This window comes from Mustelus asterias, chromosome 10 (genome assembly GCF_964213995.1).
Source record: "Mustelus asterias chromosome 10, sMusAst1.hap1.1, whole genome shotgun sequence".
Classification (NCBI taxonomy): Eukaryota; Metazoa; Chordata; class Chondrichthyes; order Carcharhiniformes; family Triakidae; genus Mustelus; species Mustelus asterias.
In genome coordinates, this window is record NC_135810.1 from 121,852,523 (window position 1) to 121,906,467 (window position 53,945).

The following is a 53,945-nucleotide window of genomic DNA, read 5'->3' on the forward strand; positions in this document are numbered from 1 at the left end:
CAGACAGCGACACCCACATCCCAAAAGTAAATAATATTTATTTTCAATGCACCTACCAGAATGACCACAGACCTTCCATGGACTGTCAAGTGACATTTGACCTCTGAAGGCAAGATAATCTCAATTAACCTTTGGCTCCGCCCCTCCCCTTCCACATATCAGTTAAAAATGCTATCTGTTGTGCTCTTTTGCAACATGTAACAAGCCTTGTTTAAAGTGCACTATTTGCAAGAAGACTTTGTACCCGTCTCTGACTCAGTCTTACCGACTTCCTTCCAGACTCCTGTGCATTGAAATAAACTCCTTGGGGCTGTCAGGATGAGCATCAGCTTTGCCCCATTAAGGATACCATTGCGTCGCCGTGTGCAGACAGCAGTTGTTCTACAGTGGGTCTTTTCCTTCCTCGCTCTTGGTAAGCCAAACTTCTCCAACTCTCGTCTTGCCTCTCCTCTTAAGGCTGGGTGTACGTAACCTCCCGTCTGTTAGTTCAGACTCTTTTGTGATCTTCTGAATCTCGTGTGTCAACTCAAAAAACATAAAACCTGCTCCAGGGCCACACCCAAGTGTGTCCACAATCTTAAGTATAACATTGGTAAAGTTTGCAAACATTCCAAAGCCAACCCATCTCTCCTAATCTGCCAAATCTCAGCTATAAAGCACTTTAGTCACTTCTATATAATCGACCACTTCACAAAATCCCAATTGGCGAATTCCCCCGGGCTTGCTGCAACTGTACAAGCTATTGGTCAGACCACATCTGGAGCACTGGGAGCAGTTTCGAACCCGTGATTTAAGGAAAGATATTGGCCAGAATTCTCTGGCCGTTCATGCCAGTGGGATTCTCCAGTCCCACCAGTAGCACACCCCCGTCCACAGCTTCACAGTAGTTTGGGGTGACATCAGTGGGAAATCCCATTGACCGCAGTGGGACCAGAGAATCCCACCGCGAGCGAACAGCCCACCGTCCACTGCCGGGAAACACGCGGAGGCCGGAGAATCTCGTCCAGTATTTCATTGGAGAAAGTTCAGAGAAGGTTCACTGGGATGGTCCCAGTATGGAGGGATTGTCTTATGAGGAAAGGTTAAACAGGTTGGGACTCTACCCATTGGAACTTAGAAGAATGAGAGGTGATCTGATTGACACATATATGATTCTTAGGGGGCTTGACAGAATAAAGCTGAGACGAAAGTGTAGGACCAGAGAGCATAGTCTCAGAATAAAAGGGCACCAATTTAAGACTGAGATAAGGAGCAATTTCTTCTCTCAGAGGGTTGTGAATCTTTGGAACTCCTTGCCACAGAGAGCTGTGGGGGCAGAGTCCTTGTGCATAGTTAAGGCTGTGATAGGTAGATTTTTGATCAGTAAGGGAATCAAGGGGTATGGGGAAAGGGCAGGAAAGTGGACATGAGGAATGCATACACACATGCATGCACGCAAATACATGCATGCACGCACACATGCATACACACACATGCATGCAAACAGGCACACCTGCATACACACATGCATGCACGCAAACACATGCACACACACATGCACAGGCATATATACACACACACACACAGGCATGCATACACACAACACACACACACACACACAGGCATGCATATACACATTCTCACACACCTTCCTGTAGGCAGCGCCATGGAACAAGTTTCTGATGTTTGCTTGTTTGGTATTTTCGCGTATGTTTTTATCCCCCTTTGAGAAACATTGGCACAGTGTTGAAACAGAGGCCAGGGAGTAGGTCATTCAGCCCCTTAAACCTTCCCACTGTTCAATGAGACCATGGCTGATCTTTCATCTTAACATCATTTTCCTGCACTCTCCTCTTCTGAATGTTCCCCAGTCCATCGCGCAAACCAGCCTCCCATCCATTGACTCCGTCTACACTTTCCGCTGCCTTGGAAAAGCAGCCAGCATAATCAAGGACCTCACGCACCCCAAACATATTCTCTTCCACCTTCTTCCATTGGGAAAAAGATATAAAAGTCTGAGGTCACGTACCAACCGACTCAAGAACTGCTTCTTCCCTGCTGCCATCAGACTTTTGAATGGACCTACTTTGCATTAAGTTGATCTTTCTCCACACCCTAGCTATGACTGTAACACTACATTCTACACTCTCTCCTTTCCTTCCCCTCTATGTACACTATGAACACTATGTTTTCTCTAATAGCGCAGAAGAAACAATACTTTTCATTGTATTCCAATGCACATGACAATAATAAACCTAGAAATCTTTGTCTTGAACATACTCAATGAATCATAGAATCCCTATGCAGAATCCCTATCCCAGTGCAGAAGGAGGCCATTCGGCCCATCGAGTCTGCACTGACAACAATCCCACCCAGGCCCAATCCCTGTAACCCCACATATTTACCCTGCTAATCCCCCTGGCACTAGGGTCAATTTAGCATGGCCAATCACCCTAACCCGCATATCTTTGGAGTATGGGAGGAAACCGGAGCACCCAGAGGAAAGCCACACAGACACGAGGAGAATGTACAAACTCCACACAGACAATGACCCGAGGCCGGAATTGAACCCGGGTCCCTTGTGCTGTGAGACAGCAGTGCTAACCACTGTGCCACCGTGTTGCCAATGGTTGAGCTTCCACAGCTCTCTGAGGTAGGGAATTCCAAAGATTCACCATCCTGGGGCGGCACGGTGGCACAGTGGTTAGCACTGCTGCCTCACTGTGCCAGGGACCCAGGTTCGATTCCCGGCTTGGGTCACTGTCTGTATGGAGTTTGCACGTTCTCCCCGTGTCTGCGTGGGTTTCCCTTGGGTGCTCCGGTTTCCTATCATAGTCTGAAAGACGTGTTGGTTAGGTACATTGGCCATGCTAAATTCTCCCTCAGTGTACCTGAACAGGTGCTGGAGTGTGGCGACTAGGGGAATTTCACAGTAACTTCATTGCAGTGTTAATGTAAGCCTTACTTGTGACACTAATAAATAAACTTTTACAGTTTTTACCTCTGAGTGAAAAAATTCCTCTTCATCTCAGTCTTAAATGGCCTTTCCCTCATTCCGATGCTCTGTCCCTTGGCTCTCGACTTACCGGCCAGGGGAAACCGCAATTGCCCTGTCGAGCCCTGTAAAAATGGATCACCTCTCATTCTTAGTAACTCTGGAGAATACAGACCCAGTTTCCTCAATCTTTCCTGCCATTGCAGGGATATTCTGGTGAACTTTCACTGCGCTCCCTCTATGGAAAGTATATCCTTCTTTAGATAAGGAGAGAAAAACACAATACTCCAGGTGTGGTCTCGCCAAGGCCCTATACAATTGCAGCAAGTTTCCTTTACTCCTTTTATCAAAGTGGGATTAACTTTAGGGCATGTTTTATAGATGTGTGCCTGTCAAGTTTCTTTCTTCATTCCACAGCTCAGTGCTGCATTGCTCTCTTCATCATCCTTCTCTTCACACACTTCTGGTTCGTGCCCGTGCTGTACACAACATGGTGGTTCTGGGACCGCAACACGCCATACCGAGGGGGTCGCAGCTCTCGCTTCGTCCAGAGTTTAAGATTGTGGTGTTATTTTCGCGACTACTTTCCCATTAATGTGAGTATCAAAATACTCTCTCTCTCACAACTCCAGGGGAAACAAGAGGAACACTGAATCCCAACCCTTGCAGACTTGCAGTTGTTCTCTGTGTTTGGTTTCTTGTGGCTGAGAGACATTTTCTAGTTATTTATGATGTGGAGATGCCGGCGTTGGACTGGGGTGAGCACAGTAAGAAGTCTCACAACCAGGTTAAAGTCCAACAGGTTTATTTGCAATCACGAGCTTTCAGAATGCTGCCCCTTCATCAGGTGAGTGGAGGGGCAATGATGAAGGGGCAGTGCTCCGAAAGCTCGTGATTCCAAATAAACCTGTTGGACTTTAACCTGGTGTTGTGAGACTACTTACTGTGCCTAGTTATCCAAGCAGTTTTCTCCCACTGGTAAGTTACGTGAAAACTTGATCAATCAGTTAGGAAGTCTAATTGCCTGAGGTGTTGCCATGGAGATAATATCGGGGAACTATAGGCTTCCCAAGCTCCTTGGGTAACTCAAAAAAAGGCTCAAGGCTTGGAGGATTGTGTCGAAATCTGGACGCCATACTTTGGGAAAGGTGTGAAAGCTTTGGAGAGGTTGCAGGAATGATTAGCTGGAATGGTACCAGAGGTGAGAAAGGAGCTGAGATTCTTTTTTTTATTCGTTCATGGGACATGGGTGTCGCTGGCTGGGCCAGCATTTATTGCCATCCCTAGTTGCCCGAGGGCAGTTGAGAGTCAACCACATTGCTGTAGCTCTGGAGTCACATGTCGGCCAGATCAGGTAAAGACGGCAGATTTCCTTTCCTAAAGGACATTGGTGAACAAGATGGGTTTTTCCAACAATCAACAGTTGGTCATCAGTACATTCTTAATTCCAAATGTTTTTAATTGAATTCAAATTCCACCAGCTGCATTGGTGGGATTTGAACCCGGGTCCTCAAAACATTAGCTGAGTTTCTGGATTAATAATCCAGCAAAAGTACCACTTGGCCATTGCCTCTTTTGCTGAGAGCAACGAAAGGTCAAGGGAAGAGTAAAAAGAGGTTGTAACCAGATCGATAATCAGTTGCGTTTGTGAAGTGGCTCATTGATGCTTGCTAGAAGCTACACATTCATACTCAGGGACACATTCTCTGCAAAAAAGGAATATGTTCAAGCCTTGAGCCTTTTTTTGAGTTACCCAGGAGCTTGGGAAGCCTATAGTTCCCCGATATTATCTCCATGGCAACACCTCAGGCAATTAGACTTGCTAACCAATCAGCTTTTTCTCCTGTAGTATAAATTGTGGTAGTTGTTTGAACTTTGGTATTCTTGTGTTTGTCCTGATGAGTGCAGGATGAAAAGTTTCGGCAACATGTCTCTCTTTTCAGCGAGATTTTATAGAGGTGTTGAAAATTAAGAAGGCTTTCCGTTGAGCACTTGAGGAGAAATTGTTTCCACTGCTTTGAGCGTGAGTGGGACCCTGAGTAACCAGAGGACACAGTTTTAAAATAGCTGATCAAAGATACAGAGGGAGAAATTAGAAGAAAAAAACCTAACAGCAGGTTACTGTGATCTGAAATGTGCTGCCCCAAAGAGCATTGCAACCAGATTCAATCCTAACTTTCAGAAAGGGAATTGGGGAAATATCTGAAAAGGCAAGGTTTGCAGGGCTGGGTGTAGTATGATCAGGGGAATGAAAGTAATCGGACAGTTCAGAAAGGCAAGGCCAAGATAGAGTCATACAGTGCAGAAGGAGACCATTCGGCCTATCGAGTCTGCACCAATCACAATCCCACCCAGGCCCTATCCCCAGAACCCCATGCATTTATCCTAGCTAGTCCCCCTGACACGAAGGGGCAATTTAGCATGGCCAATCCACCTAACCCGCACATCTTTGAAGTGTGTGAGGAACCGGAGCACCCGGAGGAAACCCACGCAGACACGGGGAGAACGTGCAAACTCCACACAGACACTGACCCAAGCCAGAAATCGAACCTGGGTCCCTGGAGCTGTGAGGCAGCAGTGCTAACCACTGTGCCACCGTGCTGCCCCATTGGAAAAGGAACGTTTCTAAATTAGATACACCTCTTGGGGCTAAAGGAATCAAGGGATATGGGGGGAAAGCGGGATCAGGATATTGAATTTGATGATCAGCCATGATCAAAATTTGATTTGATTTGATTTGATTTTGATTTGATTTATTATTTTCACATGTATTGCATGCTATACAAAGTATACCGTACATAGAGAAGGAAAGGAGAAAGTACAGAACGTAGTGTTACAGTCATAGCTAGGGTGTAGAGAACGATCAACTTAGTGCGAGGTAGGTCCATTCAAAAGTCTGACAGCAGCAGGGAAGAAGCTGTTCTTGAGTCGGTTGGTACGTGACCTCAGACTTTTGTATTTTTGAATGAAATGAATGGTGGAGCAGGGTCGAAGGGCCGAATGGCCTACTCATGCTTCTAGTTTCTATGTTTCTATATTTCTAAAAGGATCTAGAGGGAAATTGATACCCAGGCGTTGTTAAATTAATTTGACGCTGTCTTTACATTCAAATTACTATTGTAAAATGATGGATCACCATGGTCCCGGCATCAATCCCTTGTGGAACACCACTTCCCACATTTTTCTTTCATGGCATGTGGGCATCACTGGAAAAACAAACATTTTTTGCCCGTTCCTAATTGCCCTTGAACTGAGTGGCTTGGTCAACCATATTAGAGTCAACCACATTGCTGTGGCTCTGGAGTTACACGTAGGCCAGACCATGTAAGGACGTCAGATTTCCTTCCCTGAAGAACCAGATGGGTTTTTACAAAACTTGATGGTAGTTTCATGGTCACCGTTATTCCAAACTTATTAACTGAATTATTACTATCAGCTGCCATGGCAGGGTTTGAACCCATGTCCCCGGAGATAGGTCTCTGGGTGACAAGTCCAGCGACAATATCAGTACGCTGACGTTAGCTTTTAATCGGAGAAATTTCAAAACTGAAATCTCCCATCCTTAAACTACAATCTAATCTGAATTTCTGTTCTATTCACAACAGGCCCCAAATCCACCCCAAACTGTCAGTACAATCTGATCCACACCAGCTAACTAGCGCACCTGCACCCCACCCCCCCCCCCCCTCCCCAGGACTTCGAGTTGTTGTGGCAACATACATATTTACATGATGGCGGAGGCCCCAATGTCCTTTCCATCACACGGCTGACCAGCAACCTCTCCTGGTCTTACTGCCTGCCATTGGCGTATTGGAAGGATTTACAGGTTGAGACGCAACCTATTTGGTCACATTATGAACGCACCTTCCATGGCCATCAAGTCCTGGAGTGGGATTTGAACCTGGATCAGAGGCAGGGACACTACCCACTGCACCACAAGAGCCCCACTGTTGTACTAATCCTGTAATATGATCACTAGGTAAGTTGAGGAACCTTTGACTTGTGGTTCATAAGAACATAAGATCTAGGGGCAGGAGTGGCCATTCAGCCCCTCGAGCCTGCTCCGCCATTCAATACGATCATGGCTGATCTCATCTCGGCCTCAACTCCACTTTCCTGCCCTTCAACCCATTACTAATTAAAAATCTGTCTAACTCCTCCTTAAATTTACTCAATGTCCCAGCATCCACTGCACTCTGGGGTAGTGAATTCCACAGATTCACCACTCTTTGAGAGAAGTAGTTTCTCCTCATCTGTTTTAAATCTGCCCTTATCCTGAAACGATGACCTTTTGTTCTAGATTGCCCCACTTGAGGAAACATCCTCCCCATGTCTACCCTGTCAGTCCCCTTTAGCATCTTGTACACCTCAATTAGATCTACTCTCATTCTTCTAATTTCGAGAGAGTGTAGGCCTAAACTACCCAATCTCTCTTCATACGACAAACCCCTCATCTCTGGAATCAATCTAGTGAACCTCCTCTGAACTGCCTCCAATGCCACTGCACTCCTGCTCAAGTAAGGGGACCAAAACTGTACCCAATACTCCAGGTGCAATCTCATAATGTATATTGCAGCAACACTTCCTTACTTTAAAACTCTATTGCTTTAGCAATAAATTCCAAAATTCCATTTGCTCTGACCCTGAAGAGCATTAAACAGCACAGAAATCTTAATAGAAAGCAACCGGAAGAAACATTTTTTTTTTCTAAACAATCCAACTGAAAGAAAAGTTGAAAAGGGGAAATGTTAAGAGCAATTTTGAAATCTCGGGGAGCTGTCAAAGCGATAAGTGGTTGCAGCCTGGCCTCTGCTGGTAATATTTACTCAGTGCAACTGGATCCTCAGTCAGTGTTCTCAGGGGTTTTCCTCCCCGGTCCTGCCTGAATTATTGAAGCGGGTGGAGAGATTTGCCTGGGAGGTCACGCCCTCATTCCTACCTTCCTCACCTCCACACTCAACTATTCCAATGTATTCCTAGCTGCTCGCCTCCATTCAACCGTCTATAAACTTGAGGTCATTGGAAACTCTGGCCGCATCTTAACTCACATCAAGTTCCAGAATTATTCCCAGAATGGTTACAGAGCAGAAGGAGGCCATTCAGCCCATCAAGTCTACACTGGCGTTCAGAATGATCAGTTTGCTTAGTGCCATTCTCCCACCTTCTCTGCATTTAATTTTATTTCGGAAAGCTTTTCCATTCCCCCGTCACCCCTGTGTTCCCTGACCTATGCTGATTTGATTTGATTTGATTTGATTTATTATTGTCACATGTATTAGCATACAGTGAAAAGTATTATTTCTTGCATGCTATACAGACAAAGCATACCGTTCAGAGAGAAGGAAATGAGAGAGTGCAGAATATAGTGTTACAGTCATAGCTAGTGTGTAGAGAAAGATCAACTTAATGCGAGGTAGGTCCATTCAAAAGTCTGATGGCAACAGGGAAGAAGCTGTTCTTGAGTCGGTTGGTACGTGACCTCAGACTTTTGTATCTTTTTCCCGACGGAAGAACATAGAACATAGAACATAGAAAGCCACAGCACAAACAGGCCCTTCGGCCCACAAGTTGCGCCGATCACATCCCCACCTCTAGGCCTATCTATAGCCCTCAATCCCATTAAATCCCATGTACTCATCCAGAAGTCTCTTAAAAGACCCCAACGAGTTTGCCTCCACCACCACCGACGTCAGCCGATTCCACTCACCCACCACCCTCTGAGTGAAAAACTTACCCCTGACATCTCCTCTGTACCTACCCCCCAGCACCTTAAACCTGTGTCCTCTCGTAGCAACCATTTCAGCCCTTGGAAATAGCCTCTGAGAGTCTACCCTATCCAGACCTCTCAACATCTTGTAAACCTCTATCAGGTCACCTCTCATCCTTCGTCTCTCCAGGGAGAAGAGACCAAGCTCCCTCAACCTATCCTCATAAGGCATGCCCCCCAATCCAGGCAACATCCTTGTAAATCTCCTCTGCACCCTTTCAATGGCTTCAACATCTTTCCTGTAATGAGGTGACCAGAACTGCGCGCAGTACTCCAAGTGGGGTCTAACCAGGGTCCTATAAAGCTGCAGCATTATCTCCCGACTCCTAAACTCAATCCCTCGATTAATGAAGGCCAGTACGCCGTACGCCTTCTTGACCGCATCCTCCACCTGCGAGGCCGATTTAAGAGTCCTATGGACCCGAACCCCAAGGTCCTTCTGATCCTCTACACTGCTAAGAATGGTACCCTTCATATTATACTGCTGCTTCATCCCATTGGATCTGCCAAAATGGATCACCACACACTTATCCGGGTTGAAGTCCATCTGCCACTTCTCCGCCCAGTCTTGCATTCTATCTATGTCTCGCTGCAACTTCTGACATCCCTCCAAACTATCCACAACACCACCTACCTTGGTGTCGTCAGCAAACTTACCAACCCATCCCTCCACTTCCTCATCCAGGTCATTTATGAAAATGACAAACAGCAAGGGTCCCAGAACAGATCCCTGGGGCACTCCACTGGTCACTGACCTCCATGCAGAGAAAGACCCCTCCACAGCCACTCTCTGCCTTCTGCAGGCAAGCCAGTTCTGGATCCACAAGGTGAAAGAGAGAATGTCCGGGGTGTGTGGGGTCCTTAATTATGCTGGCTGCTTTTCCAAGGCAGCGGAAAGTGTAGACAGAGTCAATAGATGGGAGGCTGGTTTGGGTGATGGACTGGGCTTCGTTCACGACCCTTTGTAGTTTTTTGTGGTCTTGGACAGAGTGGACAGTCATGCTCTTTGCTAGGATAGAAAAGTCAAGTACTAGGAGACATAGGTTTAAGGTGCGTGGGGAAAAGTTTAGAGGAGATGTGTGGGGCAAGTTTTTTTACACAGAGGATGGTGAATGTCTGGAACGCACGGCCTGTGGAGGTGGTGGGAACAGGTGCGACCGTGGAATTTAAGAGGCATCTAGACGAATACATGAGTAGGATGGGAATGAAAGGATACGGACTCTGTAAGTACGTACAGTTTTAGTTTAGGCAGGCATCATGATCGGTACAAGCTTGGAGGGCCGAAGGGCCTGTTCCTGTGCTGCACTGTTCTTTGTTCTTTTTTCTTTGTGATAGTCCAGGTTTTATGAATTTTATGAATTTAAATTCCACTAGTTGCTGTGATGGGATTTAAACCCAGGTTCCAAAAGCATTAGCCTAGGGCTCTGGATGACTGGTCTAGTGACATTACCACAATGCTGCCATCTCCCCCTAACGCAACAGGCGAGAGTGCTACTTTGAGCTGCAGCTGATTCTGTTCAGAGTATTCAGGAACAGGGGGCGGCATGACAGCACAGTGGTTAACACTGCTGCTTCACAGCGCCAGGGACCCGGGTTCGATTCCTGGCTTGGGTCACTGTCTGTGTGGAGTTTGTACATTCCCCCCGTGTCTGCGTGGGTTTCCTCCAGGTGCTCGGGTTTCCTCCCACATTCTGAAAGACGTGCTGGTTAGGTGCATTGACCTGAACAGACGCCGGAGTGTGGCGACTAGGGGATTTTCACAATAACTTCATTGCAGTGTTAATGTAAGCCTTACTTGTGACTAATAAATAAACTTTACTTTAAAAAAGTGATCGGGGACAAAGGGGTTAAAAGAAAAGGGCAATTTTAACTTCCTCTTTCTCACTGGCCATCAATATACTTGAAATGACCTTGCATCCCTCAGTTCTTGTTTATTCTGCCACTCTCAAATATGCTTACTGTGGAATCTGTCAGGGAAAGTATTGAGTCATCCCTCTCCATACCAGCAAAGATCAAGGATCCAAAACAAAATAAAGCAATGGGTGATGTATAAACTAAACACAAACAGATTCACACCATGGGTAGGTAGCTACTTAAAGCAGAGATATAACATGCTGAGTGTCAATGCTAAAAGTACATTCAGTTACACAATACAGGCAGCCAAAAAAAGCATCGGAGAAAGTCCGACAAATATAGATATTGCCGTCATAGCACATCGGGAAGAGTTTTCGGTGTTTGGGAATTAGGCCGCACTGGATTAGCCCTGCTTTGCTGCTCAGCATTCTGATTAGGAGGTCATAAAGATTCCCCAGCCTTTATAGACAAATGCACATTGGCTTCGGGAGAACTCTTACCTCTGTACATTCCAGACCCTAACCACTCGCTGTGTGAATCTGTCTCCACCACACTCTCAGACAGTACATACCAGATCCTAACCACTCACTGTGTGAATCTGTCCCACCACACTCTCAGACAGTACATTCCAGATCCTAACCACTCACTGTGTGAATCTGTCTCCACCACACTCTCAGACAGTACATTCCAGATCCTAACCACTCACTGTGTGAATCTGTCTCGATGTGGAGATGCCGGCGTTGGACTGGGGTGAACACAGTAAGAGTTTTAACAACACCAGGTTAAAGTCCAACAGGTTTATTTGGTGACTACCAAATATACCTGTTGGACTTTAACCTGGTGTTGTTAAAACACTTAATCTGTCTCCACCACACTCTCAGACAGTACATTCCAGATCCTAACCACTCACTGTGTGAATCTGTCTCCACCACACTCTCAGACAGTACATTCCAGATCCTAACCACTCGCTGTGTGAATCTGTCTCCACCACACTCTCAGACAGTACATTCCAGATCCTAACCACTCGCTATGTGAATCTGTCTCCATCACACTCTCAGACAGTACATTCCCGATCCTAACCACCCACTGCGTAATAAAACAGTTCTTATAAAGGTTTAGCTGAATAAATGATTTTCGTACAATTTGGGAAATCAGTTTGGATGCAACATTGATTGGAGTAAGAGTTTTAACAACACTAGGTTAAAGTCCAACAAGTTTATTTGGTAGCAAACACCATTAGCTTTCGGAGCGCTGCTCCTTCGTCAGATGGAGTGGAAATGTGCTCTCAAACAGGGCACAGAGACACAGAAATCAAGTTACAGAATACTGATTAGAATGCGAATCCCTACAGCCAGCCAGGTCTTAAAGATAGAGACAATGTGGGTGGAGGGAGCATTAAGCACAGGTTAAAGAGATGTGTATTGTCTCCAGACAGGACAGCCTGCAAGTCCTGGAGGTAAGCTGTGGGGGTTACTGATAATGTGACATAAATCCAACATCCCGGTTTAGACCGTCCTCATGTGTGCGGAACTTGGCTATCAGTTTCTGCTCAGCGACTCTGCGCTGTCGTGTGTCGTGAAGGCCGCCTTGGAGAACGCACGACACATGACAGCGCAGAGTCGCTGAGCAGAAACTGATAGCCAAGTTCCGCACACATGAGGACGGTCTAAACCGGGATGTTGGATTTATGTCACATTATCAGTAACCCCCACAGCTTACCTCCAGGACTTGCAGGCTGTCCTGTCTGGAGACAATACACATCTCTTTAACCTGTGCTTAATGCTCCCTCCACCCACATTGTCTGCATCTTTAAGATCTGGCTGGCTGTAGGGATTCGCATTCTAATCAGTATTCTGTAACTAGATTTCTGTGTCTCTGTGCCCTGTTTGAGAGCACATTTCCACTCCATCTGACGAAGGAGCAGCGCTCCGAAAGCTAATGGTGTTTGCTACCAAATAAACCTGTTGGACTTTAACCTAGTGTTGTTAAAACTCTTACTGTGTTCACCCCAGTCCAACGCCGGCATCTCCACATCATTGATTGGATGCAGAGTATATTGCCCATTGTCCTCTGTCCAGAGTTGGGAAAGGAATGAAAAGCAGAGAATAAAAGGAATGGTCTGTTTCAGGCAAAAGACAGGAATGAACAAATGAAAGAAGGGTTTATAATAGAGGCAAAATTTGTTAGATATTTTCAGGCAGGGATTTCAGGATTCAGAAGAGAATGAAAAGAAGTAGGAGCAGGTTCAGTTCACTTGGCCCATCACAGAATCACAGAACTGTTGCATCATTTAAGTAGGCCTTTCAGCATATCCTGTTCATGCTAGCTCTCCAAATATGCAATGTCATTATCCCAGCCTTCGCCCCCTAACCCTGCACATTCTTCCTTTACAGATAACAGTGGAAATCCCTTTTGAATGCCTAGATTGAACCTGCCTCTCCCACTTTCCCAGACAGTGCATTCCAGATACTAATCTCCTTCTTCTTCAATGATCACTGGCTAATGAGTATGATTGTCCACCTAATAATCTCTGTGTCACTGGTCATGGGTTCTATGGGTCCTTGCGTGGCTGATGACCCTGATCTTAGAGCTGCATCATTGACCGTGTACTTGGCAGGTGTTTCCGGGAGGTGGATTCAGTTCTTGGACTCTAGATCACTGGCATTCCTTTCTCAGGCTCCTTTTCCGGGCTCCCTCTTAACATTGGGTGTCCCGGAAGAATTGTGACCCTTCAATCAGGAGGTTCCTCCAGGTTGGTCTCTTCTGAGCAAGGGTCTCCCAGGTGTTGATGCCTATGTTGCATTTCTTGAGGTGAGCCTTCAGGGTGTCTCTGAAGTCTTTCCTTTGTTCCACCTATTGCTCCGTAGTCTTCCTTGAGCTGGATGAAGAAGATTTGTCTTGGCAGTCAGGACTCTGGCTGGCGGAGTTGGTTTCAGATGCTCATGGCCTCGATGCTGGAATCATTCGCTGTGTGAAACAGATTCTCCCCGTGTCGCCATTGCTTCTTTTGCCACTTACCTTAACTCTGTGCCCTCTCATTCTCAATCCTCCCGCCAATGGGAACAGTATGCCTTGTGATTTGATTTGATTTGATTTATTATTGTCACATGTATTAACATACAGTGAAAAGTATTGTTTCTTGTGCACAATACATACAAAGCATACCGTTCATACAGGAGGAAAGGAGAGGGTGCAAAATATAGTGTTACAGTCATAGCTAGGGTGCAGAGAAAGATCAACTTTGTGTGAGGTAGGTCCATTCAAAAGTCTGTGGTCGCCAGTTCCACATTTTCACCATTCTCTGGATAAAGGAGATATTGCTAAAACACTTCAAACTAAGATAAAGTTTATTTATTAGTGTCACAAGTAGGCTTACATTCACACTGTATTGAAGTTACTGTGAAAATCCCCTAGTCGCCACACTCCGGCGCCTATTCAGGTACACTGAGGGAGAATCTAGCATGGCCAATGCACCTAACCTGCACATCTTTGGACTGTGGGAGGAAATTGGAGCACCCGGAGGAAACCCACGCTGACACGAGGAGAACGTGCACACTCCACACAGACAGTGACCCAAGCCGGGAATCGAACCTGGGTCTCTGGCGCTGTGAGGCAGCAGTGCTAACCAGTGAGCCACCATGCCGCAGAATATATGTAATTATTCCAATTACATTATCGAGTACACAGCCCTGACAGAATATTCTTTGTGTTTTGATGTAACCGTCCATCGTGACTGAGGAACCAATGATCATGCAAGGTTACCAACCCCTGACTGCGCTCATTAAAGGTTCACTGTAATGATAGAACATAGAACATAGAACATAGAACATTACAGCGCAGAACAGGCCCTTCGGCCCACGATGTTGCACCGACCAGTTAAAAAAAAACTGATGGCATCAAAGATGAATAAAGCTGCAATGTAATAGCAACCATTTAACTACACATCTGTATTACACACATTCACGGTCACCTGCACTGTATTCAACTGACTTGTTCTCAAAGATGTGAGGTTTGATTTTGAGCCATAGCTCTGCTCTTGCCTATAGAGTGAAACTTGGGAATATGAAAATCCAAATGGGGAGGAGATTGGTTCTAACACCCCATGAACAAGATGATTGCGACATTTAGTTAAAATGCATTCATTTCAATTTCCAAGCGCAACAGATTAGAAATTTGTCCTACTTTTCCCTTGGGAAATTAATGAATAGTTCAATGTGTTTTCCATAAAGGGTAAAAAGTTATAATTTCATGGTATGTTCTTCTCAAGAACTTACATTTGTAGAGTGTCTTTACCAGAGTAAAAGACCCCAAGGCACCTGACAGAGGAATGTCCTGTGAGCAATCATCAGACAGAGTTCTCCGGCCGTTCCCGCCCCACCACTACTTGCCAATGAGAGCGGAGAATGAAACGCTCTGCCAAATATCTGTTCAGTGCAGTGGGGCTGGAGAATTCCAGTCGTGGGCGAGGTCAGAGAATCTGCTCATTGTCTCCTAAGTGTCAGGCTGTGTGATGTGGACGCCCATGGTTTCTGATCACAGTGGATGATCTTGCTGTTGGAGCTCTGGTTAGACTAGTCTTTAATCTTGTCTAGCTGCTTCCTTAGCTGCCGGCTTCTTGTTCCTCCATTAGTTCTTCCAATGGTGTCTTGGCATTCCAACCCTTCTGAACAGATGACTCTGTTTTTGATATTATTTAAGAGTTTGCTTATTCTCATTCTGTATTGCTTTGTGAATTCCTCTCTCCACCCAGCCTACCCTTGGGATTCTTCTTAAACACCACATTTCAAAGCTGTTGATTGGCTTTTCTTCCTCTTTCTCAATGTGCCAAACTTGATTTGATTTATTATTGTCACATGTATTAGTATACAGTGAAATGTATTGTCTCTTGCACGCTGTTCAGATAAAGCATACCGTACATAGAAAAGGAAAGAAGAGAATGCAGAATGTAGTGTTACAGTCATAGCTAGGGGGTAGAGACAGTTCAACTTGATGCGAGGTAGGTCCATTGAAAGAAAGTTAAAGTAAAGTTAAAGTTAATTTATTTATTAGTCACAAGTAAGGCTTACATTAACACTGCAATGAAGTTACTGTGAAATTCCCCTAGTCACCACAGTCCAGCGCCTGTTCGGGTCAATGCACCTAACCAGCATGTCTTTCAGAATGTGGGAGGAAACCTGAGCAGCCGGAGGAAACCCACACAGACACGGGGAGAATGTGCAAACTCCACACAGACAGTGACCCAAGCCGGGAATCGAACCCAGGTCCCTGGAGCTGTGAAGCAGCAATGCTAACCACTGTCTGATGGCAGTGCTAACAAAAGTCTGATGGCAGCAGGGAAGAAGCTGTTTTTGAGTCAGTTGGTACTTGTCCTCAGACTTTTGTATCCTTTTCCCAATGGAAGAAGATGGAAGAGAGAATGTCCAGGGTGCGTGGGGTCCTTAATTATGCTGGCTGCTTTTCCGAGGCAGCGGGAAGTGTAGACAGAGTCAATGGATGGGAGGCTGTTATGAGTGATATACTGGGCTTCGTTCACGATCCTTTGTAGTTTCTTGTGGTCACTTCACATCCAGAATTTATTACTGACCAGACATAATGGGCGGGACTCTCCTGCCTCCCAGCCATGTGTTTCCCGGCGGCGGGAGGTGCTGTGTTGTTTGCTAGCGGTGGGATTCTCTGGTCTCGTCGCTGTTAATGGGAATTTCCAATTTCCACGGGCGGGAGTACACTGCCGACGGGACTGGAGAATCCCAACCACGTGAATGGCCAGAGAATTCTGGCCAACATTTCAGTATTTGCAATTTCATTTCAATGCTTTCATAATGTGGCCATACAGCTTGAGTCTGTCAACCTGCAAAACCCTTCCAAACATGCCAATGGATAGTGGTAAGAGTAGGAGAGAATTCTGGTCAGCCACGCTTGACGTGGAGTGGCGCCCCTCAAGCTATAAGCCCCCTGGTGACAGACTAGTGACCTGTTCCAGGACTTACTAGCTATGGAAACAGGCAAAAATCTACCTTAGTGTACCAGAAGAAGTAGGATTCAAAGAAACAGCAAAGTGGCACGTGGCACAATGGTTAGCACTGTTGACTCAGAGCCCCAGGGACCCGGGTTCAATTCCGGTCTCAGGTGACTGTCTGTGTGGAGTCTGCACGTTCTCCCCGTGTCTGCGTGGGTTTCCTCCGAGTGCTCCGGTTTCCTCCCACAGTCCAAAGATGTGCTGGTTAGGGAGATCAGTGGGAATTAGTGTGTGGGATTATGGGGATCGGGCCTGGATAAAATGCACCGTCGGAGAGTGGGTGCAGCCTCAATGAGACAAATGACCTCCTTCTGCACATAAGGATTTTATGAAGGAAGAAGAAAGTGAGGGATGGTGGGTGGAAAAAATGAAGGAAGGAGGGAAGAAGACAGGGGAGGCAGAGGATGGGAGCAGGACTGGAGAAAGGAAGAGAAGAAAGTTCACTCAATTCACTTGATAAACAGTAAATTAAATTAACAGTCCCTCCCCCCTTTTCACCATGTAATTCCCTCACCCTGGAGTGATCTATGTTTGTACTGTAAAGGGTTAACAGTCACATGGTGCACATGGGTAACTTTCCACCTTAATCAAATGAGAACAGGACTGTTCCTGACACAGTGGGATTGAGGGGCATTGGTAAACACAGGGTTGAGAGTGTATCACAATAAAGGACAAGAGACAATCATTAACTCAGATTTTGGCTTCTGGGTTTCCAAGCTCACTTATTTGTGTAATGGATATAAATAATAGTAGCTACTCCCAGGATTCTGAGCCACAACAGCCCAGGCAGAAATACATGGGGTTTGTCTTAGCTATCCAGGGGCCTGGGTTAGTAATCTGTGAGTTTAAACATCAGAGGATTCATGTTAATCTTGTACGGGAACATGGACCGCTCTTGGGGCAGGAGTTTCCGAAGATTCAGTGGGAAACACGTCCCTGATGACCTCAGCAGACCCACTGCCATTTAATTGGCTGGAGAGAGTAATCCCGCCTCAGAGAAATTCCAGCCTGTCTGATTGGCCAGCAGCGCTGTAGTTCCCCAGAGTGCTCGTGGTGGCTGTGGCCTGGACTGGGACTACAAGCAGACCCTGATTCTAACTTCCAGAGTCCAGGGAGGGGGTGGGGGGTGGTGATGGCGTCTCACAGCGGACAGTCAAGGGTTATGGAGATAAGGTGGGAAAATAGAGTTGAGGATTGTCGTATCAGGTCAGTCATGATCTCTTTGAATGCCGGAGCAGACTCGATGGGGCGAATGGCCTATTTCTGCTCCCAACTCTTATGGATGTGATGACTATGGCTGGGAGTGTGGGGGAGAGGCAACTGGGGCTCTTGATGGAGATGCCGGGAGGGAGCATGCGGTCATGAGAGGGCAGGCCTGGGGGCAGGAGGAGGTGGAGAGCAGGAGGGGACTGCCCCATGTGAAAGGGAAGTCCTTGAGGGAGAAGCACTCTATTGAGACCCAACAAAGGCGTCCGGCAGCCTTTCACCTGCTCCAAACTCCTCCCCACAGCCTCAGAATTGAGGCCGGGCTGGAAGCGGGCACTTATGTGGTCAACAATTGGCTTCTTAAGGACCTCAGTTGGGGTGTGGCCAGACAGGCTGACATTGTCCTCATCCCTAAAATTGCAGAGAGCTCGGGGGTGGACGGCAGGGGGGTGGGAAGCCCTTGCTCCAGGGAATTTTACTGGCTGGTACACTGTCCTCTCAAACAGAAGATGGAGGGAGAACCAGCTGGAGATTTTCAACACTATGTCAGTGTTTTGGAGTGGTCGTAGAAAAGGTCGGGGGGATTTACCGTGCAACGTGCCGTGAGTTTCTCGACGGGGGGGGGAGATGACTTGCCATTGGCCAGCATCGGGATATTTTGGTCCCACCGTGGTCAATGGAGTTCCCTATTGAATGCACTCCTCACTGCCGTGAAACCTGTGGCACGGTTGCACCATCGGCAGGACTGGACTGATCCCGTCGGCATGAACAGCTGGAATGTACCACTCGCTGCTTTCACTTGTGGGTTCAGAACGAGGGCCAAGACCATCATTAAAACATCCATTCCAGAATTCGAAAGAAACATCTTTACCCAGAGAGTTGTGAGAATGTGGAACTCGCTCCCATAAAGAATAGTTGAGGCGAATGGTATAAATATATTCAAAGGGAGGCTAAAAGAACACATGAGAGAGAAAGGATTAGAATAAGCTGTTGATGAGGTGAGATGAAGAGGGCAGGAAAGAGGCACGTGTGGAGCAGATGGGCCAAATGTCCGGCTTTAAGCTCAGCAATGACTTGTAAAATCCAGCCAAGGCTTTTCCAGAATTTGAATCATAGAATCCCTACAGTGCAGAAGGAGGCCATTCAGTCTATCGAGTCTGCACCGACCACAATCCCACCCATAACCCCACGCATTTACCCTATCTAGTCCCCCAGACACTATGAAGCAATTTAGCATGGCCAATCCAACTATAAGTTCATAAGAAGATCTGAAAATTAAAATGCTGGTATCCGTGATGGTAACCATTAATCTGTCAGAATTGACATTAAAAACCCACCTGGTTTGTAATGTTCTTGAGGGAAGGAAATCTGCCACCCCGACTGGGCTTATATGTGACTCCAGTCCCATGTCAACATGGCTGATTTCTAACTGCCCTCTGACATGCCCTAACAATCTATCTGTTGTATTACCCCTTTATCGGGACATCTAGTGATGGGTATTAAATGCCACACATAGACCAGACCAGATAAGGATGACAAATTTACTTCCTTAAAGGGGCACTAGTGAACCAGATGTGTTTTTAACTACAATTGGTGATAGTTGCCATGTTCACCATTACTTTGATTTTTGATTTGAACAAAGAACAAAGAAAATTACAGCACAGAAGCAGGCCCTTCGGCCCTCCAAGCCTGCACCGACCATGCTGCCCGACTGAACTGAAACCCCCTACGCTTCCGGGGACCATATCCCTCTATTCCCATCCTATTCATGTATTTGTCAAGAAACCCCTTAAAAGTCACTACCATATTCGCTTCCACTACCTCCCCCGGCAATGAGTTCCAGACACCCACTACTCCCTGTGTAAAAAATCTGCCTCGTACATCTCCTTTAAACCTTGCCCCTCGCAACTTAAACCTGTGCCCCCTAGTAATTGACTCTTCCACCCTGGGAAGAAGCTTCTGACTATCCACTCTGTCCATGCCTCTCATAATCTTGGAGACTTCTATCAGGTCTCCCCACAACCTCCGTCGCTCCAGTGAGAACAAACCAAGTTTCTCCAACCTCTCCTCATAGCTAATGCCCTCCATACCAGGCAACATCCTGGTAAATCTTTTCTGTACGCTCTCCAAAGCCTCCACATCCTTCTGGTACTGTGGCAACCAGAATTGAACACTATATTCCAAGTGCGGCCTAACTAAGGTTCTATAAATCTGCAACATGACTTTCCAATTTTTAAACTCAATACCCCGGCCGATGAAGGCAAGCATGCCATATACCTTCTTGACTACCTTCTCCACCTGCATTACCATTTTCAGTGACCTGTGTACCTGTACACCCAGATCCCTCTGCCTGTCAATACTCTTAAGGGTTCTGCCATTTACTGTATATTTCCTATCTGTGTTAGACCTTCCAAAATGCATCACCTCACATTTGTCCGGATTAAACTCTATCTGCCATCTCTCCGCCCAAGTCTCCAACTGATCTATATCCTGCTGTATCCTCTGATGGTTCTCATCGCTATCCGCAAATCCACCAACCTTTGTGTCATCCGCAAACTTACTAATCAATCCAGTTACATTTTCCTCCAAATCATTTATATATATTACAAACAGCAAAGGTCCCAGCACTGATCCCTGAGGAACACCACTTGTCATCGTCCTCCATTCAGAAATGCAGCCTTCCACTGTTACCCTCTGTCTTCTTTGACCGAGCAAGTTTTGTATCCACCTTGCCAGCTCACCTCTGATCCCATGCGACTTCACCTTCTGCACCAGTCTGCCATGAGGGACCTTGTCAAAGGCCTTACTGAAGCCCATGTAGACAACATCCATTGCCTTATCCTCATCAATCATCTTCGTCACTTCCTCGAAAATCTCAATCAAGTTCGTGATACACAACCGCCCCTTCACAAAACCATGTTGCCTCTCACTAATACGTCCACTTATTTCCAAGTGGGAATAAAGCCTGTCTCAAAGAATCCTCTCCAATAATTTCCCTACCACTGATGTAAGGCTCACCAGCCTGTAATTACCAGGATTATTCTTGCTACCCTTCTTAAATAAAGGAACAACATTGGCTATTCTCCAATCCTGGAGAATTTTGAGGAAGTGACAAAAACGGTTGATGAAGGAAGGGCCGTGGATGTCGTCTATATGGATTTCAGTAAGGCATTTGACAAAGTCCCACATGGCAGTTTGGTTAAGAAGGTTAAGGCTCATGGGATACTAGGAGAAGTGGCTAGATGGGTGGAGAACTGGCTTGGCCATAGGAGACAGAGGGTAGTGGTCGAAGGGTCTTTTTCCGGCTGGAGGTCTGTGACCATTGGTGTTCCGCAGGGCTCTGTACTGGGACCTCTGCTATTTGTGATAATTATAAATGATTTGGAAGAAGGTGTAACTGGTGTAATCAGCAAGTTTGCGGATGACACGAAGATGGCTGGAATTGCGGATAGCAAAGAGCATTGTCGGGCAATACAGCAGGATATAGATAGGCTGGGAAATTGGGCGGAGAGGTGGCAGATGGAGTTTAATCCGGATAAATGCGAAGTGATGCATTTTGGAAGAAGTAATGTAGGGAGGAGTTATACAATAAATGGCAGAGTCATCAGGAGTATAGAAACACAGAGGGACCTAGGTGTGCAAGTCCACAAATCCTTGAAGGTGGCAACACAGGTTGAGAAGGTGGTGAAGAAGGCATATGGTATGCTTGCCTTTATAGGACGGGGTATAGAGTATAAAAGCTGGAGTCTGATGATGCAGCTGTATAGAACGCTGGTTAGGCCACATTTGGAGTACTGCATCCAGTTCTGGTCGCCGCACTACCAGAAGGACGTGGAGGCATTGGAGAGAGTGCAGAGAAGGTTTACCAGGATGTTGCCTGGTATGGAGGGTCTTAGCTATGAGGAGAGATTGGGTAGACTGGGGTTGTTCTCCTTGGAAAGACGGAGAATGAGGGGAGATCTAATAGAGGAGTACAAGATTATGAAGGGTATAGATAGGGTGAACAGTGGGAAGCTTTTTCCCAGGTCTGAGGTGACGATCACGAGGGGTCACGGGCTCAAGCTGAGAGGGGCGAAGTATAACTCAGACATCAGAGGGACATTTTTTACACAGAGGGTGGTGGGGACCTGGAATGCGCTGCCAAGTAGGGTGGTGGAGGCAGGCACGCTGACATCGTTTAAGACTTACCTGGATAGTCACATGAGCAGCCTGGGAATGGAGGGATACAAACGATTGGTCTAGTTGGACCAAGGAGCGGCACAGGCTTGGAGGGCCAAAGGGCCTGTTTCCTGTGCTGTACTGTTCTTTGTTCTTTGTTCAATGAAACGAAGCATGCTGAAAGCCTTCTTGACCAAAGCCTTCTTGATCCTCTGGGACCTCCCCTGTAGCCAGTGAGGACACAAAGATTTCTCTCAAGGCCCCAGCAATTTCCTCCCTTGCCTCTCTCAGTATTCTGGGGTAAATCCCATCAGGCCCTGGGGACTTGTCTACCTTAATGTTTCTCAAGAATCCCAATACCTCCTCCTTTTTGATCTCAACATGACTCAAACTATCTACACATCCTTTCCCAGACTCATCATCCACCAAGTCCTTCTCTTTGGTGAATACTGACGCAAAGTACTCATTTAATACCTTGCCCATTTCCTCTGGCTCCACGCATAGATTCCCTCCCTTGTCCTTGTAATGATTTGATTTGATTTATCATTGTCGCATATATTAGCATACAGTGAAAAGTATTGTTTCTTGCGCGCTATACAGACGAAACAAAGAACAAGAACAAAGAACAAAGAACAATACAGCACAGGAACAGGCCCTTTGGCCCTCCAAGCCCGCGCCGCTCCCCGGTCCAGGATTGAATCCTGAAACCAGGATCCCCGCCATTTCCTTGCCCAAATTTCCAGCCTATCTATATCCTTCTGTAGCCTCTGACAATGTTCCTCACTATCTGCAAGTCCTGCCAGTTTTGTGTCGTCCGCAAACTTACTGATCACCCCAGTTACTCCTTCTTCCAGATCATTTATATGAATCACAAACAGCAGAGGTCCCAATACAGAGCCCTACGGTACACCACTAGTCACAGGCCTCCAGCCGGAAAAAGACCCTTCCACTACCACCCTCTGTCTTCTATGACCAAGCCAGTTCTCCACCCATCTAGCCACCTCCCCCTTTATCCCATGGGATCCAACCTTTTTCACCAGCCTACCATGAGGGACTTTGTCAAACGCTTTACTAAAGTCCATATAGACAACATCCACGGCCCTTCCTTCATCAACCATTTTGGTCACTTCTTCAAAAAACACCACCAGGTTAGTGAGGCATGACCTCCCTCTCACAAAACCATGTTGACTATCGTTAATGAGTTTATTCCTTTCTAAATGCGCATACATCCTATCTCTAAGAATCTTCTCCAACAACTTCCCCACCACGGACGTCAAGCTCACCGGCCTATAATTACCCGGGTTATCCTTCCTACCCTTCTTAAATAACGGGACCACATTGGCTATCCTCCAATCCTCTGGGACCTCACCTGTGTCCAGTGACGAGACAAATATTTGCGTCAGAGGCCCAACAATTTCACCTCTCGTCTCCCTGAGCAGCCTTGGATAGATTCCATCAGGCCCTGGGGATTTGTCAGTCTTTATATTCTCTAACAAACCTAACACTTCCTCCTTTGTAATGGAGATTTTCTCCAACGGTTCAACACTCCCCTCCGAGACACTCCCAGTCAACACATCCCTCTCCTTTGTGAATACCGACGCAAAGTATTCATTTAGGATCTCCCCTACTTCTTTGGGCTCCAAGCATAAGTCCCCACTTTTGTCCCTGAGAGGTCCGATTTTTTCCCTAACAACCCTTTTGTTCCTAACGTATGAATAAAATGCCTTGGGATTCTCCTTAATCCTGTCTGCCAAGAACATTTCGTGACCCCTTTTTGCTCTTCTAATTCCCCGTTTGAGTATTTTCCTACTTTCATTGTACTCCTCCAGAGCTCCCTCCGTTTTTAGCTGCTTGGACCTAACATACGCCTCTCTTTTCCTTTTGACCAGTCCCTCAATTTCCCTGGTTATCCATACATAGAGAAGGAAAAGAGAGTGTGCAGAATGTAGTGTTACAGTCATAGCTAGGGTGTAGAGAAAGATCAACTTAATGCGAGGCAGGTCCATTCAAAGATCTGATGGCAGCAGGGAAGAAGCTGTTCTTGAGTCAGTTGGTACATGTCCTCAGACTTTTGTGACTGACCTCAAACTATTCCAGCTTTTATTAGCTGAATTTAAATTCCTGATGGGATTTGAACCCATAGAGTCAGAAAATTGCCCTTGATCACTAGTCCATGACATTGCAACTGCACCACTGTCTCCCCAGTAATACTTAAGCTGTAAATATTACCCTTACAGCAATGAGACACATCCCAACATCATTTCACTTGAAGCTGTAAAGGATTTATAGTGTAGAGAGAATGTGTCCATGCAGATGTCAGTGCTGCATCTGAGCCTCCCTCCTTCACTGAATAAATCATTTTTATTTCAGATGCAAACACCCCTCCTATTAGTGAATGGAGAGGATCCCCTGCCCCACCCCCAAGCTGCGAGCCAAAAACCCTGAGTTACTCTTGAAATGGGTGCAACATGCCAATAAACAATGATCAGAAGATATGGAGGGTTACTATGGGTCAGGATCTCCTGGTGGGATGGCTAGAGGCGAATTCTTTAAATCTCTAAAGTATGACCTTGGAAAACTAAAGCTAAAAGACAATGGGGTTGGGTTTTGACCAGATTCCCTTAAACCTTCCCTTGTCGCGTCACAGGGAGATTTGGAGAATGCTCTTCAAGGGTTTCCCTCTCTGGAGCAATTGGACAGCGGAGGCCATTCAGCCCTTCGATCCTGTTCCACTTTTCAGTTAGCTCCTCGCTGATCTGTATTTTAAAACCATCCACTCGCTTTGAAGTTCTGTACCTGGTCTTGAAGGTTCCAACTGAACTAAAATCTCAACCGCTGAGCATTTACACTTAAAATGAGACATTTGGCTCATAGAGTCATAGAGTCATAGAGGTTTACAGCGTGGAAACAGGCCCTTCGGCCCAACTTGTCCATGCCGCCCTTTTTTTTTAAACCCCCGAAGCTAATCCCAATTGCCCGCATTTGGTCCATATCCCTCTATACCCATCGTACCCATGTAACTATCTAAATGCTTTTTAAAAGACAAAATTGTACCCGCCTTTACTACTACCTCTGGCAGCTTGTTCCAGACACTCACCACCCTCTGTGTGAAAAAATTGTCCCTCTGGACACTTTTGTATCTCTCCCCTCTCACCTTAAACCTATGCCCTCTAGTTTTAGACTCCCCTACCTTTGGGAAAATATATTGATTATCTACCTTGTCTATGCCCCTCATTATTTTATAGATCGCCATAAGGTCACCCCTCAGCCTCCTATGCTCCAGAGAAAAAAGTCCCAGTCTATTCAGCCTCTCCTTATAACTCAATCCATCAAGTCCTGGAAGCATCCTAGTAAATCTTTTCTGCACTCTTTCTAGTTTAATAATATCCTTTCTATAATAGGGTGACCAGAATTGCACACAGTATTCCAAGTGTGGCCTTACCAGTGTCTTGTACAACTTCAACAAGACGTCCTAACTCCTGTATTCAATGTTCTGACCGATGAAACCAAGCATGCCGAATGCCTTCTTCACCACTCTGGCCACCTGTGACTCCACTTTAAAGGAGCTATGAACATGTACCCCTAGATCTCTTTGTTCTGTAACTCTCCCCAACGCCCTACCATTAACTGTGTAAGTCCTGCCCTGGTCCAATCTACCAAAATGCATCACCTCGCATTTGTCTAAATTAAACTCCATCTGCCATTCGTCAGCCCACTGGCCCAATTGATCAAGATCCCGTTGCAATTGGAGATAACTTTCTTCACTGTCCACTATGCCACCAATCTTGGTGTCATCTGCAAACTTACTAACCATGCCTCCTATATTCTCATCCAAATCATTAATATAAATTACAAATGACAGTGGACCCAGCACTGATCCCTGAGGCACACCGCTGGTCACAGGTCTCCAGTTTGAAAAAGAATCCTCTACAACCACCCTCTGGCTTCTGTCAAGAAGCCAATTTTGTATCCATTTAGACACCTCACCCTGGATCCCGTGAGATTTAACTTTATGCAACAGCTTACCATGCGGTACCTTGTCAAAGGCCTTGCTAAAGTTCTTTCTGCTCCCCTCGAGCCCCCTCCCTGTCTCTCTTCCTCACACTCCATCAACAGATCATTCTATATCGGGGAGTGAATCATAGAATCCCCACAGTGCAGAAGGAGGCCATTCGGCCCATCGAGTCTGCAACAACCACAATCCCTCCCAGGCCCTATCCCCGTAACCTCACATATTTACCCTGCTAATCCCCCTGACACAAGGGGGCAATTTAGCATGGCCAATCCACCTAACCTGTACATCTTTGGACTGTGGGAGGAAACCGGAGCATCCGGAGGAAACCCACACAGACATGGGGGAGAATGTGCAAACTCCACACAGACAAGTGACCTGAGACCGGAATTGAACCTGGGTCCCTGGCACTGTGAGGCAGCAGTGCTAACCACTGTGCCACCGTGCCACCCCATTCCAGGTTTAACCTATCCATTGTGTGGACATCCTGGCATCAACCCTGAATGTTCTGGCTTTAATTTTAATAGTCTATCCCATTGTCTGGACACGACCCCCATCGTCAGAGGAAATGATGTGGAGATGCAGGCGTTGGACTGGGATGGGCGCGGTAAGAAGTCTCACAACATCTGATGAAGGAGCAGTGCCCCAAAAGCTCATGATTCCAAATAAACCTGTTGGACTTTAACCTGGTGTAGTGGGACTTCTTACCATCAGAGGAAATAGTTTCCCACTATGTACCCTATCTAATCTTTCAATTATCTGAAACAATTCCGTTAGTTCACAGGGGGAGCAGAATTGACAGTAGTTGAAATGAGATATTCTGAATAATGTTCCACAAAGAGTGTCGGCTGTAGCTAAGTAAGTAGCACTTCAGAAGGTTTTCCATTCAAATCTCACTCCTGAGACAAATCTAGGTTGACTCTCCAGTGCCCTTTCAATGGGACAATAAACCAAGACCCCCATCTGCTCTCAGATGCACTTAACAAAATGTATGGCACTATTTGGACTTTAGTAAATGGTAAATAGTCTATATGGACTTTAGTAAAGCGTTTGACAAAGTCCCTCATGGTAGGCTAGTGAAAAAGGTTGGATCCCATGGGATAAAGGGGGAGGTGGCTAGATGGGTGGAGAACTGGCTTGGTCATAGAAGACAGAGGGTGGTAGTGGAAGGGTCTTTTTCCGGCTGGAGGCCTGTGACTAGTGGTATTCCGCAGGGCTCTGTATTGGGACCTCTGCTGTTTGTGATTTATATAAATGATCTGGAAGAAGGAGTAACTAGGGCACACGGAGTTGGGGGTAGTGTGTTAAAGTGGATTGGGGACTGGCTATCCGACAGGAAGCAAAGAGTCGGAATAAATGGGTGTTTTTCCGGTTGGAGGAAGGTAACTAGTGGTGTGCCGCAGGGATCGGTACTCGGGCCGCAACTGTTTACCATTTATATAGATGATCTGGAGGAGGGGACGGAGTGTAGGGTAACGAAGTTTGCAGACGACACAAAGATAAGTGGAAAAGTGAATCGTGTGGAGGACGGAGAAGATCTGCAGAGAGATTTGGACAGGCTGAGTGAGTGGGCGAGGATATGACAAATGGAGTATAACGTTGATAAATGCGAGGTTATACACTTTGGAGGAAATAATAACAAATGGGATTACTATCTCAATGGAAACAAATTAAAACATGCTACCGTGCAAAGGGACCTGGGGGTCCTTGTGCATGAGACGCAAAAGCCCAGTCTGCAGGTACAACAGGTGATCAAGAAGGCAAATGGGATGTTGGCCTATATTGCGAGGGGGATAGAATATAAAAGCAGGGATGTCTTGATGCACCTGTACAGGGCATTGGTGAGGCCGCAGCTGGAATACTGTGTGCAGTATTGGTCCCCTTATATGAGGAAGGATATATTGGCATTGGAGGGAGTGCAGAGAAGGTTCACCAGGTTGATACCGGAGATGAGGGGTTTGGATTATGAGGAGAGGCTGAGGAGATTGGATTTGTACTCGTTGGAGTTTAGAAGGATGAGGGGGGATCTTATGGAGACTTATAAGATAATGCGGGGGCTGGATAGGGTGGAGGCGGAGAGATTCTTTCCACTTAGTAAGGAAGTTAAAACTAGAGGACACAGCCTCAAAATAAAGGGGGGTCGGTTTAAGACAGAGTTGAGGAGGAACTTCTTCTCCCAGAGGGTGGTGAATCTCTGGAATTCTCTGCCCACTGAGGTGGTGGAGGCTACCTCGCTGAATATGTTTAAAGCGCGGATGGATGGATTCCTGAGCGGTAAGGGAATTAAGGGTTATGGGGATCAGGCGGGTAAGTGGTACTGATCCACGTCAGACCTCCTGGCCCCTGCTATGGGCCCCCCCCCCCCAACCCCTCCCAGGTGCTTTACTTACTTGTGCACCCCTGGCTGGTTTCCTTGTCTGGTTCGCATTCTGAAAACCTGATGTAAACCTCACTGATGGTTTGGGAGATGGGGTGGGCTGGGGGATGATACAGCGGGGAAGCTTGTTAATGCGTTGATAATTTATTTAAATGAGGTTCCCGGAAAAGGTCTGGAATATTGTGGGAATTTGCATCCGTGTGGCTGTTGGCGCTCATGACAAAATTCCAGCCTTTATTTCTTTACTACAACCACCAGCACTCTCTTTGTCTTTTGTTCTGTGACATGTCTTTGTCATTGAATCTTTCCCACCCTCTAATCCTATCCATGACTTTCTGTTTTGCTCTACCTGATCTTTTTTCAACCACTTAAAATTTACCTCAAGTAAAGTTTATTTATTAGTGTCACAAGTAGGCTTACATTAACACTGCAATGAAGTTACTGTGAAAATCCAAACAGGCCACACTCCGGCGCTTGTTCGGGTACATTGAGGATTGTTAGAATCTTGTAGCTGAAGTCTTGGTTTGGCATACATCAACTCTGGAACCTTCTCCTTAAGGCCCCTTCCCACATTGTTGTCGCTCTCTCGATCTTCAGCACTCTCTGCCCCACCTCCCCCAGTACTGATATTTTGACTTGAGTCCGTCTGTACCAGCACTCAGACTGCCTCCATGAGGGGCTTTCGATTATAGAGTCAGAGTCATAGAGTCACAGAGGTTTACAGCGTGGAAACAGGCCCAACTTGGCCATGCCACCCGCTTTTTTTAACCGCTAAGCTAGTTCCAATTGCCCACATTTGGCCCATATCCCTCTATACCCATCTTACCATGTAACTTTCTAAATGCTTTTTAAAAGACAAAATTTTATTCGCCTCTACTACTGCCTCGGGCAGTTCGTTCCAGACACTCACCACCCTGTGTGAAAAAATTGCTCCTCTGGACCCTTTTGTATCTCTCCCCTCTGACCTTAAACCTATGCCCTCTAGTTTTAGACTCCCCACCTTAGACCTCTATAAGATCACCCCTAAGTCTCCTACACTCCAGGGAAAAAAGTCCCAGTCTATCCAGCCTCTCCTTATAACTCAAACCATCAAGTCCCAATAGCATCCTAGTAAATCTTTTCTGCACTCTTTCTAGTTTAATAATATCCTTTCTATAATTAATTACGTCAGAAGCACTGTCTAAATGCAAGATGCACAAGACATGAATAAAGAATGAAAAATGCGTATTCAAAACCATAATCATTCTGTATTCCCCTCAACACCACATCCCCTCCCCCAGGGCTACAACTGTGTTTATTTGTTTATTGAACAATTATTCTGCTAATGATTAATTGGTGCTTTTTAAAATAGTGGCAGAGCACTCGATGTACAAGGTCGCTGTTTGAACTGTCCTTCACCTTGTCAAATCACTTCCCAGTTGTGAGATTTATCTTTAAATAAACAAAGAGATCTTTGGAAATTATAGAAACCCTACAGTGCAGAAGGAGGCCATTCGGCCCATCGAGTCTGCACCGACCACAATCCCACCCCACATATTTACCCGCTAATCCCTCTAACCTACGCATCCCAGGACTCTAAGGGGCAATTTTTAACCTGGCCAATCAACCTAACCCACACATCTTTGGACTGTGGGAGGAAACCAGAGCAAACCCACGCAGACACGAGGAGAATGTGCAAACTCCACACAGACAGTGACCCGAGCCGGGAATCGAACCCGCGACCCTGGAGCTGTGAAGCAGCAGTGCTAACCACTGTGCTACCGTGCCGCCCTTATTGTCACAGGATAGGATGGACATGATCAAAAACATTTTTGGAAATCTTCCATTGAGGTGAGAATCAAGAGGCAGAGGCCTGGATGAAGACCCCCACCTGTGTAGTAGCATTGACATGATGACAGGAGACCATTCAGCCCCTTAAACCTGTTCTGGCATTCAACTTGACCTATTCACCTGGGTTTTGTAACTGACTCACATTGGAAGCTGTTGGGAGTGTTTCTTCAGAAAGAACTCTTCAAATGCAGACAATAAAAATATAACAAAAATAAGGGTTTAATAAAGAAACTTCATTACTCCAAACTTGGGGCCTTGCCCGAGGCCACTCCAAGTTTTTCCACAATTCCCAACAGGTTCTTATTTATAGTGAGTCAGTTGGTCAGCTGACCATCACATCATTCTGTAATTGGTTCCATGGTTTACTGGGTCAGCTGACCCTTACAACTTGTTACCATTGGTCACATTACATCCAATACAAAGTCGTCACCAGTTACATTCTAACAGGGAGAAGGTTCACTGGGCTGATTTTATTGAAACATGTGAGGGGGCTTGACAGGATGGATGCTGAGAGGATGTTTCCCCTTCGTGGGGGAATCGAGAACTAGGGGGCACTTTGAAAATATGGGATCTTCCATTCTAGTTGGAGATGATGGCACAGTGGTTAGCATTGCCTCCTCACAGTGCCAGGGACCTAGTTCAATTCCAGTCTTGGGTAACTGTCTGTGTAGAGTTTGCACATTCTCCCCATGTCTGCATGGGTTTCCTCCATTTCCTCTTACGGTCCAAAGATAGCATCCTTACTGGTTGTATCACAGCTTGGAATGGCTGCTGCTCCAACCAAGACCATAACAAACTACAAAGAGTCGTGAACGAAGCCCAGTCAATCACTCAAGCCAGCCTCCCATCCACTGACCTGGTCTACACTTCCCACTGCCTTGGAAAAGCAGCCAGCATAATCAAGGACCCCACACACCCTGGACAAGCTCTCTTCCACCTTCTTCCTTCGGGAAAAAGATACAAAAGTCTGAGATAACGTGCCAACCGACTCAAGAACAGCTTCTTCCCTGCTGCTGTCAGACTGTTGAACGGACCTACCTCGCATTAAGTTGATCTTTCGCTACACCCTAGCTATGACTGTAACACTACATTCTGCACCCTCTCCTTTCCTTCTCCCCTATGTACTCTATGAACGGCATGCTTTGTCTGTATAGCACACAAGAAACAATACTTTTCACTGTGTACTAATACATGTGACAATAATAAATCAAACAAACAAAGATGTGCGTGTTAGATGGATTGGCGATATCAAATTGCCCCTTGGTGTCCAAAGATGTGTAGGGTTAGATGGATTAGTCATGGTGAATGTGTGAGGTTTTGGGTGGGAGAAAGGGCCTGGGTCGCATACTCTGTCAGAGAGTCGGTGCAGACCTGATGGGCCAAATCGCCTCTTTCTGCATTCTATGACTCTATGAGGAGGAATTTAGTCTCTCAGAGCATGGTTAGTGTTTGGGATTCTCTCCCCCAGAGAGCAGTGGGGGCTCTGGGTCACTGAATATATTCAAGGCCGAGTTAGACAGAGTTTTGATCAACAAGGGAGTCAAGGGTTATGGGGGACAGACAGGAAAGTGGAGTTAAGACGATGAGATCAGCCAGGATCTTATTGAATGGTGGAGCAGGCTCGGGGAGATCAGCAGTGGCTCAGCGAGTAGCGCCCTCATCTCTGAGACAAACAGCTGTGAGCTCAAGTCCCAACACTAACACTGCACTGTCTGTGATGCTGTCACTTAGATAACAGGCTAAACTCAGGCTCTGTCTGTCCTCTTGGGTGACATCAGAGAATCCAATGGCACTACTTTAAAGATTCCTCACTGATATTTCCCATTTGATAGAGGCATTTGAAATCATGAAGAGTCAAAGTACACAGTCAAAGTACACAGAGAGAAGCTGTTCCCATTGGTGGAAGGATTGAGAACCAGAGGACACAGATTTAAGGTGATTGGCACCAGAAACAATGGAGACAGGAGGAAAATCCTTTTCAGCGCATGGTTAGCATCTGGAAAGTACTGTCTGAGAGTGTGGTGGAGACAGATTCACACAGTGAATGGTTAGCATCTGGAAAGTACTGTCTGAGAGTGTGGTGGAGACAGATTCACACAGTGAATGGTTAGCATCTGGAAAGTACTGTCTGAGAGTGTGGTGGAGACAGATTCACACAGCGAGTGGTTAGGGTCTGGAACGTACTGTCTGAGAGTGTGGTGGAGACAGATTCACACAGTGAGTGGTTAGGATCTGGAGCATACTGTCTGAGAGTGTGGTGGAGGCAGATTCACACAGCGAGTGGTTAGGGTCTGGAGCATACTGTCTGAGAGTGTGGTGGAGGCAGATTCACACAGCGAGTGGTTAGGGTCTGGAACGTACTGTCTGAGAGTGTGATGGAGACAGATTCACACAGTGAGTGGTTAGGATCTGGAATGCACTGTCTGAGAGTGTGGTGGAGGCAGGTTCAATCCCGGCATTTAAGGGATTATTACATGAATAGTACAAATCTCCTACCCCGGGACAGGGCACAATGGGTGATGTACTTTACATCTAATCAATGATGCATCCAAAGTGATTTCCCAAGATGTACAAGAATTTTCAGTTCTCATAAACCTTTATAAGAACACTAGAGTATTATGGCATTTGGAGAAAGGCCAAAGATTTACTCAAATGGGTACCAGAGATGGGTACCAGACTTCAGTTAGATGGCGAGATTGGAGATTTGGGAATGTTTTTCTTGAAGGGGAGAGAGCCAAGAGGTGATTTGATAGAGATGTTCAAAATCATGAGGGATTTTGCCAGAAGATCATCCATGATTATCCTATTGAATGATGGAACAGGCTTGAGGGGCCGAGTGGCCTACTCCTGCTCCTAATTCAGATGTCTCTGGTGGCAACTAAGGATGGGGCAATAAATGGTGACTTTGCTGGTGATTCTCACATCTTATGAACAAATAAAAAAGAGAGGGTACAGGATTAAGGTAATTGGCAGAAGAAGCATTAGTAAAATGGGGAGAAAGAAATCACTCACTGGGTTGTGATCAGAAATGTATCGTCTGAAAGGATAGCTGAAGCAAGTTCAATAATTTACAAAAAGGGACTGCATGTAAAGTCAAAATATAAGATTGTGCAGGCTTGTGAGAAAGAAGTCTCACAACCCCAGATTAAAGCCCAACAGGTTTATTTGGAATCACGAGCTTTTGGTGCGCTGCCCCTTCATCAGGTGAATCTCACAATGTGCACATCTGTATAACTGGAATGTGACCTTTTTGTTTTCAGTGGTGACCTTGTCTTACAGCTCGTCAAGACTGCAGACTTAGATCCAAAGAAGAATTACATCTTTGGTTTCCACCCCCATGGAGTACTGGTAGCGGGAGCCTTTGGAAACTTCTGCACAGAGGTAACGGGATTCAGGGAAAAGTACCCCGGCCTGAAGCCACATATGCTGATGCTGCCTCTCTGGTTCAGGATCCCATTCTTTAGGGACTATATCATGAGTGGAGGTAAGTCATGCACTGACCATGGCTTTGACAACAACAACTTGTATTTAAGTAGCGCTAATGATGTATCAACAATTTCTAGCAAGGGAACCATTCTCAAACAGAATTTGGGGGCAGAATCTTGTCTCCTTCCCTATGGTAAGTTTGGTGATGGGTTGCAATGTATCTTGTGGGAGCGTGGGGACCCCACTGCTTTCCAGGTTCTGCTCCAGTTAAGTCCATTGCGAAATGCCCGGGGATGCCCTTCCTGCCCTGCCACCAATTGAGACATGTAATTGGCCAATAAGGGCCTTATCCCACCACTGCGAGTGTTAATTCAGCAGTGGCTGGGGGTGGGTGGAGGGGGTAGGGGCTCGGCACACCGTACAACAAGCAAATTGCTTGGATGCTGGGAGAGCAGGATAATTACTCACTTTAGCCATGGAGTGTTTATTTTAAGTACAGCTAATGGACTTTTGTTTACTTAAGATCCCTTGGGATTTCTGATTAGAATGATTGATAGGGTCATGTGATGATATGGTTTATGTGCAGTCCTGGTTCTGTAGTAGAGAGAAAATGGCTTTTGCAAAACAAGCAGTTTAGTTTGCACCTGAAGCCTAGTTGAAGTTAGGACAGTCTACACTCATTATAGCAAGTATAGTTATAGTTGCTAACTATATTTAAAGTGGCATTTATGTCTGTAAGAGGAATGTTGTTTATTTGGATCTGAAACAATCATAAATTAGAAAGTAAAGTTGTTTCCTTTTCATTTTTAAATATTGTTCAACTGCTAATAGTTCAGTTGCTTCATTTTTTAAGTTATATTTAAACTGTGTTATTGAATAAAGTTTGTTTTATTATAAAAGATCCTTAATTTGTCAGAGGAATCATTCCTGGAAAGAAGTGTCCTTTCCTCATACTTAAGCCAAAACAGAAAAGTTGTTGTAGTCTAGTCTGGCTTCATAAAATACCTTGTGGTTCTGGTCCAGGACTCTAACGATGTGCACAAGGGTTCACAGAGAGAGAGTAAAAGCATGGAGATATTCAAATATGTGAATTTTAAATGGGGGTTTTGCTGGATCAGGAGTCAGTGTATTTCAGTGAGGGTAGAGGTGATGGGATCTTGCTGTGGGTAAGGAAGGTTGTAGTGTTGGAGCTAAAAGGATATTCAGACACAGCGTTCATGAGTGATGGATCCTTTATTGCCTTCTTATCGATAAGGAGGAGAACTGGAGAATTCCTAAAGCTTCTTCAGCCTGCTCTGCTCAATTGTGTACAGTCAACTTTTTTTACAGGGCACGACCTCTAGTAAAGATAATTGTTTCTAGTCACGTACACCAGTAAATTATTTACATATGATACAAAGAGGTAGACCCGAGACAATAGCTGTTTAATTGCGTCCCATCGGTAACGTCATAATCTTTAGTGGTGGACTGATGGAATGTCCGTTCAGACAATGGTCACTTAATCATGTCTTTATTACAGTTTCGGCGCTGTTAGCAAGGACATTTAGCTGTGTCCTGTTGATAAATATAGTGAAACATCCCCTTTGTCTGCGCTAACTATTTCATGTATATGTAGAGACAGCCAGTCGACAGTGAGGGTGCTGCTAATTTTTCTGGCCCTCTGGCCGACCCCCTGCTGAGCTCAGTTCTCCTCTCCCATAGTCGGATGAAATCTCACTCCAGAGACCTGAGCTCAGTATTGAACCTGGCACTGCAATGCAGTACTGACGGAGCGCTGCACTGCCGGAGGTGCAATCTTGCACATGAGAAGCAAACCCAAAACCCTGAGTACCCTCTCAGGTAGATATAAAAGATCCCGTGACGTCACTCAGCGAAGAGCAGAAGAGTCCTTCCTGGTGCCTTATGCAATATCTATACATCAATCCGCATCACTACTAGCTCAAATTATCCGATTACTATCACATTGCTCTTCTGGGATCTTGCTGTGAACAAGTTGGCAACTGCAGTCCAAAGGTGTGCAGGTTAAGTGGATTGGCCACACTAAATTGTCCTTTAGTGTCCCAAGATGTGTAGGTTAGGGGATCAGCGGGGCAAATACTTGGAGTTATTGGGATAGGGCCTGGACAGTGCTGCTCTGTCAAAGAGTTGGTGCAGACTCGATGGGCCAAATGGTCTCGTTGTGCACTGTAACGATTATATGATTTCCTGCATTGAAACAGTGATTACACTTCGAGAAATACCTCAGTGTTTGTAAAAGGCTTTGGGGCGTCTGGAGATGGTGAAAGGTGTTACATAAATGCAGGTTCTTTGTGAAATCTCTCTGCTTCCCCTCAGTCTGTAGCTTCTAAGGGATGCACCATCTGTTTTCCCTCTTCCAGGCTTGGTGCCGTCAGCCAAGGAGAGTGCAAAATATCTCCTGAGCAAAGCAGAAGGCGGTAATGTTGCTGTCATTGCCATTGGAGGGGCCCCTGAAGCTCTGCTTGCCAGGCCAGGGGCATTAACACTGCTGTTAAAGAAAAGAAAAGGATTCATCAAACTTGCTCTCCAGTTTGGGTAAGCAATATGTCCCACCGCAGTCAGGACTGAATCATTGACGAAGATGTATCTCTTAATTGGCTGCTATAATTATCTTGCTATCATTTCCTTCCCTAATGTCCCCTTTAGGGAAGGGAATCTGCCGTCCTTACTGTAATAAGCCTGCAGAAGCACAAGTCTCTTCACCAAAATCCCTTTCTTTACAAACTCCAACAGCAGTACGCAGAGTGCGAGTAGTCAGCAATCTACCTCCAGGGGTATCAGAGGAACTGACACTGCCAGTTCAGTACAAAGCCAAGACCCCCTGATTGGCCCATCAATTGGCCCCTTAATCAGGACTTCTTTTAAGATTCTTTTTACTTCTTTCGAGGAGCCCCTAAACCAGGGAGTTCATCCTCCAATAGGCCAACCTCAATGGCCTGACTGAAGTCATTACACTAACCCTGTCAGACCTACATGTGACTCCAGAGCCACAGCAATGTGGTTGACTCTCCACTGCCCTCTGAAATGGCTGAGCCAGACACTCAGTTCAGGGTCAACCAGGGATGGGCAACAAAGTTCAAAGTTAAAGTTTATTCATTATTTATTAGTCACAAGTAAGGCTTACATTAACACTGCAATGAAGTTACTGTGAAACTTTGTCCCACGAATGAATAAGAAAGAATCCAAGTGGCAGCACCATTAGCTCCATGTCCAGAGGCTGTGTGTTACAAAGAGCATAACAAGGCCTGAATGCAAAGTGAAATATGGTGACTATCCAGCAATTTGCACCTCATTTTTCATGCCATGAAACCTTTTCTTATTTATTCTCTCCTGCCCTTCACCCTATCACAGACCTTCCCTTTTGTTCTTCTTCACCCCCCCCACCACCTTGGGTGGCACAGTGATTAGCACTGCTGCCTCACAGCGCCAGGGACCTGGGTTCAATTCCAGCCACGGGTGACTGTCTGTGTGGAGTTTGCACATTCTCCCCATGTCCGTGTGGGTTTCCCCCGGGTGCTCCGGTTTCCTCCCACAGTCCAAAGATGTGCGGGTTAGGTTGCTTGACCGTGTTAAATTGCCCCTCAGTGTCAGGGGGATTACCAGGGTAAATGCAGAGAAGGTACTGAGAAGGGCGGCACGGTGGCACAGTGGTTAGCACTGCTGCCTCACAGTGTCAGGGACCCGGGTTCAAAGGGGGGCGGGTTAGGTGCATTGGCGCCAGCCTGCTTCACCATTCAATAAGATCTGATTGTGGCCTCAACTCCACTTTCCTGTCTGCCCACTGCCCCCCCCCCCCCACCCACTCCACATAACTCTTGAGCCCCCATCAATGAAAACTCTGTCTAACTCGGCCTTGAATATATTCAGTGACACGCAGCCCCCACTGCTCTCTGGGGGAGAGAATTCCAAACACCAACCACCCTCTGAGAGAAGAAATTCCTCCTCATCTCCGTCTTAAATGGGAGACCACTTATTTTTAATGTGTCAAACTAGGGTTTAGAACTAGGGTTCTATGTTCCCCTCACAAGGGGAAACATCCTCTCAACACCTAACCTGTCAAGCTCCCTCAGATGTTTCAATAAGATCATCTCTCCAATGGTTTTTAAAAATTTATTCATGGGTCATGGGCGTCACAGCATTTATTGCCCATCCCTAGTTGCCCTTGGAGCGCAGTTGAGAGTCAACTACACTGCTGTGGCTCTGAAGTCACATGTCGGCCAGACCAGGTAAGGACGGCAGATTTCCTTCCCTGAAGGACAATAGTGAACCAGATGGGTTTTTTTGACAATCGACAATAGTTTCATGGTTATCAGTAAAAAGTTTATTTATTGGTGTCAAAAGTAGGTTTACATTAACACTGCAATGAAGTTAGAACATAGAACATAGAACAGTACAGCACAGAACAGGCCCTTCGGCCCACGATGTTGTGCCGAGCTTTATCTGAAACCAAGATCAAGCTATCCCACTCCCTATCATCCTGGTGTGCTCCATGTGCCTATCCAATAACCGCTTAAATGTTCCTAAAGTGTCTGACTCCATTAGTGGCAGGCAGTCCATTCCACACCCCAACCACTCTCTGCGTAAAGAACCTACCTCTGGTATCCTTCCTATATCTCCCACCACGAACCCTATAGTTATGCCCCCTTGTAATAGCTCCATCCACCCGAGGAAATAGTCTTTGAACGTTCACTCTATCTATCCCCTTCATCATTTTATAAACCTCTATTAAGTCTCCCCTCAGCCTCCTCCGCTCCAGAGAGAACAGCCCTAGCTCCCTCAACCTTTCCTCATAAGACCTACCCTCCAAACCAGGCAGCATCCTGGTAAATCTCCTCTGCACTCTTTCCAGCGCTTCCACATCCTTCTTATAGTGAGGTGACCAGAACTGCACACAATATTCCAAATGTGGTCTCACCAAGGTCCTGTACAGTTGCAGCATAACCCCACGGCTCTTAAACTCCAACCCCCTGTTAATAAAAGCTAACACACTATAGGCCTTCTTCACAGCTCTATCCACTTGAGTGGCAACCTTTAGAGATCTGTGGATATGGACCCCAAGATCTCTCTGTTCCTCCACAGTCTTCAGAACCCTACCTTTGATCCTGTAATCCACATTTAAATTAGTCCTACTAAAATGAATCACCATTTCATTGCAGTTACTGTGAAAATCCCCTATTCGCCACACTCCGGCGCCTATTCAGGTACACTGAGGGAGAATTTAACAAGGCCAATGCACTTAACCAGTATGTCTTTCGGACTGGGGGAGGAAACTGGAGCACCCAGAGGAAACCCACGCAGACACGGGGAGAACGTGCAGACTCAGACAGTGACCCAAGCCTGGAATCGAACCCAGGTCCCTGGCACTGTGAGGCAGCAGTGCTAACCACTGTGCCACCTAATAGGTTCTTAATTCCAGATGTTTTCGTATTCCATTCAAATTCCACCATCTGCCATGGCAGGATTCGAACCCGAGTCCCCAGAACATTACCGGAGTTTCTGGACTGCTAGCCTAGCGATAATACCACTAGGCCATCGCCTCCTCATATGTTGGGATATGTTGGCACAAGGCTCATCGAGCTCAGCTCCAGGACATGATTGTCCATGTGGTCTGTAAGTTTGCCAGGGCCTCTCCCTCCAGTCTTGGTCATCTCCCTTGGGCACCATGAGCAAGGCCATAACAAACTAGTGCAGGATCCTTTTCTTTGGCATCTCAAATTCACTTCACTGCTTTTGGTAGGTTCTGATGACTGGAATATCGCTCTTCTTCCTCCACTTCCCCACCAGGAAGCACTTGCATCAATATCACAGTTGCTGTTATGCACAGTCTGTGACTGCACCCTCTCCTTTCCTTCTCCCCTGTGCACTCTATGAACAGTATGTTTTATCTGTATAGCATGCAAGAAACAATGCTTTTCACTGTATCCCAACACAATAATAAATCAAGTCAAATCAAGTGCCCGCTCAAGTGACTTTTAATATTATTTATGGATGAATTATTAGTAATAAATTTAAATGTCTGATTGAAGGATCCCTGCAAAAATTAAAAGCCTCTCTATCTTTCCTCTTCCTCAGGGCACCCCTAGTTCCGGTGTTTTCCTTTGGTGAGAATGAAGTGTTTGATCAGGTGAAGAATCCCCAGGGTTCGTTCCTAAGGAAGGTCCAGGAACGTTTGCAGAAGGTGATGGGAATATCACTCCCCCTTTTCCATGCCCGTGGCATTTTCCAGTACAGCTTTGGTCTCATCCCCTACAGGAAGCCCATTCACACTGTGGGTAAGTAGCACAAATGTATCTGACCTTCTGCTTATGCACAGCAACTTCAAGCAGAGGTTTCTCAAGGAGTAGATTCATATCAATGGGCAGAAATGGGAGAGTTGAGAAGAATGGAGAATCACTGATGACTAGCGATGGGTTCAAAAAGGCTAATGAGACGTCTCAAGAGGCTGAAACACAAGGAGTAGCAAGTATTCCAATTCTCATCCCACTAAGACAAACTGTTTCGATAGCTATTAATTCCCGGAACAGGTCACCAGTCTGTTGCCAGGGGTTTACAGTTTGAGGAGGCGCCACTCCACCTCAAGTGTGGCTGACCAGGAGTCTCTCCCGCTCTTACTGTTCGCCCTGCTGGGAAGGATTTTACAAGTTGACACTCAGCTTATTTGGCTGCGTTATGGACGCATCTTCCTTGGTCATCAAGTCCTGCGGTAGGACTCAAACCCGAGCTTCTGGTTCAGTGCCAGGGATGTTACACACTAAGCCACGATACCTCCTTGGTAGAAGTTATGCTCCAGTTGTGTATAGTTCTGGTCAGTTACTCACCTGGAGTAATTGTATTCAGCTCACCTCAGGAAAGGTATATGGTGTTAGGATGTAACCGGTGACAACTTTGTAATGGATGTAATGTGACCAATAGAAACAAGATGTAAGGGTCAGCTGACCCAGTAAACCATGGAACCAATTACGGAGTGATGGAATAGTCAGCTGACCAGCCCATTCACTATAAACTAGAACCTGTGTAGAATTGTGGGAAGCTTGGAATGGCCCAGGACAAGGCCCCAAGTTTGGAGTAATGATGTTTCTTTATTAAACCCTTTCTTTGATGGAGTAAGTTTTGTTGTATTTTCGTATCTGCGTTTATGAAGTGTTCCTTCTGAGGAAACATATAGTCCTTGAAATAGGGCAGTGCAATTTCAGCAGAGATAGGTGAAATTATGAGGTCCGGTTGTATGGACTACGCTTATACACATTTACATTAAGAAGATTGAGGGGTGATCTAATTGAGGTGTTTAAGATGATTAAAGGATTTGAGAAAGTATTTAGAGAGAGAGAGTCTATTTCCTCCCGTGGAGACGTCCAAACCATAGGGTAATAATTGTTAAATTAGGGCCAATTAGAACCATTTAGGGATGATGTCAGGAAGCACTTCTGTACTAGAAAGCCAGGTGGAAATCCAGAACTCTCTCCACTGAAAGGCTTTAAGATTTATATCAATGTACTCATACCAGGAATATGGCCTGTTTGTTCCAACTGAGGTTTTGATTTGATTTGATTTATTATTGTCATTAGTATACAGTGAAAAGTATTGTTTCTTGCACACTGTACAGACGAAGCATACCGTACATAGGGAAGGAACGGAGGGAGTGTAGAATGTAGTGTTACAGTCATAGCTAGGGTGTAGAGAAAGATCAACTTTGTGCGAGGTAGGTCCATTCAAAAGTCTGATGGCAGCAGGGAAGAAGCTGTTCTTGAGTCGGTCGGTACGTGACCTCAGAGTTTTGTATCTTTTTCCCAACGGAAGAAGGTGGAAGAGAGAATGTCCGGGGTGCGTGGGGTCGTTGATTATGCTGGCTGCTTTGCCGAGGCAGCGGGAAGTGTAGACAGAGTCAATGGATGGGAGGCTGGTTTGTGTGATGGACTGGGCTACATTCACGACCCTTTGTAGTTTCTTGCGGTTTCAACATGAACCCCAACTTGTTGGCCTCAGAGTCTGAGCGATATCCTACAACCCCCAAGTACTGTGTTGGGAGTTGTGTGAAATGATTAATCACACAAGCTGTTTCTAAACCAGCCAACAGCAGGCACACAAGAGTAATGCAATGGATTGTCCCACCACCCAAGTTTTCGCTTACTCATGGGAGGAGGGCTTGTGCCCCACTCCTTCAAAACTAGCATTATTGAAAGTTGGAAACTCAACACTAGGAAAGATTCATTGAATCCACAGTTCAATGCCATGAGATGTTACATCTTGATGCTTTGGCCTGGCAGGCAACCTCATTACTCCTGCAGAACAGTATTACTGGAATTAGGTAAGGTAAAGTCACCACAGTCCCAGATGATTGTAGGCTGCTCTCCCCCTTTGGGGGGTGGTGGCTGACTGGTGGTGATTTAACCTGAGGATCACCACACCTCAGATGAGGGGCAAGGTTGAGAAAGTGGGCCCTTCATGAATAACCTCAGCCAGTACACGAATTGAACCCACGCTGTTGGCATCGCTCTGCGTCATAAACCAGCTGTCCAGCCAACTGAGCTAAACTGACTGAATAAAATCCCTGCTATGCAGAGGGAGGCCATTTGGCCCATTGAGTCTGCACTGACCACAATCCCACCCAGTTCCTATTCCCGTAACCCCATTTATCCTGCTAGTCCCCCTGACACTAAGCGGCAATTTAGCATGGCCAATCAACCTAACCCGTACATCTTTGGACTGTGTGAGGAAACCGGAGCACAGAGAGGAAACCCACTCAGACATGGGAAGAATGTGCAAACTCCACACAGACTCCACGTCACCTGAGCCCGGAATCGAACCCGGGTCCCTGACATTGTGAGGCAGCAGTGCTAACCACTGTGCCACCGTGTCGCCCTTATACCGGTAATGAAGGACTTCAATGATGTGGAGACTAGAGAAGATGCGATGATTCTCCTCCAAGCACAGAAGATTAAGAGAATATTTCTTAGATGTGTCCAAATAAATGAACTGTTTTGATAGAATAAATGAGGAGAAATTGTTTCCACTGTCAGAGGATTGATACGGTGGCACAGTGGTTAGCATTGCTGCCTCATAGCACCAGGGGCCCAGGTTCGATTCTGGCTTGGGTCACTGTCTGTGTGGAGTCTGCACATTCTCCTTGTGCCTGCGTGCGTTTCGTCTGGGTGCTCCAATTTCCTCCGACAGTCCAAAGATGTGTTCGGATTAGGTGGATTGGCCATGCTAAAATTGACCCTAGTGCCATGGGGATTAGCAGAGTAAAATGTGTAGTTACGGGAATAGGACTTAGGGGGGATTGTGGTCGGTGAAGACTCAATGGGCTGAATGGCCTCCTTCTGTACTGTCAGGATTCTATTCCATGGTAAAACAGATTTAAGAAAATTAATCGAAGAACCAGCAAACAAACCAAAGGGCATGTGAGGCAATGTTTGTTTGGGGGTAATGAGATTTTGTAATTTGGCATATACTGCCTGAAGGGGCAGTAGATCCAAAACAGATTCAATAGGAACTTTCAAAAGAGGAATCAGATTTGAAGGAAATAATTACAAAGTTTATGGGAAAAGATTACGGGATGTCAGAGATGGTCGGAATCGAATATCTCTCTCAAGGAACCAGAGCAAGAACGTTTACTGTATTATTCAATAATTCGTAGGCCTGTATTAGACAAAGATATTTGTGTCACTTTGTCAGACAGATAACAAGTAAAAGACCCCTTTCCCTTTCTATTCTAGTTGGCAAACCAATTGACGTGGAGAAGAAAGAGAATCCGTCGCAAGAGGAAATTAATGAAATTCACCAGAAATACATCGAGGAACTCACCAAACTCTTTGAAGAGCATAAGAGAAAATACAAGATTCCCGAGGACAAACACTTAACTTTTATCTGAGTCCTTCTTTTTGATTGCTTGCCGCACTCTTTCTCTTTCTCTTTCTCTCCGCCATTCCATCTCTTTGAAGTGACTGACTTTGAATCGGTGTTGGACTGAACCAGTTGCTCAGTGTGCTTGGCGACATTCCAGGGAAAGGATCAAAGATGTCCAAATTGGATAGCGAGCGAGCAGAATAGAAGTAAAGTTCTGTGCGAGACTGGGGGACCTTCCGCTACATGGCGTCACCGTGTTGAGCACCCATTATGGCGGGAGATTTGTTCACACAGCTGCCACCTGACCACAGTAGCTGTAAAAACACTTAAGTCATCCATTTTGTTTTGTACCCATAGCTGGGACATCATTACTGACCTTTTGTTTTCCGTTGAGTCTTTGCATTCATACCTGGATTCATAGAACTTAGATCTAAGCCCCAGGTTAATGAGCACACCCCTCCACTTTAGTAAAGAAATCAAGGGTTAAGATAGGAAAGTGGAGTTGAAGATTATCATTTCAGGTCAGTCATGATCTCATTGAATGGCGGAGCAGCCTCAATGGGCCGAATGGCCTACTTCTGCTCTTACATCTTATGGTCTTTAAGGTTGTGCCCTTTCTTCAGAATTCCTTCACCAGAGAAAATAGCCTCTCCTGATCTACAATACCACTCGGACCAGATCACATCCCAATCACTCTAGGGAACACAGAACTAGGCCGGGATTCTCTGACCTTGCCCACGACTGAGATTTTGCTGTCCTTACCATGCCTGGTATATACGTGACTCCAGAACCACCCCGACTCTTAATGGCCCCTCTAAAATGGCCAAGCAAGGTTACTCAATCACCATCTTCTCAAAAGCAATGAGGGATGGGCAAGAAGTGCTTACCAACAATGCTCACATTCCACGAACAATAAAAATCCACAAGGCAAATCTTACAAGTGAGGTTTCCCTGCCATGAGGTTGCCTTTACCTCCAGGGTGCTATGGTGTAGATAGGAACCTTTCCCCCCAAGTAATCTATCCTCTTTCAGCCCGTCTTCTCCCGAGACTCACATGTCCTTTCAGCAAGAGTCAATCAAAATGGCGTCCGATGTTGTTCTCGTCAAGGCCTTTCCTGACCTGATGATCTGTACATTCCTGCAAACGTGTTTCTTCTGAGAGATGCTAACAAAAAAAAGGTTATTTTAATTTTTGAAGGAGTGTATGTTCTTTTCCACTTTCCTCATATGAATGCGTTCTTACAAAAATATTTCACTGGCGGAGTCATGTAAATAAATATTGAAGTCCGAGGATTGCTATTTTGTCTGACAGCACAATCTAGCCAGCAAATAAATGACCGAACATTTGAAAAATGTTCCTGTTCTTGGTCATTATCCAGAATCCTGTTCTGAAAGTCCCACTAAGATAAAGGCAAAGTGGCACAGTGGTTAGCACTGCTGCCTCACAGGATTCGATTCCCGGCTTGGGTCACTTTCTGTGTGGAGTCTGTACGTTCTCCCCATGTCTGCGTGGGTTTCCTCCGGGTGCTCCGGTTTCCTCCCAGAGTCGGAAAGACGTGCTGGTTAGGTGCATTGGCCATGCTAAATTTTCCCTCAGTGTACCCAAACAGGTGCCGGAGTGTGGCGACCAGGGAATTTTCACAGTAATTTCATTGTTGTGTGAATGTAAGCCTATTTGTGACTAATAAATAAAACTTTAAAATACTGCGGATGCTGGAATTTAAACAAAAATAGGAAATGCTGGGAAAACACAGCAGGTCTGACAGCATCTGTGGACACAGTAAGAAGTCTCACAGCACCAGGTTAAAGTCCAACAGGTTTATTTGGAATCGTGAGCTTTCGGAGCGCTGCTCCTTCATCAGGTGAGTCACTGATTTTAAATAAACCTGTTGGACTTTAACCTGGTGTTGTGAGACTTCTTACTGTCCCCACCCCAGTCCAACGCCAGTATCTCCACCTCATAGCATCTTTGGCGAAAGGATAGAGCCAGCGTTTTGTGTCTGGATGACCCTTCATCAGAGCAGGGTGACGAAGGGTCACCTAGACTCGAAACATTGGCTCTATTCTCCCTCCACAGATGCTGTCAGACCTGCTGAGTTTCCCCAGCATTTTCTGTTTTTATATCAGTTTTCTTAGTATTAATGTCAAGCTGACAGGTCTGTAGTTTCCTAGGTTGTCTGTTTCCCCTTTCTTAAACAACAGCATCTCATTTGCAATCCTTCAAGCCCGTTAACTTTGTTTCTCTCGCTGGGTATAGGTAACATTCTCTGTTTTTATTTCCAATCTCCTGCATCCACAGTTTTGTATTTTTGTTGCCTGTTTTAGTGATGTTGAGTTGAGGATGAATATGGATCAGGAGATTACGAGTACCAAACAACTTTCTTCACAATGACCATGAGGAGAGTGTTACTCACTCATGATGATGCAAGCAACTGGAACTATTCAGAAAATTGGTTTCTTCACATATAATTTGTTGTGACTTTTTTTGCACGTCTGTAAGATATGACCTTCATTTAAAACAGTTATCTAACTATTCAGCTTCCTAACAATAATATCTCTTCTTGCCAACATGGAGTCAGGAGGGAAAAGGGATGGAAATTACTATTTTCTGGTTAGCAACTGGGTTGTCCTGGCAGTGAAAGTTTGCCTGTCTTGACAAATACATGAATAGGATGGGAATAGAGGGATATGGTCCCCGGAAAGATAAGAGGCTTTAGTTATTTTTTGTTTATCTGTACAGGCAAACTAGGTCTGGGCATGGAGGGTGATTGGGTCTAATCTGGCCTAAGGGGGGCAAAATCCTCCTATTTACACCACACAGTAAGTTACATTGAATTTGAAATGAGAGAAACTGGCCATTCAGCCCATTATGCTCCATGTGAACTTCCTCCTAACCCAACATCTCACCTCATCTGAACATCCTCTTCTCTGGGGTAATGGGGTCATCTTGTATGCTGTGATTTACAGTAATTAACCTTTTTTTAAAAATGGGGTCATGGGATCATGTCCAAGACTGCAAAAAATTGCAAAGGGTTGTGAATGAAGCCCAGTCCATCACGCAAACCAGCCTCCCATCCATAGACACTGTGTACACTTCCCGCTGCCTCAGAAAAACAGCTAGCATAATCAAGGACCCCACACACCCTGGATATTCTCTCTTCCACCTTCTTCCATCAGGAAAAAGATACAAAGGTCTGAGGTCACATACCAACCAACTCAAGAACAGCTTCTTCCCTGCTGCTATCAGACTTTTGAATCATAGAAGAAATGTCATCATAGAAATCATCATAGAAACCCTACAGTGCAGAAGGAGGCCATTCGGCCCATCGAGTCTGCACCGACCACAATCCCACCCAGGCCCTACCCCCCACATATTTACCCGCTAATCCCTCTAATTTACACATCTCAGGGGCAATTTTAACCTGGCCAATCAACCTAACCCGCACATCTTTGGACTGTGGGAGGAAACCGGAGCACCCGGAGGAAACCCACGCAAACACGAGGAGAATGTGCAAACTCCACACAGACAGTGACCCGAGCCGGGAATCGAACCCGGGACCCTGGAGCTGTGAAGCAGCAGTGCTAACCACTGTGCTACCGGGCCGCCCGAATGGACCTACCTCGTATCAAATTGATCTTTCTCTACACCCTAGCTATGACTGTAACATTACATTCTGCACTCTCTCCTTTCCTTCTCTATGAACAGTATGCTTTGTCTTTTCAGTGCGCAAGAAACGATACTTTTCACTGTATCAAATCAAATCAGGATGTGGGCATGGCTGAGTAGCCATGATGTGGAGATGCTGGCGTTGGACTGGGGTAAGCACAGTAAGAAGTCTCACAACACCAGGTTAAAGTCCAACAGGTTTATTTGGCAGCACTAGCTTCCGGAGTCTCAAGCTCCTTCATCAGGTGAGTGGGAGTTGTGTTCACAAACAGGGCATATAAAAACACAAACTCAATTTACAAGATAATGGTTGGAATGCGAGTCTTTACAGGTAATCAAGTCTTCAAGGTACAGACAATGTGAGTGGAGACAGGTTAAAGAGGTGTGTGTAGTCTCCAGCCGGGACAGTTAGTGAGATTTTGCAAACCCAGGCAAGTCGTGGGGGTTACAGATAGTGTGACATGAACCCAAGATCCCGGTTGAGGCCATCCTCATGTGTGCGGAACTTGGCTATCAGTTTCTGCTCAGCGATTCTGCGTTGTCGTGTGTCGTGAAGGCCGCCTTGGAGAATGCTTACCCGAAGATCAGAGACTGAATGCCCGTGACTGCTGAAGTGTTCCCCGACTGGAAGGGAACATTCCTGCCTGGTGATTGTCGAGCAGTGTTCATTCATTTTTTGTCTGCATGGTCTCCCCAATGTACCGTGTCTCGGGACATCCTTTCCTGCAGCGTATCAGGTAGACAACGTTGGCCAAGTTGCAAGAGTATGTACCGTGTACCTGGTAGATGGTGTTCTCACGTGAGATGATGGCATCCGTGTCAATGATCTGGCATGTCTTGCAGAGGTTGCTGTGGCAGGGTTGTGTGGTGTCGTGGTCACTGTTCTCCTGAAGGCTGGGTAGTTTGCTGCGGACAATGGTCTGTTTGAGGTTGTGCGGTTGTTTGAAGGCAAGAAGTGGGGGTGTGGGGATGGCCTTGGCGAGATGTTCGTTTTCATCGATGATATGTTGAAGGCTCCGGTGAAGATGTCGTAGCTTCTCCTCATTACAGAAAGGATGTGGAAGCCATAGAACGGGTGCAGAGGAGATTTACGAGGATGTTGCCGGGATTAAGTGGTATGGCTTATGAGGATAGGTTGAGAGAGCTAGGTCTATTCTCCTTGGAGAGGCAAAGGATGAGAGGTGACCTGATAGAGGTGTATAAGATGTTGAGAGGTACTGATAGAGTGGATTCTCAGAGGCTTTTACCCAGGGTTGAAATGGTTGTCACGAGAGGCCACAGGTTTAGGGTGCTGGGGAGTAGGTATAGAGGAGATGTTAGGGGTAAGTTTTTCACTCAGAGGGTGGTGGGTGCGTGGAATCGGCTGCCAGTAGTGGTGGTGGAAGCGGATTCGATTGAGTCTTTTAAGAGACTTTTGGATAGGCTCGTGGAGGTTAGTAAGATAGAGGGTTATAGATGAGCCTAGAAGGTAAGGAAATTGTTCGGTGCAACTTGTGGGCCGGAGGGCCTGTTTGTGCTGTAGCTTTTCTATGTTCTATGTTCTCCGCTCCGGGGAAGTACTGGACGACGAAGGGTACTCTGTCCGCCGTGTCCCGTGTTTATCTTCTGAGGAGACGGATGAATGAACACCGCTCGACAATCACCAGGCAGGGGTGTTCCCTTCCAGTCAGGGAACACTTCAGCGGTCATCTGCATTCAGTCTCTGATCTTTGGGTAAGCGTTCTCCAAGGCGGCCTTCACGACACACGACAGCGCAGAGTTGCTGAGCAGAGACTGATAGCCAAGTTCCGCATACATGAGGACGGCCTCAACCGGGATCTTGGGTTCATGTCACACTATCTGTAACCCCCACGACTTTCCTGGGCTTGCAAAATCTCACTAACTGTCCTGGCTGGAGACAATACACATCTCTTTAACCTGTGCTTAACGCTCTCTCCATTCACATTGTCTGTACCTTTAAGACTTGATTACCTGTAAAGACTCGCATTCCAACCATTATCTTGTAAATTGAGTTTGTGTCTGCATATAACCTGTTTGTGAACACAACTCCCACTCACCTGATGAAGGAGCTTGAGACTCCAAAAGCTTGTGCTGCCAAATAAACCTGTTGGACTTTAACCGGGTGTTGTGAGACTTCTTACATTGCTGAGTAGGCCAGCATTTATTGCACATCCCCATTTGCCCTTGTTTAGAGGGCATTTTAAAATGAACCACAATGCTGTGGATCTAGGGTAATATGTAGGGCAGATCGGGTAAAGCTTAAAGTTAATTTATTAGTGTCACAAGTAGGCTTACATTAACGCTGCAATGAAGTTACTGTGAAAATCCCTTAGGCGCCACACTCCGGCGCCTGTTTGGGTACACTGAGGGAGAATTTAGCATTGCAATGCATCTAACCAGTCTGTCTTTCAGACTGTGGGAGGAAACCGGAGCACCCGGAGGAAACCCACGCAGACACGGGGAGAATGTGCAAACTCCACACAGACAGTGATTCAAGACGGAAATCGGAACCGGGTCCTTGATGCTGTGAGGCAGCAGTGCTAACCATTGTGCCACCATACTGCCAAAGAACAAAGAAAATTACAGCACAGGAACAGGCCCTTCGGCCCTCCAAGCCTGCATCGACCATGCTGCCTGACTGTACCAAAGCCCCTTATCCTTCTGGGGACCATATCCCTCTATTCCCATCCTATTCATGTATTTGTCAAGACGCCCCTTACTATCGTATCTGCTTCCACTACCTCCCCCGGCAGCGAGTTCCAGGCACTCACCACCCTCTGTGAAAAAACTTGCCTCGTACATCTCCTTTAAACCTTGCCCCTCGCACCTTAAACCTATGCCCCCTAGTAATTGACTCTTCCACCCTGGGAAAAAGCTTCTGACTATCCACTCTGTCCATGCCCCTCATAATCTTGTAGACTTCTATCAGGTCAAACCCTCAACCTCCGTCGTTCCAGTGAGAACAAACCAAGTTTCTCCAACTCCACACAGGCAGTGACCCAAGGCCGGAATTGAACCTGGGTCCCTGGTACTGTGAGGCAGCAGTGCTAACCACTGTGCCGCTGAGCACTAGAGGAAGGTATACCTAAAAGATTAGCAGGGCTGTGGGGAAAGGGCAGGGAGAGCAACCAACTGAGTTGCTTTTGCTGAGAACTGGCACAGACACGATGGGCTGAATGGCTTCCTATGGTGCAACCATTCTGTGATTCTTACCTTCTATATTCTATGATTCTACCCTTCTATTGCTGAGGAAACAGAGCAGCCAGTATGCACAGATAAACCTCCCACAAACAGCAAGGTAATAAAAGCAAAATACCGCAGGTGCTGGAGGCCTGAGATCAAAACAGAAAGTGCTGGAAAAACTCAGCTGGCCTGGCAGCCTCTGTGGAGAGAGAAAAAAGTTAACAAGTTACAAGTACGGTCGCCAACTGTGTATTCATCGATGTTTCATCATATGACTTGTCCCCTACACTCCAGCCATTAGTCAGCCAACACATCCATGCTTGTGACGCACTGCCTTCCTACACCAATTGGAAAGCAAAAAGACTCATTACCCAATAGGACTGTCAGCCAATCAGTCTTTTTTCCCCTCGAGCAGCACAAACAAGTACAATCCGACTCTCACCCAGTCACCAGCAGGGGTCACTGGACAGCAACCAGGACTGAACTTGGGACTGTAGTGGTGTTAAACGATAGAACATAAGAACATAAGAAATAGGAGCAGGAGTAGGCCATCTAGCCCCTCAAGCCTGCCCCGCCATTCAATAAGATCATGGCTGATCTGATAGTGGGTTCAGTTCCACTTACCCGCCTGCTCCCCATAACCCTTAATTCCCTTAATGGTTAAAAATCTATCTATCTGTGACTTAAACACATTTAACGAGGTAGCCTCTACTGCTTCATTCGGCAGAGAATTCCAAAGATTCACTACCCTCTGGGAGAAGAAGTTCCTCCTCAACTCTGTTCTAAATTGTCTCCCCCGTATTTTGAGGCTATGCCCCCTAGTTCTTGTTTCCATTGTAAGTGGAAATAACCTCGCTGCTTCTACCCTGTCTAGCCCCTTCATTATCTTATATGTCTCTATAAGATCTCCCCTCAACCTTCTAAACTCCAATGAGTACAGGCCCAGTCTACTCAATCTCTCCTCATAAGCCAACCCCCTCATCTCCGGAATCAACCTGGTGAACCTTCTCTGTACCCCCTCCAAAGATAATATATCCTTTCTTAAATAAGGGGACCAAAATTGTACACAGTACTCTAGGTGCGGCCTCACCAGTACCCTGTACAGTTGCAGCAAGACCTCCCTGCTTCTATACTCCATCCCTCTCGCGATAAAGGCCAACATTCCATTTGCCTTCTTGACCACCTGCTGCACCTGCAAACTGAGTTTTTGTGATTCATGCACAAGGACCCCCAGGTCCCTCTGCACAGTCGCATGTTGTAATTTTTCATCGTTTAAATAATAGTCCATTTTACTATTATTCCTTCCAAAGTGGATAACCTCACACTTACCAACGTTATACTCCATCTGCCAGATCCTTGCCCACTCACTTAGCCTATCCAAATCTCTCTGCAGACTCTCTGTGTCCTCCACGCAATTTGCTTTCCCACTCATCTTTGTGTCATCCGCAAACTTTGTTACTCTACACTCAGTCCCCTCCTCCAGATCGTCTATATATATGGTAAATAATTGAGGCCCCAGCACCGATCCCTGCGGCACGCCACTAGTCACTGATTGCCAAGCGGAAAAGCACCCATTTATTCCGACTCTCTGTTTTCTGTTAGATAGCCAATCTTCAATCCACGCTAACACTCTACCCCCAACTCCGTGCACCTTTATCTTATGCAGCAACCTTTTGTGAGGCACCTTATCGAATGCCTTCTGGAAATCTAAATACACCACATCCACCGGTTCCCCTCTGTCAACCGCACTCATTATATCCTCAAAAAATAGGCTGTGGGTCTCGAAGATTCAAACACACAAAGAGTTTTATTGAAAGGACGTCAACACGTGTAAAAGGTCAACGACGTCAGCGGGGACATCACATGATCGATCGTTTAAAGTGCCCCTGTTCCGCTGCAAAGCTGCTGGCGAGGAAACACTCGAAATAACATGAATACACAAGACTTTTCCTTCCCACCTTTAAATCAAAAGTTCCTGACACCAATAACAGTATAAAGTTAACAATTAAAATTAACACTTAATAAACAGCAACAGTAGGTGGGACATTTCAGAGGCCGTCACTCTCTGTGAGGTTGTCAGCGAACCTGAATCTTCTTTTTAGTGTGTACTGCAACTCCTAATGTCTTTGGCTTGGATTGGACATCACCTGTGGTTGTCCTCACCAGAGTTGGCGTAACGTTGTGAGGTAGACACCGTGTTGAAGCATTCTCAACTGAGGCAGTGTCCTCCCCAATTTGTTTGGATAGCGTTAGGTTCTCAGGAAGGTCAAGAGGTTCGAGCAAGGAACGATATCACAAGTGAAAAGTGGCATCTATCAGTTCAGTCCCTGGCAGATTGGTTCTTGTTGGCAAAAGGTGATCCACATGTCCTTATATTACACTGTCTCGTGTTTGTATGGTATCGGAGACCAGTCCTGTTACAGGAAACCAGTCCTGAGGAGTGGCACGGTGGCACAGTGGTTAGCACTGCTGCCTCACAGCACCAGGGACCTGGGTTCAATTCTGGCCTTTACACTGTCTGTGTAAAGTTTGCACTTTCTCCCTGTATCTGCGTGGGTTTCCTCCGGGTGCTCCAGTTTCCTCCCACAGTCCAAAGATGTGCGGGTTAGGTTTATTGGCCATGCTAAAATTGACCCTTAGTGTCAGGGGGATTAGCAGGGTAAATGAGAGTTATGGGGATAAGGGCCTGGGTGGGATTGCGGTTGGTACAGACTCGATGGGCTGAATGGCCTCCTTCTGTACTGTGGGGATTCTATGTCTGAGCTAAGATGTTGGAGAGTATTCACTTTTCACTTGTGGTATTGTTCCTTGCCAGAACCTCTTGACCCTGATGAAAGACATAACCTTGTTCCCTTATCGTATAACCTGATCTTGCTGCTTTTCCTCGATAATTTCTCTTGCCCTGGGTGAGTTAAGCAAATCAAACTCTGTGCGTAGTTGACGTTTAACCATGAACAACGCTGGAGAAAGTTGGGTTGTTGAGTGTGCAGCAATTCTGTATGTCAGCAGGAATTGGCTCAATCATTTAGACAATGAACCTTGCTCCCTACTTACCTTCAACACGTGTTTCATTGTCTGCATGAAGCATTCCGCTCGCCCATTTGTGGCAGCTTGATAAGGAGTGGATTGGTGTGATGAATCCCACTCTCATTTAAACAGTTAGTGAATTCTTGCAAAATTAACTGTGGCCCGGGTTGGTAAGGGCAATCAAATCTGCTGAACATTTCACCCAGTCTTTCAAATGCTCTTTCCTAGGGTAGAAAAGTCAAGTACTAGGGGACATAGGTTTAAGGTGCGTGGGGAAAAGTTTAGAGGAGATGTGCGAGGCAAGTTTTTTACACAGAGGAGGGTGAATGACTGGAACACGCTGCCTGGGGAGGTGGTGGGAGCAGGTACCATAGCGGTATTTAAGGGGCATCTAGATGAATACATGAATAGGATGGGAATGGAAGGATACGGACTCCGTAAGTTCATACGGTTTTAGTTTAGGCAGGAATCATGATCGGTGCAGGCTTGGAGGGCCGAAGGGCCTCGTCCTGTGCTGTACTGTTCTTTGTTGTCTCTGAGGATGTTGTCTTCATAACGGCAACTTCAGGCCATTTCAAGTGCAA

At 46.1% G+C, this 53,945-nt stretch overlaps 1 protein-coding gene across 1 annotated transcript; it reads left to right on the top strand.

Moving 5' to 3' along the window:
* Positions 1-285: 285 nt before the first annotated feature.
* LOC144500107 (2-acylglycerol O-acyltransferase 2-A-like) lies at positions 286-44,772 on the top strand. The gene is made up of 6 exons (XM_078222882.1): positions 286-412; positions 3,392-3,570; positions 33,474-33,678; positions 35,999-36,173; positions 39,711-39,910; positions 43,355-44,772. The coding sequence occupies exons 1-6, from the start codon at positions 319-321 to the stop codon at positions 43,507-43,509; spliced, it is 1,008 nt and encodes a 335-aa protein (XP_078079008.1). The 5' UTR covers positions 286-318; the 3' UTR covers positions 43,510-44,772.
* The last annotated feature ends 9,173 nt before the right edge of the window (positions 44,773-53,945 follow it).

Bases quoted from the DNA above. Each gene is read 5' to 3' on its own strand.
- LOC144500107 (XM_078222882.1), top strand. From the start codon at position 319: ATGAGCATCAGCTTTGCCCCATTAAGGATACCATTGCGTCGCCGTGTG. The intron at 413-3,391 runs GTAAGCCAAACT...TTCATTCCACAG, and splicing joins CTTTTCCTTCCTCGCTCTTG to CTCAGTGCTGCATTGCTCTC. The intron at 33,679-35,998 runs GTAAGTCATGCA...TCCCTCTTCCAG, and splicing joins GGACTATATCATGAGTGGAG to GCTTGGTGCCGTCAGCCAAG.